Source organism: Lactuca sativa, chromosome 4, assembly GCF_002870075.4.
Source record: "Lactuca sativa cultivar Salinas chromosome 4, Lsat_Salinas_v11, whole genome shotgun sequence".
NCBI lineage: Eukaryota > Viridiplantae > Streptophyta > Magnoliopsida > Asterales > Asteraceae > Lactuca > Lactuca sativa.
Window position 1 is genome coordinate 45,622,037 of NC_056626.2, and position 72,089 is coordinate 45,694,125.

The window sequence follows — 72,089 nt, forward strand, 5'->3', positions numbered from 1 at the left end:
AGATTTTCCTAGGGCAAGCCTATGATGAGTATAGTAGTGATCAGCCGTAGTGGAAGGGATCTGGTGGAGTCGAGGCAGTCCTTGAAGAAGGTACGGATAAATGTGGAAGGTAGTATGGGCCCGTACTACTGAAAGCAGAGGATCCGTACCCGAACCAAGGAAGGCCAAGATAAGACCAGGGAACTTGTAAGTAGTTATGATCCCTCAGGAAGTATCAGTATCACTAATATGTGTTATTATGTACTGCAGAATGGTGATACTTCGATCGAGGCCGATAGATGGCGGTTCAGGAGAGGGGCCAGGTTCGGGATCAGGTTCCGAGCAGGTAGATGAGGGACTACGCGAGTTCATCGCGTCAGAAATCACCAGGGGTATCCTCGAGTCGACTCCCATCATCTTCGGGTCGATCAAGGAAGGGATCATCGAGTTGATGGAGGATCGCCTCAGGGCGTTCAGGAGCGACATGGCATCTGGCCAGTCGGGTCCTCGCACACTGTCCTTTAAGGACTTCAGGGGCAGTGGTGCGCCAGATTTCCACGGGGTGAAAGACCCCATTACTTCCAGGCGATGGATTGTTGACATTGAGTCTGCACAGTTGACTAGCTTCTGTCCCGAGGGGTCGAAGGTGAGGTGTGCAGCAGGGTGCTTGTGAGACCGAGCTCGTGATTGGTGGGAGTCAGTGGGTGACTCGTTGGGAGCCTCAGCTATCAAGGCTATGACCTGGTCGGACTTTGTGACCAGGTTCAGGGCAGAGTTTGCGCCGGCTGTCGAGCTTCAGCAGCTAGCAAGGGAGTTTCTAGACATGAGACAGATGACAGAGACTGTGGCGAAGATCACCGCCAAGTTCCGGGAGAGGGCCTTGTTGGTGCCCTAATATGCTGATGACGAGGATATGAGGAGGACCCGTTATCATGATATGCTACGAGCCGACATCCGGGAGCATGTTAGCTTTTCGGCTTGCCCTACCCTGGACTCTATGATTGCCAGGGCGAGGGAGAGGGAGATAGATTTGGAACACATTCGGAAACAGAAGGCAGAAGAGGGTCAGTCAGGAGGGGCTTCGGGGAAGAAGCCCAAGGGATCAGATGCGGGGCCGAAAGGCCAACAGGGACGGGGACGCTGCAGGAAATGCGGCAAGGCGCACGAGGGGGCGTGCAGGTTGGGATCATCAGGCTGCTACAAGTGCGGCAAGTCTGGGCACTTTAGCAGGGATTGCACTGCTCCGGCAGCAGTTATTCAGACGTCTGAGTTGTTGTGTTTCCACTGCAACCAGAGGGGCCACAAGAAGGCCAATTGCCCCCAGTTGACAGTTTCAGCGCCGGTGAAGGCGCCAGCTCCAGCGACCCTGCGGATCACGGATGGTCAGCAGGGCAAGGCAGAGGCTCCAGTGGTGAGGAGCCGAGCGTTTCAGCTGACTACCGAGGAGGCATGTGCCGCACCCGATGTGGTGATGGGTATGATTCTTTCCCTCTCTTTTATTTTTATAATGTTATGATATTGATATGTGCTCCGTGTGTATATGTATGCACTAGGATCGTTCCATGTGAACGACATCCTAGTTCAGGTGTTGTTCGACTCGGGTGCGTCCCGATCATTTGTTTCCCTTGCGCTTAGCAAGAAGTTTCAGGAGTCTTCGGGCGAGTTAGATTGCCCTTTAGAGGTAGAGATTGCTGATGATCGATCGGTGCGGGCATCGATGGTATTTCGAGATTGTGTACTGCGTTTGTTTGAGGAACGTTACTTGGTAGACTTGGTTCCCATTCCGCTGCGTGGGAACAAGGTGATTATAGGCATGGATTGGTTGAGCCCTACTGGGGCAGTGATAGATTGCGCGCAGAAGCTAGTGCGAGTCAGGACCCCAGGTGGGGGAGAGTTAGTGATTCATGGCGAGAGGCCACATGGCGGACCCACTGTATGTTCAGCAGCGAGGGCTAGGCGCTATTTTCAGCAGGGATGCGCAAGATATGTCGCGTATGTGACGGATACCCGGGAGGCGGGTAAGACGACAGTGAGCGAGGTTCCGGTGGTTCAAGATTTTGCAGATGTTTTCCCGGAGGAGCTTCATGTGATACCTCCGGAGCGACAGGTGGAGTTCAGGATTGACCTCGTTCCTGGTGCGGCTTCGATAGCCAAGGCACCGTATCGGTTGGCTCCTCCCGAGATGTAGGAGTTGTCTACGTAGCTGCAGGAGCTGCTAGACAAGGGATTTATTCGTCCGAGTAGTTCACCCTGGGGAGCCCCGATCCTGTTTGTGAAGAAGAAGGATGGGTCGCACCGGATGTGCATAGACTATCGGGAGCTGAATAAGGTAACTGTGAAGAACCGTTACCCACTCCTGAGGATTGATGATCTCTTTGACCAGCTTCAGGGAGCGTCTTGGTTTTCCAAGATCGATTTGCGTTCAGGATACCATCAGATGAGGGTCAAGGAGGAGGATGCGCAGAAGACCACGTTTCGGACGCGCTATGGCCACTATGAGTTCGTGGTGATGCCGTTTGGGCTCACCAATGCTCTTGCCGCGTTCATGGACCTCATGAACCGTGTGTGCAGACCGATGCTGGACCGGTCTGTGATAGTCTTTATCAATGACATCTTGGTTTATTCCAAGACCCAGGACGAGCATGAGGAGCATCTGAGAGAGGTGTTGGAGACCCTGAGGAGGGAGAGCTTGTATGCCAAGTTCTCCAAGTGTGAGTTTTGGTTGTGCGAGGTGCAATTTCTCGGACACCTTGTCAACCAGAACGGGATTCTAGTCGATCCGGCCAAGGTCGAGGCCGTGATGAGATGGGAGGTTCCGAAGTCTCCATCTGAGATTCGGAGTTTCCTGGGATTAGCAGGCTACTATCGGAGGTTTATTCAAGATTTCTCCAAGATAGTCGTACCCCTGACGCGACTGACGAAGAAAGTCGTGGTCTTTCGGTGGGGACCCGAGCAGCAGGCTGCATTTGAGACACTGAGACAGAGATTGTGCAAGGCGCCGATCTTAGCCCTGCCAGAGGGCGTAGAGGATTTTGTGGTTTATTGTGACGCGTCCATTTCAGGGTTGGGTGCGATATTGATGCAGAGGGGGCATGTCATTGCCTACGCCTCGAGGCAGCTCAAGCCTCACGAGGCGAACTACCCGATGCATGATTTGGAGTTGGGGGCGGTGGTTTTTGCCCTCAAGATTTGGCTACATTACCTCTATGGGGTTCGATGTACCATTTACACGGACCACAAGAGTTTGAGGTACCTCATGGATCAGCCGAATCTGAACATGAGGCAGCGTCGGTGGTTGGACGTGGTGAAAGATTATGATTGCGAGATCCTCTACCACCCGGGGAAGGCCAATGTGGTGGCCAATGTGCTTAGCCGCAAGGCGGCGCCGATCAGGTACGTATGCATGAGGATAACCGTGGTGACTCCCCTGTTGGAGCAAATTCGGTAGGCTCAACAGGAGGCTATCAAGGAGGAGCATCGAAAGAGCGAGTGTGTGGTGGGTCAGGTTTCCTCCTTCGATTATGATAGTCGAGGACTATTGACACTACACCGAAGGGTGTGGGTGCCGTATCACGGAGGCGTGCGCCAGATTTTGATGGAGGAGGAGCACAAGTCCTGATTCTCTATTCATCCCGGGGCGACGGAGATGTATAGGGATCTTCGTCTAGATTATTGGTGGCCCTGCAGGAAGGTCAAGGCCGAACATCAGAGACCGCATGGCAAGATGCATCCGTTGGATATTCCACTGTGGAAATGGGAAGATATCACGATGGATTTTATCACGAAGCTTCCCAGGACCGCGCGTGGAGTGGATTCGATTTGGGTCATCGTGGATCGATTGACCAAGAGTGCTCACTTTATCCCGATTCAGAAGAGCATATCGGCCGAGAAATTGGCCGACATCTATATCAGGGAGATTGTGGCGCGGCACGGGGTGCCAGTGTCGGTTATCTCGGACAGGGATGTGCGTTTTACTTCCAGGTTTTGGAAGAGATTCCATGACGAGTTGGGCACTCGTTTGCATTTTAGTACCGATTTTCACCCGCAGATGGATGGCCAGAGCGAGCGGACCATCCAGACTTTGGAGGATATGTTGCGGGCATGTGTGTTGGATTTCGATGGTAGCTGGGATACCTATCTTCCCTTGGCCGAGGTCTCTTACAACAACAGCTACCACGCGAGTATCGACCGCCCTCCATTCGAGATGTTGTATGGACGGAGGTGCAGGACCCCGATATGCTGGGGTGAAGTTGGCCAGAGAGTCATGGGGAGCACCGAAGTGGTGCTCAAGACGACCGAGAGGATCCAGTAGGTTCGGAGCAGGCTTCAGACTGCTCAGAGTCGACAGAAGAGTTACGCCGACAAGCATCGATCCGACTTGGAGTTCCAAGTCGGGGATATGGTTCTCCTGAAGGTGTCGCCTTGGAAAGGCGCCATTCGATTCAGGAAGCGGGGCAAGTTGGGCCCGAGATTCATCGGACCGTTCAGGGTTGTAGCCCGGGTGGGCAAGGTGGCGTATAGATTGGATCTGCCAGTCGAGCTCAGCCAGATCCACAACACTTTCCATGTTTCTCAGCTGCGGAAGTGACTAGTGGACGATTCAACAGTAGTGCCTTTAGAGGATATTCAGGTTGATGACAGCCTGAACTACATTGAGCGCCCAGTCACAATCCTCGACAGAAAGTCGAAGGATTTGAGGAACAAGAGGGTGGAGCTAGTGAAGGTGCAATGGCAGCACCGCAAGGGTTCAGAATGGACTTGCGAGCCGGTGGACGAGATGATGGAGCATTATCCCGAGCTGTTTCAGGATCGAGCAGCAGACTTCGAGGATGAAGTCTAAAATAAGTGGGGGAGATTTGTAGCACCTGGTCCCTGGTGTGTATTCTTGGTTATTAAATCTCCTTATATTGCATGATTAACCTTGGACTCGGCGAGTTGAAGGACTAACTCGCCGAGTAGAAGCGGGACTAGACGCGGGATCTACTCGGTCTACTCGGCGAGTAGGTCCGAGGGACTCGGCGAGTAGACCATGTCTGGACTTAAACCCTAACCCAGGTGTTTGCACCCTATTTAAACGATCTAACCCAGCCTCCATTTCCCCTAGCACTCCCAGAGATCTGTAGAACGAAACCCTAGCCCCCTTTTTGTCCTTGTGGGTCATTTTTAGCATTTTGAAGGTGGTTTGGAGCTTGGGAGAAGAAGGAGAAGGTTGAAGAGTGCAAGAAGGGAAGAAGATCCGGAATCTACTCTGTGAAGGGCTTCTATTCAGGTAGAAAAGTTCCTACCTTGATCTTTAGTTCATTGAGTCCCCTTTTTGTCCCTAAAAAGAGGTTTTAAGCCCTAAGAACCTAAATATCTATGTGTCTATGGTTAATGTTCTGCAAGGACTTCAGATTTGGACCGTTTGGTCATCCTAGTAGCATAAAGTCTCTATGGTTGAGGTGATTGAGGTCCCCATTGAGTATAGGACCTCTTAAAGAGCTTGGAATTGCATGTTTGAGCTCATAGGGCCATGCATGCACGTAAAGTTTGCAACTTTACGTGGTAAATGAGCCCTAGGACCTTGGATCTGTGGTTTTGAAGTGTTGCATGTCCCAGATCTGACCTACTCAGGAAATGGGTCGAAGGACTCGGCGAGTCCCAAAGTGGAACCCGGCGAGTTCTATGAAGATGGTCGTTGACTCGGCGAGTTTGAAGAACAACTCGGTGAGTCCTATAAAGATTGCCTGGAGCTCGCCGAGTAGTTCTTCAAACTCAGCGAGTCATATGAACATCCACAGAACACGAGGGGTTTAAGCATCGAAGGATCAACCCTTCGTACCTGTGCGCGGAATTAACTGTGTAACGTAGTCCCGAAACCCCCAAACCCTCGTATGGGGTGTTCTGGTGTGGATTGAAAGCGAGCAGGGGATCTGCTCGAGGAACTCGGCGAGTTGGGACTCGAGTCGGACCCATAGTCCCGGGTAGCGAGTCATGGGTGACTCAGTGAGTGGGGAGAGGGACCGGGTGAGTGGGACCGGATCAGTGAGGGATAGACTCGGCGAGTTGCTCGCAGACTCGGTGAGTCCAGTCAACTGGAAGTTGACTTTGACCTGGACTTGACTTGGTAAGGAGTAAAAAGGTTCATTTTACCCTAAGAACATCTAGCGGTGTTTGACTGATAGTTTTGTGGGAATTATAGCCGGGGGACGTCTGGAGCAGCAGCAGCAGCAGTAGACAGTCAATTCCCACACAGACCAGCAGCCTTTTCGAGGTGAGTTGCCTTCCAGTAGCAGTGGGTCTACGACCACAATGCCGGCCCACCAGTAGGAGTTGTATGTAGATGTTTGTCTCTGTGATATTCATCTAGGGGTTACTATTACCTGTGCTATGTTTATGTGCTAATATGATATGATGCTATGTGTTAGTAGTGGTAGGGGAGATAGTCCCCAAGATATCCGGTCGATAGGGCCGAAGGGGTAGTTATACCCAGTCATGCTAGTTGGATTCTGATATTGTGATACGTGCAATGTGGTAGTAGTAGAGGGGGAGAGATAGTCTCCAGTATCCGGCTGAGAGGACCGAAGGGGGGGCCAGCACCCATATATGCTAGGCAGTATCCGGTCGAGAGGACCGAAGGGGAGGCCAGCACCCAAATATGCTTGGCAATACCCGGTCGAGAGGACCGAAGGGGTAGGTCAGGCACCCAGATGTGCCTGACAATATATATGTGTGTTATGTGATTATTGTGGTATGTGGTACGGTGGGGGAACTCACTAAGCTTCGTGCTTACGGTTTTCAGTTTTGGTTTCAGGTACCTCCTCAGCTAGGGGAAAGGAGTCGGCGCGGTAGCAGCATGTCACACACACACACACTCTCTTGTTTCCGCAGTTACGAGTTTATTCTGGGATTGATACTCTGATATTTGATTGATCGAATGTTATGGTTTTCAATTTGGTTTTTGATGTGAAATGGTTTAGTCAAACAATGTTTTAACTACTAATGCTTTTATGTAATGTTTTATAACGAAATTTTTGGACGTAAAAATTGGGTCGTTATAGTTAGGGTTAAAACAAGCAGCACCTTGAAGGATATTTTTCGAACAACATATTTGTCGATAAATAGAACAATTTCCAAAAAAAATTTGGTAGATCCAAAAGAGCTACAACGAAAAGTAATTGTTACATGTTCCATTAAATTTAGAAGATTTTTTTACATTCTCTCTAATTTTCAAATCGTAAAATAATCTCGTTTTGTATTAAATTAGTATAAGCTTAACATATTACAAGTGACGAGAAACGAAAAAAGGAAGAAAATATACCGATACCGAGATTTTCTCTCCATGAGGGACTAGGTCATAGCTGCTTCATATGATGATGAAGGAAATGAAGAGTGATACGTATCCAGGCTATACTTGAGGCCGCCTCCATGGCGAGACCCAATAACCACCTTTTGTGACACTTTTGCAATACTTCCTTGATTATCACCAATACCATTGCATGGAGTTTAACTCCCCACTATCCATATTATCACATAACATATTTATTCATTTAGGATCCTGGTAAATTGCTAGCACCACTAGTTCCTTATTTTTAGTATTTCCTCTACTATTTAAATGTTATGTATTTGCATTAAGAAGGAAGAAGAATTTAGTAAAAAAGTGTATATCTTATCTCGTTATTTCCATGGGAGGTTGACCACCTCAAATCGATCTTTATCAATGGTGCTTTCATTCCCGTTCATCATGCCTCCCCGTCAAGATTTGTCCACCGATGTCACACTGCCAAGTATCTGCGAGCAACTCTCCACACTCATTTTATTTCCACCGCTAATGCCCACCATCTTGATGCAATTATAACACAAATGGCCATTGTCAACAACCTCACGACATTCAAACCAAAATCATGGCCAAACTCATCCCGTCTCCACCTCCGCTTCCACCACCGAATCAACAATCAAGGACGCCAACAACGCTATACCCACCGCTACCGCCTCCACCAAAGTCGATGCCATCAACTTTGTCACCCTAACAACTGTCGTCCTCATAACCGCCAAAATCTAAAACTATCTTCGGGAAAATCCAACTTGTCACATGCAACATTCAACTGAGAGACAAACGATTTTCCAGTTTCATTCCTCTACAAACTAACTTGTCGGACCTCGAGGACGAGGTCAATTTTAAGGGTGAGGGAATTGATACGTATCCCAGGCCATACTTGAGGGTGCCTCCATGGCTAAACCCAATAACCACCTTTATGTGACACTTTTGTGATACTTCCTTGATTATCGCCAATACCATTGCATGAAGTTTAACCCCCCATTATCCATATTATCACGTAGCATAATTATTTATTTAGGATCATGGTAAACTGCTAGCACCACTAGTTCCTTATGTTTAATATTTCCTCTACTATTTAAATGTTATGTATTTGCATTAAAAATGGAGAATAATTTAGTAAACAATTATATATCTCATCTCGTTATTTCCTTGGGAGGTTGACCACCTCAAATCGGTCTTTAACACAGAGAGAGAACGAGAGAGAGAGAGAGAGAGAGAGAAAGAGAGAGATTAAAACTTGTTTGAGAGTGAGCAGAGAAGGTTTCCGGAGGAATTCAAGAACAACTTCAACTCTGTTTTTATGCTTCTGTTAATCGACCAGGATACTCAATTAATATACATTTTTAGGAGAAATTTGGTAATGAAGCTTGCATACAGAGATTTTTAAAATAAAAAAAACTCTTATGTTAAATATTTGAATTTGATCTAAATAGCTCCCATGGACAAAATCAATTGCTTACTTAATGATGTCCTCTATTACATCCTATCGTTCCTCCCAACCAAACATGTTGTTGTGACTTCAATTCTTTCTTCAAGATGGGTAAATTTATGGGTTTTCTTCCAATTAAAGATTTGGACAATTTTCTTTATCAAAATCCATTAAAAAGAGAGTCGAATTTAGTCCTTTTTTCTGACTTCGTTAAAAGGGTTTTGTCTCTTAATAAATCGTCAATTGTTGTTAAGTTACGTATTCATATAAATGATTCGTGTGGTCAAAGTATGTCCACAATTAATGGGTTTATTGATAATGTTATCTCTAGAAATATTATCGAAATTGATTTGGGAATTCCATTTAACTTCCAATTACAAACTCTCTATATGATATATATATATATATATATATATATATATATATATATATATATATATATATATATATATATATATATATATAGTTTAACACTTGAATTTGGTAGGTTCTAAATTTAACCTCTTTATTCTAAAAAGTTTGCAAATTTAGTCCTTAAGCTAGTATGTGGGGCATACAGGATGGTAAGCTTAGCGTAGTAGCCTGAAGTTGATTGCGGATTCAATCTACGTATGTTGGGCGTACGTGGAGTACGCGGGGCGGACGTAAATATTAAGGAAACCCTAATTTTTAGGGTTTGCACTCTATATAAACCTTATGATAGCCTCATCTGGTCATGTTAAGCCAACCTCCACCCTCCCTTGTCCATAAATCGAAACCCTAGTGTGTTCTTGAGACTTTTGAGCCATAAAGTGTGTTGGTTTGTGCTTTGTGAAGCAGAAGAAGAAATGGACCACTTGGAGTTTGTTAGGTGCATTTTGTGCACCTTTTTGCACACCTTTTAGTCCCTTTTATGCATCTATTAAGCAAGTTGTTATTCATTTTTCGTGCATTTCATCCAATTCATGCTAGTCTCTAGAACAACCTTATTTGCACACTTTCATGTTCTTTTCAGGTAAATCGGAGGTTAGAACGCGCTTTGGGAGGTGCCGAGAAGCATTGGTGAAGATTTCAGGATGATCGGGCGAAGAATGGAAAAGTTGGAAAAATCAAGTTTGGATTCGGAGTCAGAGGAGTACACAGGTCGTGTTGGATTGACATTGAAAAGTGGGCACAGAGCGTGTTTGACCAAAAAGAAGCTGTTGACCATGCTAAACACGACCCATGTCAATTTAGCCTATTTTGACATGGGCCATTATTGGTGAGGGGATTTCGAAGGTTTTTGCAAGGATTTGATCATTTATCATTTGGAAACATTATTTCTCTTATTTGTAAGTTGTAATTGCACATTATTTCCATCTTTGCAACTTGTGATATAGTTCTAGCCATGTATGGCTAGAACCCTAGTTTCTCCAACTTCGTGTTTTGACTTATTGGTTGTGATTTCAATCATATGACTTGATGTTTTCTTTTAATATCTATCTAGTGAATTTGATTTTGCTTTAATCAAATGTTTTATTCTACTTGTGATTCTTATTGGCCATTTGAATTAGGGTTAGGTCATTCAAGTTATCTGTTTTGCAAAATCCATAATTGTTTTGTGAATTGGACTAAGTAACAAGCACTAAACTGATTTCCATTGAATGAATTTAGTGTAAATCTTATTCACACATTCTTACGCTCCCGAGCTTGTGAGGAGTATTGGGTGTTGTTGAGAACATTCACATAAAGCTTAATGCAATTTATAAATCTAATTCTAAGAGCTTGTTTAGATTAGGTTAGTAAGGTTAAGGTTAATCAAAGAGCTTGTTAATTAATGTGGTGAATGAGAAGTGTTAGAGCTTGTTAACACTTTCAACTTAGATAAAATTGAGCAAGTATCATGTCATTTTGGAATTGCATTGCTAAGTTGTCATACATAGAGTTGGAGTCCTTACAAATTCTAAATTTAAATCACTCTTTTAGCTGATTACTTGTGTCTTTAATTGCTAGTTTTAATCTTTGCATTCAAAACTCTCCCTCTTACTTTTGGTGACTAAATTACCTTGCGCAAAGAGGTAAAGACTAATTGTCCCTTGTCTTTGTGGATCGGCCTTGTTGCCTTGTACTAACCTTTTAGTGCAATACAGTAGTGTTCTTTTGGAGCATATCGTACCCCATTTATTTGTTGGGTTTGACACGCCTAACAGAGTTATGTTTGGAGCTTGAAGATCCGAGATTAGCTCATCATTTGCTAGCCTTTGAGGTAAAAAGCTAACATCTTGCTAATCTATGATGCTAGATCTAGTTATGTTTCTATTTTATGCTTTTTGCGTCCCTGGAGTGATTGATGAGCTTCTTGATTCATTCCAAAAGTGATTGTTGGTAGATCTAGGTTTATTTTGGTCCCTTTGTCTATAAAAATGCAAGCTTTGAGGTGTTTATGGACTCATGCTTTTGTTAAGACTTTTTGTTAAGCTCTTTTGAGCTTTAGATCCCATTAAGCCATGTATGCACGTAAAGTTGCCAACTTTATGTGATAAGTTTCCTTAAGGAAATCAGATATGAGAGTATGGAGCAAGGGCTGGGCGGATTAAGTGCTTAATGATGTGGGATGGCCAAATGGGGAGTACGTTGTGCATACAAGCTGGTACACTACGAATACTAGCCCTAGAGCGTGTACGCTATGCGTACGAGCTGAGTACGCCTCGCGTACTCAGCAGTGGGCTTCGAAATTTTGGGCTTTTTGGTATTGGGCCCATGTTGGACCTTAGGAGTGTAAGGCTTTGTTGGGCTATCAAAATTCTAGTTTTGGGTTGATGCTATTTTATTGGACACTTTAGTTGAAGTCTCACGAAGGTATTTGGGCCCAATCTGGAAGTTGGGCCATATTTGGGCTTTAGGTAATCATTTTGGAATTTGGGCCTTTTGGATAGTTGGCTTGGGCCTTGACCTTAAGCCAAGTTAGGAAAAGGGTAAAAATGTCTTTTACCCTAGTGTGGACTCTTAGTGTGAGTCCGAATCCAATTATTAATTGGATGTTTATGTTGATAGTGCGGAGATTTTAGCGGACCAGCAACCAGAGATTTATTTGTGAGATTCAACATTCTGAGGTGAGTTTCCTCACTGTGTTTGGCGAGTCGAAGACACTAATGTCGACCCATGATTATTATGTTAGGATGCTAGATGTCTGTGTGACTCTTGCATGTGTTATGTGCTGGTATGTATATCTAGCAGGGCTCGATGCCTGGGGAGGCCCAATGACTATATTGTATGCTATCGACTTTATGATTATCGTACACGTTAGCATGATTATGTGTTTACATGTTTATATGTGTACCGGGCGGCGCTCGATGTTAGGCGGGGCCTAAAGAATGACAGATTTGTAACCGAGCGGGGCCCGAGGCCGAGTGAGACTCGATGTCGGGCGAGGCCTGATGTGGGGCGGGGGCCCAGTATGTGTTTATTATGTATGGTTTGTGACAGTTTGGGGAACTCACTAAGCTTTGGGCTTATTATTTTAGTTTATGTTTCAGGTACTTCTGGTTCGAAATGGAAGAGCCCGGGATGATTGCAGAGCACACACCACTTTATTTCGCATTTCGAGGTTTACTCTGATATTTTGTGTTGTAATGATACACTTTGATCTTTTCTTGGTTGTATGACAATGTTTTGGATTACTGTTTTACTTAAGTTAAAAATAAAACTTTTGGGTCTTATTTCTGGGATGTTAGAGAGAGAGAGAGAGGGGTGGACCCTTTTTATTTTTAATTATAAAAATTATTTAATAAGTATTAGATCTTTTAAGAAAACGGAAAAAAATAGAAGGACATAATAGTCATTTCAATATTTAGAGGGACCAAATACGCAACGAAACTAGTTTAAAAGGACCACCAATCCAAAAAATTCGGGTTTTGGACCCAAACCCGAAAAAAATGCATACCACATGGACCATTCTTGTAGTGTATTCTAATATGTTAGTTGTATAAGTCCCAATAAGATCCGGTTCTAAATTCGCTTATGATGGATTGGAATAAGGGTGCAAACAAGTCAAACTATTCGTGACTCGTGAGCTAATAGGGATCGTTTCGTTAAAAGCTCGACTCGATACCGATTTTAAACGAGCCCGAACCTAATATTAGATTTGTTTATGAAACGAGCTCGAGTTCGAGCATGTGTCACTTAGCTCGATTAGGTTCGCGAGCTTAAAAGAGCCTATATATAATATAATTTATTATCATTTTTATACTTTGAAATAAAAACATATTTGAGGAAATAAAGATTTAAAGTATTTGTAAACGAGCTCTTTTACAAGTTCGAACAAAACTTAAGCTTATTTAGGCTTGTTAGAAAAAAAATAATAACCGAACCGAACCTGTATAATTCTTCACGAGCTTGAATCAAGCTGAACCCCTTATAACTTAAACGAATCCGAACCGAATTTTGCTCAACTCGTTTGCACCCATAATTAGAAACATTTAAATATCACATTGCATCGTTGCTAATTAGGTATAGTCATCGCCCACCTCATAAATTTTTTTTTTTTTTTGAAACGATATACTCCTAAATTACCCTTTAAATTCATCTATGTCCACAACGACGAGAATTGAACTCTCAAACTTAAGGAAAGAGGACACTCTTGGCTAGAAAGCCTTTGGTAAAAATTAGATTAACTAAATCAAAATTAGATCAATCCAAAGATGAAATGCAAATTTATTCGGTGCACTGGAATAATAGTTTGAAAGGAAAAAAGGAAAGTAATTAACAAGATAGATACAAAAACATATTGGGAGAGAGAGACAAACAGAAGGTTTTCAAAGGAGAGAGAGAAAGCTTCGTATATCTCTTGTTCTGGTCTAAAGCCAGCAGTCATCGATCCTCTTTCATCCCACTTCAAACTGACAGACACACGCACTGTACGACTGCAGACGGTGGTGGCGGCGGTGAACGACAGTGTTAGATCTGATAACAAGTATGGGTAGCAGAGGCGGCGGAGGGAGTAATGGGGGAGGATCACAAGGAATACCATCGGCGTCTAGGAGGATGGTACAAAGTTTGAAGGAGATAGTAAACGGAGTCCCGGAAGCGGAGATCTACTCCACGCTAAAAGATTGTAACATGGACCCTAATGAAGCCGTTAATCGCCTTCTCTCCCAAGGTGAAATCAATCATGTTTCTGAATATATATTTTTTTCAGTTTATTACTTCTTGTTTGCCCTAATCTTCCGAGTCGATAAGATTGAAGAATGGTTATTGAGTGTAGAAATCGAAAAAAAATCGAACCGCGTTCTCGCTTTGAATTGTTTCGCTTTTTATATGCGAAAAGTAGATTATGTATTTGTGGCGTTTTGGGGCTAACAAACGTTTGAATATTTACTAAAAAAAACCTTAGCTGTTTATCTGATCGAATACATCAATCGTATTTGTAACTTTTGATTTTTAGGGTTTAAGTTGAACGAGATACACAGTGTATTATTATTGCCTCGATGACTTTTAATGCGTTTATTGCCTCATCACTGAAGTCTTCTACTTATACTTGAACTACAGATTATGATTCTGGCAATGTTAAAAACTTAAAACAAATTGTAAATTTGTAATCTGAAGTTTCTTTATTGTGTAGATCCTTTTCATGAGGTGAAGAGCAAACGAGAAAAGAAAAAAGAGTTCAAAGATTCAACAGAACCAAGAACTCGTGGTGGTGGTGGTGGGACCTCTAACCGTGGGGGTAGAAGTGGTACAGACAGATATGGTGGACGTGGTGGCTCAAACCATTTTAGCTCTTCTGGTATACAAATGAAATGCCATAACTTGGAAAAAATATGTTGATTTCTATAAAGAAGTTGAGTTTTGATGTTTATGAAATCTGAATGCATTTTTTCAGAGTCTGGTGGATTGTATGGAAAACCAACATATAAGAGAGAAAATGAGACAAGTTCTTTTGCAAGTTCAACCACATCAGCATCTAAAGTGGTCCCACGTAATACAAGTTGGAATCCTCCAAGTTTCAGGTTAGTGATTCCTAACAGGTTCTTGAATTCATAACATTCGAACAATTAAAATTTTAACCTGTTTTATTGGTATGATTCCTATTTCCTACTACAGTGCATCCGATAATGCATCAGTTTCAGTTTCACAGCCATCTTCTGGCTACCAATCTGCATGGTCAGGTGCCCCTGGTCAAAAGTCAATGGCTGACATTGTCAAAAAGGGTAGGCCACAAAACAACCAACCACCACCACCACAAACCGCCAGTCACAACCATGCTCCTCCACCTCCACCCGCAGTGTCCGACAACCATGCTTCTTCTCCTGATAATGAATGGCCCTTCATTGAACAACCACAGCCTGTTAATCTGCATCCCATTACAGAATCCACTACAAATTCTGATCAATCAAACAAGCAGTTGTTAGGGCATGAGACCAATGAGGTTGAGGTACAAGATGAAAGTTCCTCAGAAGATCAGAATGAGGATTATGACAATGAGAATGAGAACGAGTCTCATGAGGGTAATTTAGACATTTCACTAGAAGAAGAAGAAGAAGAAGATGATGATGATGCAACTGTGCCTATATCATCAGTGACTGCAAATATACATGAAGAAAATCATATGAATCCAGCTCCACCTCAAGAGGATGATGATGATGATGATGATGATGATGATGATGTACCTTCTGTAGTCATTCCAGATCACCTGCAAGTCCATACAGCTGATTGCTCACATTTGAGTTTCGGGAGCTTTGTAGCAAACATGAACCAAGGGTATTCTGGTCATTTTACATCTACAGCAGATGTAGAGCCAGAGCCGGTTACCTCATCTGTTGAGCACTCTGAAACCACGTACGGATTTAGTTATATAATCTCTTATTACTCATAGAATCCTTTTATTTTTTAATATTACTTTTTTAACTTTTTTTTTGAAAAAAAAAATCAGAAACTTGGAGTACTATGAAGATAGAAGTAGAGCAGGAGGAAATACAGAAAGTTATGATTTAGCTTCTGCTTCACAAACTGCATTGAAACAAGAGGATCATCATCATCATCATCATCATCATGATCATGAAGTGACACGTGGCAATGAATATGGTTTCCCTCCAACAACAAACACGCATACATTCGATTTCCCTCAAAGTCAAATTTCCACTCCTTTTATGAATGCCATGTCAGCAAACGGTCATCCAAATCCAGTAAGAGAATCTGACCTGTCATCATACTCTCAGTTTTCACTTTCAGTCAGTCAATCAATGCCAAGTAGGTATGCCAACTCAGCATCCCCAATCAACGATCCAACCGTATCTATGGCCGAGGTACTTATATATATATATATATATATATATATATATATATATATATATATATATATATATATATATATATATATATATTTACTTACATTCATGATTTCATATCCATCATAAACATTTAAATTTAAATTATATTTATGAAAATTTTGTAGGCTTTGAAGAATGTGGGGCTGACATCGCCATCATCATCATCATCATCACAACCAGCACAGCCACAACACACACCTGCTGTTCCACAGCACCTTACCATGCACCCTTATTCCCAACATAACCTTCCTTTAGGAGGACATTTCACCAACATGAACATGAATATGAATATGATGAGCTATCCTTATTTACCCCAAAGCTACACATACATGCCATCTGGATTTCAACCTAATACATATCATCAACAGCTGGCAGCAGCCATTCTTCCACATTATAAAAACAATCTTTCTACCCAATCTCCCACTCTTCCTTCCGGATACGCATCATCTGGAAACTATGAAGATGTATTAAACGCCCATTACAAAGAACTCCAACAGGTAATAAACTTATAATAACAAAATCATAATCACTTTTTTATTTTTAATATTGGAATACCAATTGTTTGTGTGATTTTGGTAGAATGAGTGGGCTCGTGGAGGTGGGTCCCGGTCAGCAGTTCCGGCCAACGCGTATTACAGCTTACAGAGCCAGAACCAGCAACAGCCACAGCAACAGCAGCAGCCACAGCCACAGCCGCCCAGTGGGTTCCGGCAGCCGTCACAGGGATACGGTGGGGCGGGTGTAAACTACCCGGATTTTTTCCAATCTCAGATGGCGGGGGTATCACAGGAACAGCAGTTACAGTTGCAATTACAGTTACAGCAACAGCAACAACAGCAGAACCCTAGGGATGGGGGTGGGTCCCAACAGAAACTTCAGTCGCAACAGCAGCTATGGCAAAACGGATATTGATTTCTGATTACTGATTACTGATGATGATGGTTGTATTGTAGTAGGATTGTGGTTAGTGGACTTGGTTTTTTTTTTTTTGGGTAATGGTTGGTTTTGGTGCTTAAGTTTTTAGTCATTGTAACGTTTGATGTTGATGCCAATGCGAGTGTCTCCCTAACCCCGTTTTTACTTCTTATTATATCAAAGGAATGTCAGATCGGTTTCAATCTTTTTGCCAAATGTTCCCAGTAGTTTTGCGAAAAAAAAAAAAATAGAATAAATATGTTTGACAGTGGGAATCCATTTTGTCAATTACAGAAAATGCTTTTGGTAAAATGCATCGTCATTTTCATTATTTACTTATAAAAAAACATTTTTCCAAGCACCACATTCATTTGAAACCCCTATATATTTTTTCTTTCACTACATTAATTTGAAACTCCCATGACTTTTCAATTTCTTTTTAATAATAATTATAATTTGGTTAATTAGGTTAAATAAATATCAAGCCTAAAGTTATAAACTAAATTTTAATATTAAAATAATATCTTTACTTCTACTTATAAAGTTATGTTTTTAACTTTTAACATATTATATTTAATTTATTAGTTTTAATATATTGTTGAATGTAAACCATTATTATTTTAAAGATACAATTTTGCAACAATTTGTATAAAAATAAATTATTAATTTAAATATAACATTACTGAGTCAACTTAAATATCAGTTTTAATTTAACTTAAACAACCCAAAGAATATTTTGCACATACTTAAAAGTGATAAATTATAGTGTCTTTCTAATAATGATTATAAGTTGATTAATAAGGTTAAATAAATATCAAACCTAAAGTGTTATCATTAATAAACTAAATTTCTGTTTTAAAATAATATTTGTACTTCTACTTATAAACTTATGTCTTTAACTTTTAACAACTTTTGAACAGTTTTGACAAAATACTTAAATTGTTAATTTAAATATATCATTACAGTGTCAACTTAAATATAAATTTCAGCTCCACTTTAAAAACCAAAGAATATTTTGTAAATAGTTAAAAGTCATAAATTGTAGTGATATATGCAAAAACTAAATTCTAATATCAATTTAACTAAAATATTTCCTAAAGATATTTTTATAATCATTAAAAGTTTTCAAATAAGCAGCTTAAAATAACTTACAATAGCAATAGTTATAAATAACTCTATATAAATGATTATATTGTTACCTTTAAAATCAAAAAACAATGTTTGATGTTTTAAATAATTATAATTACAAATTAAAACATTAAGCAAATAAATTTTAAAAAATTAATTAACAATAACAACTATAAATAACATTAAACCATATATTATATTTAATTTTATTCATGTGTAACCCACGGGTAGAAGTCATTCAAACGATTGAGATCATGAAGTTATAATATATATATATATATATATATATATATATATATATATATATATATATATATATATATATATATTTGTAAAGACTTCAACTATATTAGTGTTTTTGCATATTCCAATGTGAATTTAAATATAAATTTCAGTTCCAATTAAAAAAACCAAAAAATATTTTGTAAAGAGTTAAAAGTGATAAATGGTAGTGATGAATGCAAAAACTAAATTATAATATCAATTTAAGTAAAATATTTCCTAAATTATAATAACAATAGTTAAAAATAACTCTATATAAATGTTTGTATTGTTACATTTAACATCAAAAGTAATGTATGATATTTTAAATAATAATGATAGATGAAAACGTTAAGCAAATAAATTTAAAAAAATTAATTAACAATAACAACAATTATAAATAATATTGTAACGACCCAATTTTCACGTCCAAAAATTTCGTTTTTAAAACATTACTTTAGAAAACATTAATAATTAAAAACATTGTTTGATCAAACCACATCACAACGTAAACCATGTCTAAAAGCCGAATCATACAACCAATCGAAATATCAGAGTATCAATCCCAGGGTAAACTCATAAATGCGGAATCAAGGAGTGTGTGTGATGAGCCGCTACCGCGCCTGCTTCTTCCCCTTGGCTGAAGAGGTACCTGAAACAACAACTGAAAAACGTAAGCACAAAGCTTAGTGAGTTCCCCCATCGTACCACATACCATACAACACATATCATACATACTGCCAGGCTATTCAAGGGTGCCTGACTACCCGGTACGACCATTATGGGGTGCCGACTACCCGTGCGGCCATTCTGGGGTGCCGTCCTACCCGTGTCAAGCCATTCTGGGGTGCTGACTACCCGTGTCAAGCTGTTCTGGGGTGCTGACTACCCGCCGGTCGTGACAACCGATCCTCGGGGACTATTTCACCCCCCTACTGCTACTACTATCACATATCATAACATAACATATTATCAGACATATCTGGGGTGTCTGAACTACTCTTCGGTCCTAACAACCGAACTCGGGGACTGCTCCCCTCCTACTACCTCTAACTCATATAACAGATCATGCTAGCATATAAACATAACATCACATACTGTCAGACGTATCTGGGGTGTCCGACTACCCTCCGGTCCTAACAACCGAACTATACTACTATCACATATAACATATCATGCTAGCATATAACACATCAGGTAGTAGCAAACCTAGATGATATCACAGAGACAATCATCTATCATATGTCTCCTACTGGTGGGCCGACATTGTGGCCTTAGACCCATCGCTACTGGAAGGTAACTAACCTCGAAGTAGCTGCTGATCTGATCGGGAACTGACTGTCTATTGTTGCTGCTGCTGCTCCGGAAATCCTCCGGCTGCAACTCCCACAACATACTCAATCAATCACTGCTAACTGACCTTTGGGTAAAATGACCATTTTACCCCTGATCATGTCATAAGTCAAAGTCAGAGTCAACTTTCAGTTGACCCGACTCGTCGAGTTGGCTCTCCAACTCGCCGAGTCCCTATCCAATCGATTGTCCTGGATCCCGTCCCTACTCGTCGAGTTAGGCGTTGACTCGACGAGTTCTTCTTTTAAACTGAGGTTCAAGTCCTTCATCCTACTCGCCGAGTTGTATGAACAACTCGCCGAGTTCATCTTCATCTGAAGAACACTTTATGCTGTGACTCGTCGAGTTGTATGAACAACTCGCCGAATCTGTTCTTGATTTAAGGAGATTGCCTTGAACTCCCCGAGTCAGGACATGGACTCGTCGAGTTCCTCCATGGATGAGTTTGGCTTCCAACTCACTGAGTCACGCCCCGTGACTCACTACTCGCACTCGACACAACGAAAAGGGGACAACTCGGAGACTCGCGAGCAGACTCGCCGAGTCGTATGAACGACTCGCCGAGTCATCGCCATGCAATCACTATATACGTGATTTTGCTCGATTCCAGTCTATGCCATTCACAGATCTGGGTTCCTAGAACATGAATGACACGTAAAGTTTCCAACTTTACGTGTAGATACTCACCAATGAGGGATTTAGGGCTCAAAATGCCTCAAAAGGGTAGATCTAGGGTGAACAAGCAACATGGGTCCATAAAGGTAACGGATCTGAGCTCCTGGAGCTCAATCTTGCCTAGATCTAAAGGCCAATCAACTTATTATGACTTATATTGCACATACAAGTTTGGGGAAGGGCTCAAGAAAGACTTAATGGAGCAATAAGCATAAAAACAGAGGGAAAACGGGTTATACCTCAAGGAAATCACTGAGAGAGACACTAAGATGCTTGGCTTCCTTCCCTTTCTCTTGATCTACTCCACTTCCTTCTCAAATCCTTCAAGAACACACAAAATGCTTCAAACTCTCAAGGAAACAAGCTTTGGAACGAGGGTTGGGAGCTCTGAGGTGAATGGGGGCTGGCTTGGGGAGGACATGGGGTTTAAATAGGGTGCAAACCCCTGAAACTTAGGGTTTCATCCAACAGCGGTGACTCGCCGAGTACAGGATATGGACTCGCCGAGTCGCCAACTTAAACATGTCCCGGGTCCCGTATCTACTCGGCGAGTCGGACCTATGACTCGCCGAGTCCAAGGCTAAAAAAAGGATAATACACAAGTGAGATTTACGTACCAGAAACCAGGTGCTACAAATCTCCCCCACTTATTTTAGACTTCGTCCTCGAAGTCTGTTGCTCGATCCTGGAACAGCTCAGGATAATGCTCCATCATCTCCTCCACCGGCTCCCAAGTCCACTCCGAACCCTTGCGGTGCTACCATTGCACCTTCACTAGCTCCACCTTCTTGTTCCTCAAATCCTTCGACTTCCTGTCGAGGATTGCGACTGGGCGTTCAATGTAATTCAGGCTGTCATCAACCTGTATATCCTCTAGCGGGCACTACCTCTGAATCGTCCACTAGACACTTCCGCAGCTGAGAAACATGGAAAGTGTTGTGGATCTGGATGAGCTCAGCTGGCAGATCCAGCCTATACGCCACCTTGCCCACCCGGGCTACAACCCTGAACGGTCCGATGAATCTCGGGCCCAACTTGCCCCGCTTCCTAAATAGAATGACGCCTTTCCAAGGCGACACCTTCAAGAGAACCATATCCCCGACTTGGAACTCCAAGTCGGATCGACGCTTGTCGGCGTAACTATTCTGTCGACTCTGAGCAGTCTGAAGCCTGCTCCGAACCTGCTGGATCCTCTCGGTCGTCTTGAGCACCACTTCGGTGCTCCCCATGACTCTCTGACCAACTTCACCCCAACATATCGGGGTCTTGCACCTCCGTCCGTACAACATCTCGAATGGAGGGCGGTTGATACTCACGTGGTAGCTGTTGTTGTAGGAGAACTCGGCCAAGGGGAGATAGGTATCCCAACTACCACCGAAGTCTAACACGCACACCCACAACATATCCTCCAAGGTCTGGATGGTCCGTTCGCTCTGACCATCCGTCTGCAGGTGAAAGGCGGTGCTAAATGCAAACGAGTGCCCAACTCGTCATGAAATCTCTTCCAAAATCTGGAAGTAAAACGCATATCCCTGTCCGAGATAACCGATACTGGCACCCCGTGCCGCGCCACGATCTCCCTGATATAGATGTCGGCCAATTTCTCGGCCGATATGCTCTCCTGAATCGGGATAAAGTGAGCACTCTTGGTCAATCAATCCACGATGACCCAAATCGAATCCACTCCACGCGTGGTCCTGGGAAGCTTCGTGATAAAATCCATCGTGATATCTTCCCATTTCCACAGTGGAATATCCAACGGCTGCATCTTGCCATGCGGTCTCTGATGTTCGGCCTTGACCTTCCTGCAGGTCAAGCACCGCTCAACGTACCATGCCACATCCCGCTTCATGCAGGGCCACCAATAATCTAGACGAAGATCCCTATACATCTTCGTCGCCCCGGGATGAATAGAGAATCGGGACTTGTGCGCCTCCTCCATCAAAATCTGGCGCACGCCTCCGTGATACGGCACCCACACCCTACGGTGTAGTGTCAGTAGTCCTCGGCTATCATAATCGAAGGAGGAAACCTGACCCACCACACGCTCGCTCTTCCGATGTTCCTCCTTGATCGCCTCCTGTTGAGCCTCCCAAATTTGCTCCAACAGGGGAGTCACTACGGTCATCCTCATGCAAACGTCCCTGATCGGCGCCGCCTTGCGGCTAAGCGCATCGGCCACCACATTGGCCTTTCCCGGGTGGTAGAGGATCTCGCAATCATAATCCTTTACCACGTCCAACCACCGACGCTGCCTCATTTCAGATTCGGCCTGTCCATGAGGTACCTCAAACTCTTGTGGTCCGTGTAGATGGTACATCGAACCCCGTAGAGGTAATGTCGCCAAATCTTGAGGGCAAAGACCACCGCCCCCAACTCCAAATCATGCGTCGGGTAGTTCGCCTCGTGAGGCTTGAGCTGCCTCGAAGCGTAGGCAATGACATGCCCCCTCTGCATCAGTACCTCGCCCAACCCTGAAATGGACGCGTCACAATAAACCACAAAATCCTCTACGCCCTCTGCCAGGGCTAAGATCGGCGCCTCGCACAATCTCTGTCTCAGTGTCTCAAATGCAGCCTGCTGCTCGGGTCCCCACCGAAAGACCACGACTTTCTTCGTCAGCCGCGTCAGGGGTACGACTATCTTGGAGAAATCTTGAATAAATCTCCGATAGTAGCCTGCTAATCCCTGGAAACTCCGAATCTCAGATGGAGACTTCGGAACCTCCCATCTCATCACGGCCTTGACCTTGGCCGGATCGACCAGAATCCCGTTCTGGTTGACAAGGTGTCCGAGAAATTGCACCTCGCGCAACCAAAACTCACACTTGGAGAACTTGGCATACAAGCTCTCCCTCCTCAGGGTCTCTAACACCTCTCTCAGATGCTCCTCATGCTCCTCCTGAGTCTTGGAATAAACCAAGATGTCATCGATAAAGACTATCACAGACCGATCCAGCATCGGTCTGCATACGCGGTTCATGAGGTCCATGAACGCGGCAGGAGCATTGGTGAGCCCAAACGGCATCACCACGAACTCATAATGGCCATAGCGCGTCCGAAATGCGGTCTTCTGCGTATCCTCCTCTCTGACCCTCATCTGATGATAACCCGAACGCAAATCAATCTTGGAGAACCAAGATGCTCCCTGAAGCTGGTCAAAGAGGTCATCAATCCTCGGGAGTGGGTAACGGTTCTTCACCGTTACCTTGTTCAGCTCCAGGTAATCTATACACATTCGATGCGACCCGTCCTTCTTCTTCACGAACAAAATCGGGGCTCCCCATGGTGAACTACTCGGTCGAATGAATCCCTTGTGTAACAGCTCCTGCAGCTGTGTAGACAACTCCTACATCTCAGGTATAATTTTAATAGTCTAAAGATGTTTTATATAAATCTTTTGTTAACAAGAAAACTTGTTTACATCAGTCATGTTATCATATTTTAAAATAGCAAATTATGGATAGATATGTCTTTTGTTAAGAAAATAAAAAATCTAATATTATAATTTATAATAAATAGAAATAAGGTTGTAGAGAAAAATAAAGTAGAATGATAATTGGAGCATCCACCGAAAGGAAGTTTAAACTTTAAAGGAGGGGAGGGAGGGATTCATTCCAAAATGATGAATAAGAGGGTTGATAACGATATCTATATCTATATTTTCAACATAAATAAGTTTAAATTTTCTATAAATGGTTTGGATAAATCAATAATAATTTAATATTTATTTATTATATAAAAGAACCAATTTTTTATTCTTCTTTTATGTATTATTATTTTTCTTTTATTATAGAATAATACTATAAAATATAATCTAATAAATCAATAATATTTGTTTAAAAAGAAACACGATTTTTTTAATTAATTTTAAATTTTACATTTTAGGTTTTAAAATTTATAATTAATGTATTTTTAGTTTTATAGTTTTTAATAAATATATTTTCAGCTATGATAATTAAATTGTCTCTTTTATTTATATAATTAGAAACTTTTAATAAATGATATATATTTAGAAAAAAGTGATTTGATATGACAATCAAAATCGTTTTGCTTTTAAACGGTAGTAAAAAAACTAAAAAGTGCATCCAAGAGGAGTTTTGCTTTCTGGCTTCGACAGCTGCTGTGCTCGAAGTCATGCGTACATTGGACGCTTATCTTCTACACCGACGGTGGGAATCACTTCGCGAAACCACATTCTCCGACCACCCTCCGCCTTCAACAACCTCCCTCTCGCTGCCTGTCTAAGGTCAGTTAGCATCACACTTCTCACTACTAAGTACACCTCTGCTAATCGTTAGAAAGTTACTTTCCTCTTAACTTAAGGGTTTAACTGTTTAAGCTATTGATTTTTCAGCAATTAACTGGTAGGAACCAGTGAATAAAATATTCCGTTTGCTGACTTTACAACATCTAGTTTTACTGCTCCTGATTTGGATCGAGGACTTTTAATTGAATACTAAGATTGCACAAGTTTAATGCGCTTGAAGAACACTTGCTGATGTGTATTGTTAATTTGATTTTATAGGTATTAAAAAGAATTTTAGTTAGATTAAAACTTAAGCATACAAAACTTTACCACTTTTATTCTCTGAAGTTATTGCAAGGACTAGATGTTACCCCAAAGGAAACGCATAGTTAACATCGATTTAAGATCTGATAATATTTCATATGATTTTTGATGTGAAACACAGCATGGGTAGTACTATCAAAGAGGACCAATGTATGCCTGATGAAAAACTGGAACAACATACAAATCATTACAACAAGGAAATCATGGCAGGTAGTGAGCTATGGACAGATGGACTCTTATGTGCTTTTGAATACGTGAAGGGTCAAAGAAGATCAGAAAAGTCAAAATCACACACAAAACCCCAACCAGCTCATAAACCAAACAGCCATAAAATAATGACCAAATCATCTCTTCAAGAACTTGATGATGGTTATTCATCAGAACCCACACCTCTTACAGAAATCTGGAATGAAAATATCCAGCATTGGATCCCAATTGGTTGGGCAAGAATATCTGAACTTGTTGAAACAGTGCAAATCAATGATGACTGGACCTCACAGCAGTATGATTTCACGGATGATGAAGATGATCGCACAACTGCAGATTTAGCTGCCCCCTATTGGGAGCGGCCAGCTGGACCTATATGGTGGTGCCACGTGGATGCAAGCCACCCACACATTAGTTCCTGGCTTACTAATGCTTCATGGTTGCATCCTGCAATAAGTATTGCTTTGAGAGATGAAAGCCGGCTTATAAGTGAAAGGATGAAACACCTTTTATATGAGGTATATAGTACACTGACTGTTTTGTATGATTATAGTTGCATCTTGTGATTCTTTATAAAAATCTTGATTTATGATTATGGATTGGTTGCATGTTGTGTAGGTCCCAGTTAGGGTTGCTGGAGGTTTATTGTTTGAACTTTTGGGTCAATCTTTTGGTGACCCGTATATTAAGGAAGATGATGTACCAGTTGTGCTTCGTTCATGGCAAGCTCAAAACTTTTTAGTCACTGCATTGCATCAAAAAGGAGTTACATCATTCTTAAATGTTTTGGGTGTCATAGAAGTTCAGGTTTTTTTTTTCTTCCAATCTTGTCCTTCATCAATACATTTACTAAGGGTTCTGTTTCTTTTTGACTTAATGGACTTAATGGGTCAAGGAGTAAATATGAAAGATTATACATGGCTGTTCCCCTTTGACTTAATTCTCATATTTTATTTCTTTTTAGCTAATTACTAACTTACCCTTTATCTAGGAACTTCTTTTTGGTGGTGGTAATAATATACCAAGGACAATACATGAGGTGATAGCACTTTTAGCCAGCCGGCTTGCACGATGGGATGACAGGTGAGCTTATTCTTTCTTGTTTCTTTTAATTTTGTGTAGTAAATATTAATAATATATATATTTCTTAATGTTCAGATTATTTCGGAAGTCTATATTTGGGGAAGCTGATGAAGTGGAACTGAAGTTCATTAATAAGAGAAACAATGAAGATTTGGATCTTTTCATTATAATCCTTAACCAAGAAATCAGAAGGCTATCACAAGAGGTTTGGCATGATTTTTTTAATACTTGAGTTTATAACTGTTGTATCTCTTATTTTAAATAAAAAGTTAAAAAATAATATGTGTTTCTTTTGAAGGTTATTAGAGTCAAATGGTCATTACATGCAAGGGAAGAAATTGTGTTTGAACTTGTTCAACATCTGAGAGGAAACACAACCAAAATGTTGCTTGAGGGCATAAGAAAAAGCACAAGGGAGATGCTTGAAGAGCAAGAAGCAGTTCGTGGTCGCATTTTTACAGTTCAAGATGTCATGCAGAGCACCAAACGAGCCTGGTTGCAGGTTTTTTTCTTTTTGGAAAGAAGGGTAAAACGGTCATTTTACCCTTCATATTCAGACCCTTCATTCCGTCCCAAAAAGAAACAGTCTTTGTTGGTTTGTTTATAGATCACTTTTAGGTCTGTTTCTTTTCTAGACCGAATAAAGTGTTTGTATGAGACTAAATCACTAAATGACCATTTTACCCTTTACATTTGTTTTTTGTAGGATAGAAGCACAAGGGTGACACATAATTTAGCTGTGTTTGGTGGGTGTGGGCTAGTTTTGTCAATCATCACGGGATTATTTGGGATCAATGTTGATGGAATCCCTGGAAGCGAAAATACACCATATGCATTTGGTCTATTTTCAGGAATGATGTTCTTGATAGGGATCATCTTAATTGCAGTTGGGTTGATATATTTTGGACTTAAACAGCCAATCACTGAAGAACAGGTTCAAGTAAGAAAACTGGAGTTGCAAGAACTTGTCAACATGTTTCAGCATGATGCAGAGACTCATGCTCAGGTTCGTAAACATGAATCTAGGAACAATCGTACCATAAAGGATGCAAATTATATTGTTATTAATTAGCAAATTTAAAACATAAATATCTGTTATTGTGGTATAAAAAGCAAATTAATAACATCTGGAAAATGTATACGTATACGGCATGAATTGATAGTTGGTGTAGAAGTATATGTTTTTTCTTACAATGGAAATAAGTTGTTTCAACAAAATTTTGTAATCTTGGCATTTCCTTTATTGGATAAATATAGTGTTGTCATGATAGAACCTCTTATAATTGTCAGATTTTTATTTTTATTTTTTTATGAATAAACCTAACAATGTATTTATATATATAATATGGTTATTATCATCATCATGGTTGTATGGATTAAAAAAAGGATTATTGAGGAAAGCAAGGGTTAATTGCCTTTTTATAAAAGATCTTCTATTTTCTGATTTTTTTTTTTCCTATTTAAACATAAGCTTTAGTTTTATTTCAAAAAAAATCTTTACATTTTCCCTTTTTTTTTTCTTCGATTTGGTTCCTTTATAAAACCTTTTCTGAATTTAGATTGATACAAAAACCACTTTTTGTGTAGCCTAATATATTTTGGATCTTAATTAAAAGTTATTAGATGGAGTAGCTTCATGTTTTTTAGATAGTACTATTACTCTATTCAAAATCATATGAACTTGAGGCAATTTTGCGAAAAAAAGACTACTTAGATAAAGGGCAAAGGGCAGGGTAGAATTAAGACAGAACTAAAGATATTAAGGATAACAAACATTTGTTTGTTCAGATAATTGCATTTTGATGGAGTTATTTATATAAGGAAAAATGAAGAAAATAAGGCAGACAAAAAACTAAGGTTGCGTTTAGTTACGGAAAAACAATTTTCATTTTCCGTTTTTTGTTTTCCCTTTTTGATTTTCGTTTTCCGTTTTCATTTTTCATTGAAAATTTAGAAAATGCGTTTAGTTAAAATTATTCATTTTTCATTTTCAGTTTTAGAAAATTAGAAAACGTGTTTAGATGTGTATTTTTCTATCAGTTTTCATTTTTAGAAAACGATAGCGGTGGTAGGGTGTGGGTGGGGGCGGTGACGGTAGCGGGTCGGCGACGGTGGTGGTGATGACAGACGATGGCGGCGACAATTGTGTCAGTGGTGGTGATGGTGGTGCTAGTGACAGGTTAGTGGTGGTGGTGGTGATGGTGATGGTAGCTCGGTGATTGTCGTGGTGGTGTTGGGTGGGTGTGGGTGTGAGTGTGTGTTTGTATGTGTGTATGTGTGTGTTTGTGGGGGGAGGTGTAGGTTTGTGTGTGTATGTGTGTGTTTGTGGGGGTAGGTGTAGGTTTGAGTGTGTGGGGGTGTGTGTGTCTGTAAGGGTGAGGGTGGGGGTATGTGTAGGTTTGTGTGTGTGTGTGTCTGTGAGGGTGGGGGTGGAGGTAGGTGTGAGTTTCTCTGTGTGTGTGTTTGTGGGGGGGTGTGTGTGTTTGTGGGGGTGTGGGTGGGTATGTGTGTGAGTGTCTGTGTGTGTGGGTGTGTATGTATGTGTATGTGTGTTTGTGTGGTGGGTGGGTATGTATGTGTATGTGTGTGTGTGTGTGTTTGTGGGTGGGTGGGTATGTATGTGTGTGTGTGGGTGGGGGTAGGTAAAGATGGATGGGGTGGAGTGGGTGTGTGTTTATATTTTAAAAAATTTTTGGAATTAGAAAAATGTGGAAAACAATGATTATCAGTTTTCCAAAAATTTCAAACTTCTTTGTAATTTTAGAAAACGGAAAATTTTCATTTTCCGTGAAAAATTTAAAAAAATAGACGAACTAAACGCGTTTTCAAAATTCTCATTTTTCTTGGAAATTTTTTTTCCGGAAAACGGCTTATTTTTCCGCAACTAAACGCACCCTAATTCTTTTTCCGGTCAATAGGTTTACTGATAATCTTCCGATAGTTTTACCAAAAGAATCTTCAAATTTGATATTTTTGTTTGTACCAACTTTTTTTTGTATCAGTTCGTGATTCTCTTATTTTCTTTTTTCTTTTGTTGTTTACCTTGTCTTGATGGCTTTCAACATTACAATACCGAAATAAACATTTTTTTAACCAAAGAGAAAAGACTATTGTATCGAGTTCTTGTTGGAAAAATACATATCAAAATCTATTTGTAGGATGTTTAGAGATAGTATCATGTGAAAAACATCAATATATGTTAGTTTGACATCTTAGATTGTTTTTAGAACCAAACAGAAAAATACGTTCCAGACCCCATCTATGTTTGAAATCTAATTTCGACTTTCATTTTGTACCGGTTAGAAACATTTTTAATCTTAAAAGTGATTTGATTCGTAGCAATCTCATTAAATTTCTTTGAGTTATTTATTTTCATTAATAGTCATGTTAATAATATTAATAACAAAGTTAACAAATTCTCGAAGCATTGCATTATTATTAAATTTCATATTAATAGTCACATAACCTTTAGTTAGCAAACATAAGGGTTTGGAGATTGAAGGTTTTATGTTTGTAACCGAAGGTTCTACGCCTACGAATTTGAAATTGAATTTGAATAATAATGCAATTCTTAAAGAATTTATTAACTATGTTATTATTGATATGACTATTAATAGGAAGAAAATGAGTTTCAAATGAATCTAATGAGATTAATATCGATCAAATCACTTTTGAGATTTAAAAAGTTTCTAATGCGGAAACATGAAAGTTGAAAATTATATTTCAAATATAGATTGGAATCTAGAAGTGTGTTAGCTTTGGATTTTGAAAACAATCTTAAATGCCAACTCAACATACAATGTTGTTCTTTAGCTGGTATTATCAAAAGTTTGTCAATAGTCCTTGTGGTTCCTTTTTATTTTATATTTAATCTAAAATTATTATTTTACACCTTGATTGATTTCTATTAACTTTTAATTATTAAAAGAAAGAAAATGAGTTTCAAATGAATCTAATGAGATTAATATGGATCAAATCACTTTTGAGATTTAAACTGTTTCTAATGCGGAAAAACGAAAGTTGAAAATTTTCAAATATAGATTCCATCCAGAAGTTGTTTTAGTTTTTGATTTTGAAAACAATCGAAAATGTCAACTCAACATACAACGTTGTTCAGTTGTTCTTTAGCTGTTATTATCTTTGAGCATCTTGCGAATATATTTTGATATGCATTTTTCCAACAAGAATTAGGCTCAACAACTTTTTTTTTTGTTTAAAAAAAGAAAGAAAATTAAGGGAATGATAAGCTACAACAAAAAGTTTGTCATTCCCTTTTATTTTATATTTAATCTAATATTACTATTTTATACCTTGATTGCTTTATATCGACTTTTAATTATATGTCTTCAAAATTTAACTAGAAAGACCCTAACAAACCCATCCTCACCCCACCACACCACACCCTACATCGGATGCTGAAGATCATCTGTAATACCTAAAATCCCTTAGAAGTTCAAAACATTAAAATGCACAAATTGATTTGAGAAAATCTAAGCGCTAAAAAATCAAAACCCAAAAGAAAATGATTATCAAGCTTAAAAATACTTGAAAATGCATATGTTCTACTATGGTGAAAACTGAAACAATCCTTAAAATTGAAACCTAATATTAAGAAAACTAACCCATTAGTTCCATGAAAAACAATTTTTGAATGTCAACAAAATTGAACTCATCTTTTAGTTATCATCTTTTAAACCAATAATCTGCCAACAATCCCAAAAAATTGAAACCTAGTATCCCTGATGTTTGGTGCAAGAAAAAACCATCTTCTTCTTGAAATGAAAATGGTACATTTTAGTGGGTAATATAGAACAATGAGAATAGACGAGGGAGGAAATAAATGGTTAAGAGGATCGAAGAATGTTGTCTAGTAGAAAGTCAATGGAGGGGATGGTTTTAGGGCGTGTTGTGATGATAATAGAATCCATGAGTAGGTAGAGGGTTTTGCCTCATGTAACGAAATGTTAAACATGACCAAAGTTTTGACTTTTTGTAAATTGTAGAAACCATCTATATAATTGTGCTATTAAATAATTCAATAATCAATTGTAAAGTCAAATATATTTAAAAAAATTATATTTATTTACAATATTCAATTTTCTTATACATCCTTAAAATGCAACCTACTTATAACCTTTCTTTTGTCTAACTCTTTATATTACAATAGTGTTTGATATTGAACATTTAAAAGTTTTTGGTAGCTTTTAAAAAAAACCTTGAAAAAAAAAGTTTCATTTGGAAGTAGAAGTTTTATATTTTATTTTAAGCAAAAAATTGATAATCTAAAAATTACTCAAATATTTTTATGGAGCTTTTAGCTTTTGATTATTATATAGATAATTGTAAACATTTTAAAACTAATAAGCTATTTTTGTTGAACATCTTTACACAAATAAAAGCTACAATTTTCGGCTTATAGCTAGTAGCAAGTTCTGCCAAACACAACCCATATGTTTCTTCGAATGCTCTTTCATTTTAATTATATTCAATGTTGAGAATCATAATCACTTTTATCTTTTCTTGTATGATTTTTTGTTCATTTTTATCCTAAAACATATCAAAACCTCTTGTTCTTGTCTTGTAGCAACTATTAGTATGTTGGTGTAACGACCCAATTTTCACGACCAAAAATTTTGTTTTAAAACATTACTTTAGAAAATATTAATAACTAAAAACATTGTTTGATCAGACCATAACACAAAGTGAACCATGTCTAAAAGCCAATTCATACAACCAATCAAAATATCAGAGTACAACTCCTAGTGAAGCTCGTAAATGCGGAAACCGGAGAGTGTGTGTGTGACATGCTGCTACCGCGCCGACTCCTTTCCCCTAGCTGAGGAGGTACCTGAAACCAAAACTGAAAACCGTAAGCACAAAGCTTAGTGAGTTCCCCCATCGTACCACATACCATACAAACACATAACATACATACTGCCAGGCTATTCTGGGGTGCCTAACTACCCGGTACGGCCGTTCTGGGGTGCTGTCCTACCCGTGTCAAGCCATTCTGGGGTGCTGACTACCCGTGTCAAGCCATTCCGGGGTGCTGACTACCCATGTCAAGCCATTCTGGGGTGCTGACTACCCATCGGTCCTAACAACCGATCCTCGGGGACTAGTCCCCTCTTACTACCTTTATCTCATATAACATAACAAGCCAGCATGCAAACATATCATCACGTACTGTCAGACATATCTGGGGTGTCTGACCTACCCTTCGGTCCTAACAACCGAACTCTACAACTATCACATATACATATCATGCCAGCATATAACATATCAGGTAGTAGCAAACCTAGATGATATCACAAAGACAATCATCTAACATACAACTCCTACTGGTGGGCCGGCATTGTGGCCGTAGACCCACCGCTACTGGAAGGTAACTCACCTCGAAGTAGCTGCTGGTCTGATCGGAAACTGACTGCCTACTGCTCCGAAAATCCTCCGGCTGCAATTCCCACAACATACTCAATCAAACACTGCTCATTGACCTTTGGGTAAAATGACCATTTTACCCCTGACCATGCCCTAAGTCAAAGTCAGAGTCCACTTTCAGTTGACCCGACTCGCCGAGTTGGCTTTCCAACTCGCCGAGTCACCACCCAAACGATTGTCCTGGATCCCGTTCCTACTCGTCGAGTTAGGCGACGACTCGACGAGTTCTCCTTCTAGACTGATATTCAAGTCCTTCATCCTACTCGCCGAGTTGTATGAACAACTCGTCGAGTTCATTTTCATCCGATGAACACTTATGCTAAGACTCGCCGAGTTGTATGAACAACTCGCCGAGTCTGTTCTTGATCTAAGGAGATTGCCTTGAACTCGCCGAGTCAAGGCATTGACTCGCCGAGTACCTCCATAGATGAGTTCAGCTTCCGACTCACTGAGTCACACCCCGTGACTCACTGAGCCACACCCCGTGACTCACTGCTCACTCGACACTACGAAAAGGGGACAAACTCGGAGACTCACGAACAGATTCGCCGAGTCACATGAACGACTCGTCGAGTCGTTGCCATGCACCCACTAAATACACAGATTTGCTCGATTCCAGTCCATGCCATTCACAGATCTGGACTTCTAGGACACGAATCACACGTAAAGTTTCCAACTTTACGTGTGGATATTCACCAATATGGATTTTAGGGCTCAAAATGCCTCAAAAGGGTAGATCTAGGGTGAACAAGCAACATGGGGCCATAAAGCTAACAAATCTGAGCTCCTGGAGCTCAATCTTGCCTAGATCTAGAGGCCAATCGACTTATTACAAACCCTCAAGCATACACAATCTTAGAAATGGCTCAAAAAGGACTTTTATGGAGCTATAAGCTTAAAAACAGAGGGGAAACGAGCTATACCTTAGGGGAAACGTTGGAATGACACAGGGATGCTTGGCCTCCTTCTCCTCTTCTTGATTCCCTCTTCTTATCCTTCAAAGAAACTTCAATACACCACAAAACACTTCAAACTCACAAGAAAGCAAGGCTAGAGAGAGATACAGGGCTCTGAGGGTGAATGGGGGGCTGGCTTGGGGCAGTTAAGTCGTTTAAATAGGGTGCAAACCCCTGAAACTTAGGGTTTCATCCAACAGCTGTGACTCGCCGAGTCCAGGATATGGACTCGCCGAGTCGCCAACTTAAACTTGTCCCGGGTCCCGCATCCACTCGGCGAGTCGGACCTATGACTCGCCGAGTCCAAGGCTAAAAGAAGGGAAATACTCAAATAAGATTTACTTACCAGGAACCAGGTGCTACAGTTGGACAACAAACATAAGCATTTTGAAACTTTTAAGAAATAAAAAAAACTCGAATTCAAGAAAAAATTTTATTTGTGGTTATAAACTTTTATTGTAAACAAAAAAATTATAATCCAAAAATGTTTTTAAGTGGTTTTTGAGAGTTTTTATAAACTTTTAACTTTTCGTTTTTATGTTTTATGTGTATCTTCGGCGACGAGCTTTTAAAAGTTTTTAAGAGCTCTTAACTTTCTGATTTTGACAAAAAAAAAAACCCCAATTTTATAAAAATTTATGTTCAGACTTAATGTTTTTATATTAAACAAATAACTCTTAATCCTAATACTACTTCAAATAACTTTTAAAAGTTTTTATATTTTATATTTTATGTTATTCTTTCCTTTTAAAAGTTTACAATTACTTTTATCAAATATTTACATATAAATAAAATAAAAGTTACAATTTTAGATTTCTACTACCAACTACTAGCTTCTAATTAGCATCTAATTTTGCAAACATATGAAACAGCATGAACTAAAATACGATAAATTTGTTGAACCACAAACGGATCCGTACTTTTTACGGGTTTACCCTTCACATATGAAAATCAATTTATGAAGTTGTATAAGTTAAAGGATTTAAAATAATAATTTTTGTAACGGATTCATGGACCGAACTTGTTAGTATAAAAAGTCCATGGGGAAATATTTGTAGTATGTGGGATGTGTTTTATAAAGGCTCATCTTTATTAGCTTCGATACGCACATCTTCGTAACGTACTCTAGGGTTTTTTTTGGGGTCCTTCTTGCCGTTCATCTCAATCAGGTCCGATTCCCTTCGTTTTTGTTCTTACCTATTATGTAATTAATGCATCCATACAGTAGTTTTGGTTCTCATGCTATTAATTCGTTGCTATTATGGTTTTTTGATATTTTTGTCATGTTTCATTCAATCTCTTCTATTCATCGCCCCTAAATAGTTCTTTTTTGGGAAAATTTGAACTTCGTATTTATAATTTTGATTGATTGTATTTACCACAATCTCTTAATTCCCCTGTGATTTTGAGTTGCTACAACTTATCGGCAGTTCCAATTTAATTGATTGAATGATCTCCACTAAATACGGACAATTAAAGTTTCTATTGCTTAATTCTTTATTTATTGGCGTTCGTTGATGCGTGCAGGAGGAGTCGTATTGTGAAGTATGGGTGAAAGTGGAAAGCGGCAGCGCAACAAGAGGGAGAGAGAAAGGGACAGGGATAGGGGGAGGGAGAAAGACGGTGGCAATGGCGATCATAAGAACCAGAGAAGAAGAGGAAACGAAAGAGATGATAGAAGTAATAACAACAACAGGGGTAATGATGAATTGGTTGCTTACAGAATACTATGTCCAGGCAGATTCATTGGCAGTGTGATTGGAAAGAGTGGGAAGGTCATAAATTCAATAAGACAAGATACAAGAGCAAAGGTTAAGGTAGTAGATCCATTTCCTGGCACCAAAAACAGAGTCATAACAATATATTGTTATATTAAGGAGAAAGAGGAAATCGAGCCTGATGAAGAACTTGGTGATCGTGACCCTTTATGCCCTGCCCAGGATGCACTTATTAAGGTGCATAATGCAATTGCAAATGTAGCAGAAACAGCTGGTGATTCTGATAAAAAATGGAAAGATAAGGAAGAATGCCAACTTCTAGTTCCAGCTAGCCAGTCTGCAAATATTATTGGAAAGGCTGGGGCAACTATAAAGAAATTAAGAAGCAGGACAAGGGCAAACATTAAAGTTACTCCAAAAGATATTAGTGATCCTAATCATTCGTGTGCCATGGACTTTGACAACTTTGTTGTGGTTAGCCTTTATTCTCTGAAATTCTCTCTTCATCTGAAGTTTCACACATTGCTGATACTCTATTTTCATTACTTACTTGAATATAGATAACTGGTGAACCAGAGGCAGTGAAGAAAGCACTGTTTGCAGTCTCCTCAATTATGTACAAGTTTACTCCAAAGGAAGAGATTCCTCTTGACACATCTGTTCATGAAGCTCCTCCAAACATCATAATACCTTCTGATGTACCCATCTATCCTGCTTCTGGTCTATACCCAGGTGTAGATCCATATGTGCCTTCCAGACCTCTTCCATCTGTTCTAGGTGGTTCACATGTACCAGAACTTCAAGGGTATGCGGATTCAGGGAACACATGGCCAATTTACTCTTCTGCCCTCCCTGTGGTTTCTGGGTATGGTGGTGCATCTGCATCAGGGGAGTTACTCGTAAGGGTGCTGTGCCCATTTAACAAGATTGGTCGTGTTATTGGAAGGGGTGGTGCTGCCATTAGAAGTGTCAGAGAAGCTAGTGGTGCTCGTGTTGATGTTGATGATACCAGACGCGATGAATGCATTATTACAGTTGCAGCAACAGAGGTAATTGTTCTTTACACTCTCAAAGATTCATCAATTTTTCTTTCTTTCTTTCTTTCTTTCTGAGTTGTTAAACGGAACTTGTGCAGTCATTGGATGATATAAAATCCATGGCTGTTGAAGCAGTTCTATTGCTTCAAGGAAAGATAAGCGAGGAAGAAGAAGAAAACGTTTCTTTTAGGCTCCTTGTCCCTTCTAAAGTCATTGGGTGCATCATTGGTAAAAGTGGTTCTATCATAAATGAAATTCGGAAGAGAACAAGAGCAGATGTTCGTATATCAAAAGGTGATAAACCCAAATGTGCAGATCCTAATGATGAACTTGTTGAGGTACTCTTGATTCTATCTATCTTTAAACACTTGTCTATGACTCTATTCAGATTAAAATCTAAGTGTTTTTTGAAACTTGAAACGTGTAGGTGATTGGAGAAGTTGGGAGTGTGAGAGATGCACTTGTTCAAATAGTGCTTAGGCTTAGAGATGATGTTCTGAAAGACAGGGATAGTGGTGGTCATAATCAATCTTCAGGGAATGATTCCATGTATGCTGGTGGCAGTGGACTTCCTGTGCCTCCAGTGTTGCCAAGTGTCCCCCCTTCATTGGGTTATGAACATAGTCATAGAGGTGAACCTGGGAGCAGTATGGGTATGGGTATGGGTATGCTTCCTTCAGGCTATGGATATGGTTCACTACCGATGAGTGACAATGGCTATGGATCTTTATCCTCTTCATATCCATCAAAGTTCTATGGAGGGTGTGTACTTTTCTTTCTTTCTCACAATATTTTTTGTACTTTTGACCTTTTTGCCCCTGTTATTTTGATATATGTATGTGATGTGAAGCAGATTGCCTCCTCCTGATGGTTCTGAGATGCTTATCCCTGCTCATGCGGTGGGTAAGGTGATGGGTAAAGGTGGAGCCAATGTAGACAATATTCGAAAGGTGATTTATTTTTTTATTTATTTGTCCCAAAAAAAAACAACGATTGGTTTTTTGATTTGGGATTTTGTTGTTTGACAGATATCTGGAGCTGTTGTAGAGATATCTGATTCCAAATCATCGCGAGGTGATCGTGTTGCCATAATATCTGGAACGCCTGAACAAAAACGTTCAGCAGAAAACATGATTCAGGCTTTCATAATGGCTACCTGATTTCTGACAATGAAGGTGAATTTGGGTTAAATTCATGGGACCTTTTCCTTAGTGCGCATTTAGTTTTATTTATAGACATGAAAACGTATCTCCTTCTATTCGGTTCTTTCTGCTGGATCTCTTTACTTTCTTCCAAAGATCATCTGGGAGTGGCTGCATGCATGCTAAGATTGATTCATCTTAGGCTCTTCTGTAGTGTTCTATCCAGTGGAAGTCTTCATAAGACTTTAATAGGATCTTTCTCTCATTCCATACTCTTTTTAATAACTCTTTTGACTTTCTGTCTTTATGATCGTGCGTGCGGTTGTAATTTTAATCGTGATAAATTGATTTTTCTGAATATTTCATCTTTTATCCCTCTTGCTCTTTGAATCGTGGGTGTAATCCTTTCTTGAAATAATGCATTCTGAAATGGTTACCTGCTTTGCTTGATCTTCTTGATTCATGGAAAGTCGTTTTCTGCAGCTGTGGTAAAAACAGGAGAAAAACAAAGCCAACTCTGGAGATATTTTGGTAGTTTCTAATCTACCTAGAAAGTTCATCCTCTATAACTCAATTTTTTTTTTTTTTTTTTAAAACTAGAAACACAAATCTTTCAACATATTGTTCATGTTGTTTTTCCAACTTGAATTAATCCATGTGCTTCTATTTAAGAAATTACACCCTGTCTGTCTGTGATGGTTATAAATCCTGAACGTTTTTGTTCTTGCTTAGCTTAGCTTAGCTCATGACTTATTCTCTTCCTAATCATGTTCTTGCCATTCTGATTCACTTTTTTATTAAAAGATTTCAATCTAAATCTTTAGGCCTCTCTCTTTAAACTTTAAAGAGGTGAAATTTTGTAGTGTCTGGCTGGTAAAAATCCTTACTATGCACTGGCAGATTAGATGCTGCTTCACTGTTCTCCAATGTTTGGTCTCAATCTCACCCCATGTTAACTACACATTGTGATCCTACTTCTCCACTTTTGCACTTGTCAGTATATAAAAAACACAGCACACACAACTCTGCTAAATTTAGGATGGATATAGCCTGCCCAATAGATATGGAGTCATGAGTCATCATGATACACACACACACGTGTGTGTGTGTATATATATATATATATATATATATATATATATATATATATATATATATAGTTGAGATCAAATGAGAACTTAAAAGTACTGGGGACCCCACTTAAAATGACTAACTTTTTTTTGTACACGACATTTAAAAAAACACATCATTCCATTCCTATACAATGATTAAGATAATTGCTGAAGAAAGTTTGTAAAAAAACTTTTTTTTTTTTTTTGCATATGCATTTTAAAAAAAGTTTGATTTTTTTAAACGAATCTCTTAGATGCAGCCTTATATGTATGTTTGGTGTTGGTTTTTTAGTGCATATGATCTTATATGCAGACGTGTATATGCATATTCACATATATGCAAAAAAAAAAGTTCGTGTTATGGTGGATTTTTTTGCTACGAAGCTATAGGAGTGGAATGATGTATTTTTCTTTTGAAAATATTGTGTAGAAAAAAAGTTCTCAAGTTCCTAGTATTTTTAAGTTCTCATTTGATCTCAACTGTGTGTGTACATACATACACACACACACGACTGTAAATTTAGGATGGATATTGACAGCGGTATAGATATGTAGTCATGAGTCATGATGATACACAAGTATGTATATATATGTGTAAGATGCTGAGGGTTATTTTATTTAGAGCATATAATAAGGTAAGGGAAATTATGTAATTATATGTACATCCGCTACTGGTAATTTCGTATAAAACTCTCACCAGTAAAAGTTAAATCTCTTGTTTTCATTTAGTGATAACATTGATTAATGTGTATTCTTGTGCTGCATTATGTTTGTGTCTTTGAGAGAACATAATAAATAAATATATAATGAATTGCTGCACACTGACTGCAGTGTGAAAAACTTGGGTCTTGTTTGCCTTTGTCAACCCACAAAAATGATATCTCGTATTCTTTTTGTATTATGGTTTTGGTTGGGGCAAGATGATTCAGTTTTGAAATACAGCATCCTACCTCAGTCAGTTTCCCCCAGCCTTTTTCTTCAATCCAACTGGAACCCTGAGATAACAAATTTACGATCAGCAGTTCTCATTATTTATATTCGGAGATTTCACAATCCTTCAAAGATGCTGCTAGTTTTTAGGCAATAATATTCATTCAATTCTGCTGTTTTTTGTTGGGGTTGGGAAACTCTTCTGTTTTGGGTATATATTATTATGGTTTGGACTTAGTAGTGTCAGTCTGTTTCAAGTGCTACAATACAACCAATAGTGTGGTGGAATCAGCTTCAGCAATCAACACAAGAACACCTTGGGACTGACCTGGTAACTGGTAAGTAGATAGACCTGGTTGCTGCTGTTTTATTCAATTTTCATTTTATTGAGCTGAAAACCATTCCTTTTTTATGTGTTTCTTTCTGTACTTCATGTTTCTAGTGCAAATAGTCACTAAGCATTTTGTAGTTCATGTAATGAAAGTCTTCATTCATTGCTTTGCTTTGCTTTGGAAGTAGTAATATCAAACAAATAAAAAACATGATTATGCATGTCACACATTTTTCTAATGCAGTATGTGATCAATTTTGAGGGTGGATTCGTTTAAAGGTTACATATAGGTAGTAGGTTTTGTTATGAATTTGGTCCCTTCCAAATTGAAATGACTAACTTACCTCTATTTAATATCTTTTTTCAAATTACTAAAAAACAATTACAAGTGAGCGTAACCATGTCCTCACCACAAACCTTTGTTTGCAAACTTGGCGATCAACGGTGGAAAGAAGGAAATTTGCAATTTTAAAAATATAGGGACCAAAAAAAAAATCAGAAAACTATATAGACCGAATTTGCAGCTTACTCTTTTATGTTTTTTTTTTTTTTTTTTTTTTTTTTTTTTTTTTTTTTATGTTTTATGTGTCATATAAAATCCGTTTTACATTTTCAGAGTAATTGATTGCCGTCATGATATTCCAACAAACAATCCCACTGCCTAACTACTGTCGTCATCGCACTACCCAAAAAAAATATTACAAAAAGAAAAGGATGTACATCTTAACAAACCTTATAAAATAACATAAATAAAAAGAATTATTCATTATGAGCAAGCTTACAAATACCATACCACATCATTAGAGCTGTTAGAGAAACACTCTAGATATTACTTGTATGTGATGAAATTGTTTTGGATGAACTAAAATGATGGAAGGAAAACCAATTCATAATCACTTATGAATAAAATTCTTTTAATTTAATCTGAAATTTGGGATTATGGTTTATATTTGGATGAAACGTTAAAAGAAAAATCAGTGTAACAAGACACAGATACACCAACTCAAATCTTATAGGAGCGTATATCCATTTTTGAACCCGAGCTAGCCAGACTTATTTTTAACAAAAAAATGTGTTAGTTTAACGATTTAGGGACTATTGTAGATTCACTTTTAAAATAAAAATAAGGAAAAATCAAATCACAAAAATACCAAAACAGTGGGGTATCACCTTTTTGTTAGTTATCATAAATTTTGCATTATGTCCCGTTATAATTGCAAAATTGTTTTTCGACCACAGAAATCAGGAGATGTAAGAAAAATCATATATTTTTGCAGTCTTTAGTGTAATTCGTAACATCTGATTTTTTTTTCTTTTATGATGGGACGATAAAAAACATTGTCGGATTCGAGGTCTATTGCAAACTTGGCCTTTATTTGACAATAGATATAAAAAAAATGATCAGTTTTTAAATGATTTCAACCTTGCATTTTTGTGATTTTCCCTGATGTAAAAGTAAAACCATTTAGACCTTTTAAATTTGGAGTAGTTGGTTGTCGAAATTAAAAATATCAAGGAACGTTTAAAGGTCACGATTTTAATGGTTGATCACATGAAAATTAAAATGCTTTGCGGACAAAAACGATAAATCACTACTCGAGAAAGTTGTTACAATTTTTTGCACTTCTTGCGGGGGTCGGATAGTGTTTCATACAGACACTCTATCATCATCATCTGGGAAAGTGTGATCATTTTCATCAACGATCAGATATTAACTGAGGTGCGAGTTTTATCATCCAATTCCGATAACTATTGATGTATTTGGGTGAGATTTATCATCGGTTTCGAGTGCTAAGTAAAGTTTAATCCAAGTAATACGATAAATCACTACTTGATTCTGTAATATCAAGAACTCGTCGCATATGGCGACCACCAGATCGCTACAGCTTGTATTCAACAGAATCAAGAGCAGGGGAACCGTTCGGTGCTTTGGGACTGCTACCGAAGGCATCGCCTCTCCTGCCGCCTCTTCTCGCCACCTTATCGATTTAGAACACGATTACAGCGCACACAAGTATACCCTCTCTCTCTCTCTCTCTCTCTCTCTCTCGACACACACACACTCACATGGGCTACGATTGTGTGTGTGTGTGTTTTTAAATATCGATTCGTGGGGTTTCTTGATTCTGCTATGTTGCTGTGTTACATTCTTACTGATATGAATTATGCTCCCTTCATTCCATAACTATGATTTATCTTCCCCAAATTTGCAGAAATTAAGTTTAGTAAGACACAAAAACTAGAGAATTTTGATGTCATTCAACTGCAGATACGAATTAGGAACACTAGGAGAATAGTTTTTAGTGTATGTGATTGCCTGTGTGATGTATATCCGAATGAAGGATTTCCAATATTATAAGAACAATGAAAATAGTCGATGAACTGCATCATATGTACAACTCATCATCATCATCATCATCATCATCATCATCATCATGTTATTCGGTTCTACATGCTTACAACCGTAGCCACGATTTGACCTTTTGAATGGTTGTTTCTCAGTTATCATCCTGTCCCTGTCGTATTTTCTCATGGAAAAGGGTCAGCTATTTGGGATCCAGAAGGCAAAAAATATCTCGACTTTCTTGCAGCTTACTCTGCAGTTAATCAGGTGAGATACACACAAGGTTTGAAAAAATTTGTTGATCAAAGGGGATAACTGGTTTTTTGGTACAGGGACATTGTCATCCAAAGATCATGAACGCATTAATGGAACAGGCACAAAACCTAACCCTCAGTTCCAGAGCCTTCTACAATGACAAATTTCCAGTCTTTGCAGAGTATTTAACCAAAATGTTTGGATATGACATGGTTCTTCCAATGAACACTGGTGCTGAAGGAGTAGAAACCGCTATAAAGCTTGCAAGAAAATGGGGTTATGAGAAAAAAAGAATCCCCAAAGATCAGGTACTAATTTAATAACAAGTCTTTAATCACTAAAATCCCTCAATTTCTCTGTTTGATGTGCATTGTGCAGGGTATCATTGTCTCATGTTGTGGCTGCTTCCATGGTCGTACAATGGCTGCTATTTCTATGAGTTGTGATAATGATGCCACTAGTGGATTTTGGCCATTGTTACCTGGTCAACTTAAAGTTGACTTTGGAGATGAAGCTTCCCTTAAGAAACTTTTTGAAGGTTTTTGAAATTCCAAATAATATTCCTTGCTTTTATACCTTGTCAACAAGATACTTATGTTCAATTTCTTCCACTTAATATACGCAGAAAAAGGAGAATATATAGCTGGTTTTTTATTTGAGCCCATACAAGGAGAGGCTGGGGTATATAATCTTCATTTTTTCCTCTTCTTTTCTATCTATTGTAGTTGCTTTTTTTGACGTTTTTGAATTTCTAACTTTGCGTCTTTATAGGTTATAATTCCTCCAGATGGTTATCTTAAAAGTGTGAGAGAACTTTGTTCAAATCACAACGTGTTAATGATTGCAGACGAGATACAAAGTGGGTTAGCAAGATCTGGAAGAATGCTGGCATGTGATTGGGAAGGTGTGAGGCCTGATGTTGTTGTAAGTTCTCTGTATATTTATTCTCCAAAATGAATACATTTTAAAAAAAAAAAAAAAAAAAGAAGTTTATAAAATATGATATTTCAGATACTAGGGAAAGCATTAGGTGGTGGAGTGATGCCAGTTAGTGCAGTTCTTGCAGACAAAGATGTCATGCTTTGCATACAACCAGGTGAACATGGAAGGTATTAAGTATTATCCACTTATTACTTATATCATTCAGACATCATCTTATATAATAGAGTATAATTTGATTACACTTTTCACATGTTTATAATCTTTTATTAGCACATTTGGAGGAAACCCATTAGCCAGTGCTGTTGCCATTGCATCATTGCAGGTGATACAAGATGAAAAACTTGCCCAAAGGTAAATAAATAAAACAACCATCATCTTTACATCATTAAAAGATTAAAAAAAAAAAGTATATTTTGTTTGTTTAAAAAAAAGTAAAAACAATGGTATCATAGATCTGCTGAAATGGGAGAGGAACTGAGAGGATTATTAAGAAAAAGTCAGCAGCAATTTCCTGATGTTGTGATGGAAGTTCGTGGAAAAGGCTTATTCAATGCAGTTGAGCTTATTAGCAAATCTTTATATCCTGCAAATGCATACGATCTATGTATTAAATTGAAGGAAAGAGGAATTCTTGCAAAACCTACTCATAATGCCACTATCCGCTTAACTCCTCCCCTTTCAATAAGGTACAATTACATAATACATGAATTAGAATTAGTATTTTCCATTGTTACAAATTTTTAATTTAAAAAAAAAATTAAATAGTTTGGATGAGATTCGGGAAGGTGCTAAGGCGTTTCATGATGTATTGGAATGTGATCTTCCGAAACTGGTGAAGGAGAAGCCGATGGAAACTACTCCAAAAGCTCCGGAATTATGTCATCGTTGTGGACGCGACTTGTATGGCTCTTCCTAGGAACTATTTTCATGGGAATGGAATATATTATAGATATTGGAATGGAATGGAATAAACAAGGGAATAGAATGGAATGGAATGGAATCAGTCGTTATATTTCATCATCATGTTTGTAGGACTGAACTGAATTTTTATATTTATATATGTAAACACAATATAGATGATTTTAATTTTACTCGAGGTTATCTTGACTATAACTAATGAAATTTTATCGACAAAAATAAAAATTAAACATGATAAAAGCTTATTAATATCCGAATAGTTTAACAAAAAATAATAGTTTATTCGTTCTTTTTAAAAAAATAAAAATGGAGAAACTAGGTGGAGTTCTTATGTTCATATAAAACTTAATATTTTTTGGTGCCAAATTGAGATGGAATAGATGGCTACGTGTGTAAATTTGGATCATATGAGCATTGAATTTTTGCCCAATTTTTAAAACCCAAATGAAGAAGGATTCTATCTTTGACTCGATCGTTGCTATTGCATTTTCTTTGTTGACTAGTAGATATAGTAAATTCAATGTTTCTAGGTCGGAATGAATTAACAATCCAAACTTGATTTGATATATTTCTTTTTCATGCTACTTTGATTTAATAAAAGTTGACTGACTATTAAAAAGATACTTTGTTTAAATCATTCATTATTCTTGTTGAGAGTTGTTATAAACAAAACGTAAATAGTACTTTTGATGACTACCGGATTTAAATTGAAAAATCTGAAGGAAAAAAACTACTTGTTAAAGAAAACTATATTAATCTCTTGATACCTAAGAGTTGCAAAGGCTAAATGATTGTGTATAAATAGGAAGAAAGATATAATTATCTAACAGCCTTATATATAAGAACAAAACCATGCAAGGATGAATTAGGGGAGAAGTCGTATAAAACACAGGTTTAGAAAAACCTTTAATGGTAGTACCTTAGACATAGTAAAGACAATTAGTCTTTCTCAAACCAGTTTTAATTACAACTCATGAACCTTTTGTGACCAATTTTGTAACCATTGTTGTTAAAGTTTGAATCATGCCACAAAACATCTTGTAACTATAATGCTTACACTTTCAATTTTGCACCGGGAACCATTAAAACTATGGACTGACTCGACATTGTGAATTGCTTAAAAAATACCAATAATCATGTGAACATATGTGATAAGTGCAAGCTGAATTAAGAACCCAATTATCATTGATACCTTGAAAACAATAGTAAGAACTTCTCTTTCGGAATCATCGTCACGAATATAGTTTGCAGTGTAACACCCCAAACTTTTTCACACTTAAAAAAAACTATGGTTATAAAAACATTCGGGTATTAACCCACATTTAATAAAACCGGTCCCACAAAAACCATTTACAATTAAAACTTTAGGTGTTACTATTAAGCATCATACAACTATAGCAAACAAATACAAATCACATCAATAATATGAATAAGAAACTTGACAAGCTCCACTTCATTCTCTATCTCTTAACTTCTAACTTCAGCCTATCATCTTTTCTCCTTAAGTACAACCTGTGATACATGACATTAAAAAGAGATACGCAAGACAATAATGTCTCGTAAGCTATGTGAGTTTGTGACCCAAAACATTTATCACATTTTCATCAAAAATATTTCATATTTGCAAAACACATTTCAAGTAGGCATTTCCACATTCCGTTCCGTATCAAAACATTTCATTAGTCATAACATAATTCAAAAATCATTTCTTTTCACATTCCATTCCTTCTTTCATTAAGGGATAATTCTGATGTGAATCATTGCCATTTTTATACTTAGGGCCTAGCAATATCTCCAAGTCTATACCAAAATGGAAAGAACAAAATCAGTCCACCAAGACATCATTTCCATCAGGACATCTATCTCGCGATAAGGAGGCATCACCCTCGATAGATTCCTCTATATCCTGTTACGTGGACACCATTGTTAGAGCATGGAAATGCTCTACTAATAATGAGTGATGGTTAGGTTGTATTTTCCCTTTATTGTATTTTATGATGTAAATACTCTCCCTCCTATATAAAGGGATAATTAGTCATTTCTTACTTTAGCTAGCTCACTTTTTCTTAGTTAGTGATTACTTTTACTCTTCTAAAATGAAATCTAGAGAGAGAAAAGTGGTGGGTTCTCCCACCTAGGGAGAGTTTCTCTCCCACCATGTTCTTCATGCATTATTATTATTATTATTATTATTCTCTCTTTGTTCTTAGCTTTCTTCCATGAACTCATAATATGTTCTTCGTGTTCATACTTACAAAAACACGATTAATCTCGAGATATCTTACTTCCGCATTCACCGTTTGTTATAAAAATGGGTTCCTACAATTGGTATCAGAGTCGTACCTTGAAGATCTCACGATTAGTTCAAGGGAACGACTCCCGTTCGGTGATTATCTTGTGATTTTTCCGTGTTTCTGCAAGAAAAATATTCGGGTTTCAAACCAGATTTTTTTTATGAAGTTTGTTCTTAGTTCTATCTTCTGGGTGATTCTATCCTAGTAAAAAAAATGTTGTTGCTGCTGCTCGTTCAATTATTGCTGGAAAAAGATGTTCTTAAAAAGTTATTATTTTTGCTGTTGAAGAAATGAAGAAAAATGGGAAAAGAAATTATTTTTGTGGTCTTCAAAATGTTGAAGAAATTGTTCCAGGAGGTATTTGTTCTTGGAAATGAGAAGACGCAATTAATGACTTATTTTCTTTGAAGTGGTTCTCTTTTTTTTACCCAGCAACTTGAAAATCTTCTTGAGGTATGAAACTTTTATTCCTCTTTATTCTCACTGTGAATCTTAATTTGAAGAAATATGGATGTAATATGTGTTTGTATAAAGCACCTTGTCCTTGTTACTCTTTTGGGTAAAGAGGACTCCACTATTTGCTCCCTCAAAAAGACAAAAACCATGTGACATTGTCCTTTCCCATCACCTTTTGTCCCTAAAACCCACTTGCACACTCTTCTTTTTGTCTTCCCAAGACCCACTTTTGACTTAGAATGCTTTATAAAAAGATTCCTTCATTAAAATATGAATAAATGGCCTTTGCGGTACCATTTTTCATGGAAAAATAACATTTTTCGTCATATATTCAGCCATTCTCGGAGCCCCAAACCGTAGCCAAAAACTGCCTACCGGAGCCTCTTAAGAAGCCTCCCCGCAACCCCTCTCAAGCCTTGATCCAAAGCCTCTTGAGCGCAACCTACTCCCCTTGCTGATGACCCGAAGTCAGAACCGCAATCCTTGTTGTTGTCCTCGGTTCGGATCCTTCCTTGCTTGGACCACAACCTCGCATCTACCGCAGTCTCGGATCAGCAGCGTCGGACCGCAGGCTTCTTCCTCCAGTTCGAACCGCAACGCGCCTGCTGCAGTCCTCGTCCGAAGTCCCTTACCTTCTTCGCATACCGCAGTCAGCCTGTCCCTCCATCTGCAACCCACCCATCTGACCCGCAATCACCTCCCACCCACAACCACTAGACTCCGACCCTCCCTCTCTTCTCCTTCCTTCGCCCAGATCCCCTCCCCTCCTTCTTCTTTCCTTCTAGCCTTCAGCTTTCCTTCCCACCTTTTTCCTCCCATCCCCTCCTTTTTTTCCTCCCTTCTCATCACCCCCCCCCTTTTATATACCTTTTTTTATTTTAACTTTATTATTATTATTATTTTTCAATTATTTTTTTTCTGCCAATTTTTTTTATTTAACCAATTATTTTTTAACACCAATTTTTTTTATTAAAACCAATTATTTTTTTTAACACCAATTTTTGCCACAACCGAACCTTGGATTGTCACATTGGTTCATTTCATGTCGGTTATTTTTGGAAGAATACTCTTACCGCAGTCGGACTTCATAGTATTCTTTGTGATGCTTGCACCGCAACGACGATTGATCAACAAAGTTGTTCCGCATTCTTCAATTTATCGGATTTTATGACTTGGCGCTCTTGATTTTTGGTTGACGAATCATGTATCTTGAGCATGTGTACTTTATTTTCTATTGAAGATCACTACGAGAGTTCCGGCACCGCAGTTTGGATATTTTGATATTATTTTTGGCACAACATATTATTTTCTCAGCACAACTTCAACAACTATGCCACCCACCTTCTCATGACCGCAAGAGTATCTTTTTTACTCTTTCTCGTTTCTTATCGAGACCCTTCATACATCTAGGGAGAGCTTCTCTTAGCTCTTGGTATCCGACACTCTCCATCCGATGATTTGTTGATTTTTGATATCCGGTCATTGGTTATCAAAAATAGGGAGATAATATCATCCGAATTTTGTTATTATGATTGTTTGAGTTTAGATTTTTGAAGACTTCTGAAGACGATTATTTATTTACTGATGCGATGTGGCACTTATATTTGGTCTTCACAGATCAAAATTTTGGCATTACTTGATGTTTTTCGATTCAAATTATTTATTATTCGGACTCTACTACATGATGGTTTTGTGTTCGCATCTGGTTCAGTTCTTATGGTTTCACGAGTTTGGATTTGTGATATGTTGAAGACGTATATTATTTTGGTGATGTGACGTGACACTTATTTTTGATCCTTGGATCAAATTTTTGGCATTGCTGGACCATGTCTTTGGACTCACATTATTTTTAACCGGACTTCATTTTCTGGATGCTTCACATTTTTAGCTGGTTATTCTTTGAAGAATTTCGGTTTATTATGATTCGAGAACTCAAGATGTTTTTCATACTTTTTGAAGCCGAAGTGTTTCTTTTATTGGATCTTCTACTTGCTCATGGTGACCTCCTTCTTCGGGTGATTATGACTGGTTTGAAGATTTGGATCTTATTTTTTCTGCTTCATTGGTTGTGCTTTGAATCCAAAGACCTTCATTGTTAGAGATTCATGGCGTTTTAGTCTTCACAGACACTTCAGAGTTTTAGAGACATTTCAACACTTGATTTTATTTTATTACCACACTTGCTAGTCAGATTATTATATTATAGTCTTGTATCACTTGTTGTATCTCTCATAATTTGTAAGCATTTAGGGAGAAATTGTTGGAGCATGGAAATGCTCTACAAATAATGAGTGATAGTTAGGATGTATTTTCCCTTTATTGTATTTTATGCTGTAAATACTCTCCCTCCTATATAAAGGGAGAGTTGGTCATTTCTTACTTTAGCTAGCTCACTTTTTCTTAGTTAGTGATTACTTTTACTCTTCTAAAATGTAATCTAGAGAGAGAAAAGTGGTGGGTTCTCCCACCCAGGGAGAGTTTCTCTCCCACCATGTTTTTCATGCAATATTATTATTATTGTTCTCTCTTTGTTCTTAGCTTTCTTCCATGAACTCATAATATGTTCTTCATGTTCATACTTACAAAAACACGATTAATCTCGAAATATCTTACTTCCGCATTCACCGCTCGTTATAAAAATGGGTTCCTATAGGGTAGGGTAGCATATCGACTGGATCTTCTGAAGGAGCTTAGACGGATTCACAACACTTTTCATTTCTCACAGCCGCGGAAATGTTTAGTTGATGATCCCGCAGTGGTTCCATTGGAGAACATTCAGGTGGATGACTGCCTGAACTATATTGAGAGGCCTGTAGCGATCCTCCACAGGAAGACGAAAACCTTCCGGAACAAGGGTGTGGAGCTGTTTAAGGTGCAGTGGCAGCACCACAAGGGATCAGAATGGACGTGGGACTCGGAGGACGAGATAAGAGAGCATTACCAAGAGTTAGTTCTAACAACGGACTAGAAGGACGAAGTCTGATTCAAGTGGGGGAGAATTATATCACCCGAGTCGCCAGGTATGAACTTTCTGACTTAGTCCATTTTCAATTCAAGTTAAGGTGGTGGAAGAATAGTGAGTACACCAGGCGTACATTATATACGCATGTCATACTCGCTGCATGTGCGCCATCGGGGGATCCAGAGCGTACACTGGCTGTAACCAAGCCAGAGGCAAACCCTAATTTTTAGTGCTTTCACCCTATTTAAGGACCTTAAGTCTCCCAAGTCCCTTACCTTTTCATCCTCTATTTCCCTTGTAGTGCAAATCTCTAACCCTAAGCCACCTTGAGTGCATTTGTGAGCTTTCTTGAGTGATTATGGTGTTCTTTAGTGACTTTGAAGGAGAAGGAAGATTGGGAAGAAGCAAGGACTGGGAAGAGCTTGTAAATCTATAATTTTGGCACCATTTCTAAACCATTGATTGTATAAAGTTTAAACCTTGATCATTACATGATTAGATCTAGGTTTAGGGTAGAAAATGGTATCTTTTGGTCCCATAGTTTGGATTCTTGGAGTATGAGCAATTTCAGACCATATGAGCTGTCCTTTTCGACTCTTGGAGGTGTTTTAAGTCATAAAAATCGGATCTTGATGGTTAAACCACAACCATGCAAGTGTTAGGAACCATCCAAGTGTGCTTATGGACTTGATTCATGATTTGAGCCCTATCCTTGCATGCAAAAGCATAAAGTTTTGCAACTTTATTAGGACATCTATCTTGCGAAGGGGAGGCACCACCCCGATAGATTCCTTTATATCCAGTTACGGGGACATCATGGCTCGAGCAATATATTTATTTTGTTACTTTTTCAATTCTTTCCAATTCATTTCATTACTTTCCATTTCTTTTCATTACTTTCCATTTCATGTCATTAACTTCCAAGCTTTACACTTTTCATGCATTACTATTAAAATCTCATTTCAAAAGTAAAGCATATATATTTCAAAACATTTCAAACACATTTTCAATGCATTCGATCTTCTAAAATGTTCTTTGCATTCAAAAACATTCTTGCCTTCAAGGCATTCTTTCAAAATATTCTTTCCAAAAACATTTGACACTTTCATTTCAAAACATTTCATATATCAAACAATAGTGTTTCATTAAAATCATTTTGTAACATCTTGTTTCAAAAAGTTTCTTTTTTGGGATTGTGGGAAATAAATGGATCAAGTAAGGCCTTGGGCTTCAAGGGAATAAGGTTTAGACCCTATTGGATGTTGATAATATTGGTTATGGGATCTAAGCCCTTGGTTTGTGTTTTAGAGTCAAAGGGTAAAATGGGAAAAGTTATATGTTAGGCTTCTTGCATGGATTATGATTTTTATTTAGACATAATTTAAACCAAAAATAACTAGATAGAAGTGTGAGGCTCTTCAATACCTTTCCGTGGATATAAAAATTGCCGAAAATGGAATTGAAATTAAGAAGTAATGTCTGTTTGAAGTTGAGATAGATTTGGGTGAAAAGTCGAGGCCACCGCATGGGGATCAGCGCCCAAAGACGTGGCGACCCATCAAGCCAAAACCCATGATTTTTTTAGGGTTTCAACGTATATAAGAATAAGGTACCTCATTTTTGGGCATTTAATCAGCCTCCATCACCTCTAGAATCTCTTAGGAAAAACCCTAGCCTCCAACTTCAAGATTCGAGATTCTCCTCTCTCCTCTCTTATCTTTTGGGTGTTTTTATGATATATTGATGAAGTTAAGGATCAATAAGGATCCTTTGGGTTTCTAGGAATGATGCTTCAAGTTTGGATCCATCAAAGATGCTACATTTCTAGACTATTATAAGTATAAAGTTCCAATCTTGCTATCTAGTTCTTTAGATCTTGTCATTTGGGTTTTTGGCACTTTTGGTCCATTTTATGGGTGATATTGGAGTTGAGTGGACTCTAACATATTTTGATTAGTTTAGAATGCTTCATGGACCTCATGGACTAAGAAATTCATGATCTTTTGTCTTCCCTTCTTGTCATGCAAGTTATCTTGGTACTTTAGGCCATTTTGGTGTATTAAAGTTTAGATCTTGGAAGATTGTGGAATTATTACGGATAAAGCTGGAAAATTTATCCATCCATACATCTTATTGATTCAGATATGAAAGTTGGATACTTGGACTTAATGGATTAAGTTGAGAAAAATGCATTTTTGGGTCCCTTTAAGACTTAAAGTGTAGATCTTGGTGGTTTGGAACTTCCTAATGAATAAAGTTAGAAACTTTATCCATTAAGACTTTGGAAAGGGTCAGATTTAAGCTTAGGAGCTCTTAGAATTGGAATAAAATGGATTAAGCTTGTTTGAGCTGTTCAAACCAGTCCCCGCATCGTGCCCTTAGGCTGCCACGATGTGGTGACTATGGAATTTGTGAGTGTTTTGGCATTTTGTGCCCACGTCGTGGCCAAGGATGGCCATGATGTGGAGGGCTGTTAATTGGCAATTTTGACTTTGGCTTTGACCATTGACTTGTTGACCTATTTAACTTTTGGTCAAACTTGGGTAGAATTAAGTATTTGACTAAGGGATGGTCTCAATTGGTTTCAGGAAGCTTGGGTTGGTTGTGCTGTTGCTGAGGTAACTGTTGGGCTTGTATCAAGTGGTTAAGCTGAGTTTTCCTAACTGTACTTGTTAGTCGAAGGCACCAATGTTGGCCCACTAGGTTATGTTTCCCAATATATAGAATGTTGTTATGATGTAGTGATATGTTAGACATGTATGATATTCTGTTTGTTGGTTATATGGTTATCTGTTGCATATGTCGACATAGTACGACTTGGGTTGAGGCTTTACTCCTATGTGCGTAAGCCAATAGACTAGGGCGTTCCAGTACGATGACTGATTGGGTCGAGGCAATCCAGTCCGATGACTGTAGGCAAGGGGTAATCCATTCTGATGACTATGGACCCGAGGGTAATCCAGTTCGATGACTGTGGACCCAATATGGAGGGGTAATCTAGTCCGATCACTATGGACCTAATGGTAATCTAGTCGAATGATTGTGGACCCAATATGCAGTGCAATCCATTCCAATGACTGTGGACTCAACATGAATGTTTGTATTTGTTATATTGTGTGGGGTATTTTGAGGGAACTCGGTAATCTTTGACTTAGAGTTTGGTTTTATGGTTTCATGTACATAAGATGATCAGGGTAAGGTGAAGGCGTGATCGTACACATCATCCTAGGATATTTTATTTATAGATGATTTTGGGATACTCTAATTTATGGTTATGACTTTTTGGAAACAATGTTTTGTAAGACTTGTAGGTTATTAAATGGTTATAAAAATAAAAAAATTTATCATGATTTTTAGGATGTTACAAGTTGGTATCTGAGCCATGGTTTGAGAGAATTAAATGAACACTTGTGTGATTCCAGACTCAAACTAAGGATTTGTAAAAATATTTTTCAAAATTAACTCTAAAAAGACCAACAAAAAGGATGCGATGTGTACAATCAGCCGAAGCCAAGGAAGGTGTTCTCCAAGATACCCATACTTGTTCTGTGTATTGATGATATGATAGAATTTCATGCTAATTGTAGGCTAGGGATCTTCAGGAATTGCGTGATAGAATTGTCTGATTGATGATGCCTGATAGCCTAGGGAAATTTCTTGATATGCTATATGGAATTGAAATTATTATTGTGGTTGCTTAGTGTGTAAATCATAGTCGTACATAACTAAGATTTTATAGCCCGGGAATGTTTGATTTAGCCTTATTTCATGTTCCTTGTCTATTTTTGGGCTTAGGGTAGAATCAAGTATTTGACTATCTATCGAATCCAGTGTTATGTGTAATTAGCATACACGAGTGCCTACAGGGTTAGTGGAAGTTTCATGAGTGAGTATGATTTGTAGAAGGCCAATGAGGAAGGATTAGCAACTTTCAAGAGAGTGTGTATAGGATGTATGTGTATCCTAGGATGTGCTTTTGTGTTATTGATGTGTTATTTAGCGTGTTTTGGAGTATCAGCATGAGTAGTTAGCTAGGGGATCTGAAACAATTCTTGACGAAAGTACAGATAGGTATGTAAGACAGTATTGGGCCCATACTACTAAAAGCACATGATCAGTACTCGAATCGAGGAAAAATTTAGGGGATTCTAAATAGATGGTTGAGGGTACAAAGTGTACCACCATGATTCAATACAATGTGTTTCCATCATTATCAGTTCATCGAATGCGATTGTTCAGGATGAGGATGTGTTTGGTGATTTTTGGGACTTAGTGGCCATATCAGTTTGGGTTGGATGGTGTAAACCTATGTGAGTTAGTTGATTCTAAGGTCTCGAAGGCCTTGTTCTAAGTATTGATAATGTGAGTCGCAGAACTCAATAAGGAATCGATTGTGATGATTAGCTCAAGGATTGTAGTCAGAGACTGAGTGATTGGTAGATGGTTTGGGATGTCACTATCCACGAAGGGGGCTATGTTATTCAAACTTTCTTTGCTCGGAGGAAAGAGAGAGCAGCCATGTGATTTTTAGAGTTGGGATGTAGACCTAACACGAGGCTAGATAGTTGTAGTTTTTGACGGAAAGTATGGCAGTATGGGAATGCACAAAAGGATTCTTATGGTAGGGTTTCCTTGAGAATAGATCAACGGCCTGCTTTCTTTCAATATAGGCAGGTCAGGTTCTAGTTGATTGTTTTAGATGATCAGAGAAGTGAATCGGGAACGACAACTTTTGTTGTATTTGATGTGTCCCGGTTATGAGGATGATGCCCCTTATAATTATGAATGATTCTCGTAATGCATTGATGGTTTAGGATTTTTAAGCGAGGTGTGTGTGGTAGTCTATTTTTTTTTCTAGATAGAGAATAGGTGCTATGAATGGATTGTCAGAATTATCGCTTGTACATCTACATAGGATTCTTAATGATAGAGACGGTTATGATTGGGAAGTTTTTTGAGGTCTCCATCTGTGATTCATAATCTCTTTAAGTTTTCTTGGTCTTTATCCAGGAGGTCATATTGTGTTGTGTTAGACATTCCAAGGGTCAGGAATGTTATGTATCTGGTTGAGTTGGTTTGAGTTTTAGCCTGTTTGCAATGTCAGTTGGGTGTAGTTCGAACCCTAACTGGGGGAGAACTGGGTTTTCTGCTTGGAGGAATCATCGTTCTGTTCAATTTTATGGTTTCAGAAGAATGGTTCACAACGATCTGTAGTTCGGGTATGCGAGACTTAGGTTAAGGATTTGGTTAAGACGGGACTACATAGCAAGTTTCCATCAGATGTATGTGCTCAGGAATGCATGAGTTGTCTTTGCGGCAGGAAGCTGTTGGTCAAGGAGCTCATTGTAGCCATTAGTTCCTTTCAGGAATGTCGATGAGTAGGTCAAGATGCATTTGGGTCACTCAGGTTGAGTATAGGTTGTTGAGAGATTTGTCAGCTCGTTGTATTGATTGCAATATGAAGTATAGGACGGGCAATTGTTGATCGGTAAATCAACTTTAGAGTTTGGTTATAACATCCCGATGATGAGGTAACTTCGATTTTAACCCTCAATGTGAAGAATATTTCATTTTGGCCCTTATGCATAAGGATGATTGCAAAATGGCCCATAGTGTCATTTTGTTAATTTTGGTTGAAGACCTAGTACACTAGGGATACACTTCGTATGCAAGCCGTACATGCATGACGTCTTGTATGTTGGGCGTACATTGCTTATGTAGGGCGTATGTGTGAGGGTTTCAAACCCTAAAATTTTGGGTTTGGAACCTATTTACACATCTTTATGGTCCCAAGACCTCCACCCTAATCTTCCTCCATCCAAAGTTCGTCCCTCTAGCTAACCCTGTAACCCCCGCAGATTCGAGCTAGTCAATTTAGAGATAATGAGCGTTAAAAATGACTTTTTGATACAAGGTTATTTGGTATAAATAATCTTAACCAAAGTTATAATATATGTAACAAGGATTCTGTACATATAAAGAACGATTAAATCCAACTTATAACGAAGAAGTTATGATTCGTCGAAGTTTTGCGACAAAACCGACACGGCTCTGCGTGTCGTAAAAAGTGAATTTTGACGAAATACTTTTTAGCCTTAGTGAACTAAAAAAAATTCGTAGTATATGTTAAACCGAGAGCGTGCATATAGAGAACGTCCAAATATGAGTTCGTTTGAGGAAGTTATGATTTTTCTAAGATTTAGCATAGTAGTATGCAGCCTGAAAATCGAATTCTAGATCGATCGATTTTTAGCCGACACAACCTAAATGAGAATTGGAGATCTCATTAATAGGAGCTCAACGATATAAAGACAGTCGAAAATGGACGTCGAATGACAAAGTTATGATTTTTTAACGGACTTAAACTGTCTAAGCATATTAAAATATAACTTTAAAAATAAAGTCAAAATTAGCCGACAGAGTCTAAATGAAAGTTGTAGATCACGTCTCTACCTATGCGTGGGTATAAAGAATGTCAAAAATGGAGCTCTTAAGAGAAAGTTACGGATTTTAGAAGATAATTACTTTTTGGGATTAACCAACGAGTGACACATGGCACCATCTCAGCCATACATTCTTACACACGGATTGGAATGAGATTGCAACACCTGGACGGAGTACGACCAGTGTAACTCGAAGTACACCCAACATACTGCTATTTTGACCATTATGCCCTTCATACCAAACGCATACGCCCAATGTACGTGGCTGCTGGCAGCCTATAAATAGAAGGCGTTTTCTCTCATTTTTCTCACATCTTATCATCCATTTCTCTCTCAACCCTGCAAATCCTCAAGGATCTTTCTGTAACATCCGGATTTCCAGGTATATTATTTTACTCAATTATTTGTGGATTTTGTGTAAGAACTCGGCGAGTTGGAGCTTAGACTCGCCGAGTAGGGTCACGGATTTTCATCCAGGTCACGTCCGGACTCGGCGAGCCCATTCGTGGACTCGGCGATTCCATGCTGTTTAATGAAACCCTAATCCCCCGGGGGTTGGGGCCTATTTAAGGGCACTTATAGCCTCCCATTGCGGCTACCAGTCCCTTGAGAGAACCTTAAGTGAGCTAAATAGTTTGAGAGGAAAGAGAAGTCACATTTGATCCTTGTATCTTTGGTTTAGCAAGAAGAAGGTGACCAAGAGCAAGAGGAGGTGCGATTCTAGCAGTTCCAGAGTTCAGAGATTTCATTTTTGAGGTAATAGTTCTAACCTTCTTCAGTTTTGGTATTGATCCTTAGAGATAGGGTTTTCTAACCCCTTTTGAGGGTGGTTATGTGGAGCAATTGGTCCCTCCTCGAGTTTATGCCTTGGATCTGGACTCAAAGAGGTCCAGATACCTTAACCCTTGGAGCTTTATGAGTCATTTTGGGGTTATTAGGCTAAGGTTGTCATTTTTGGGGCTAAATCACCATTTGATGCCTTGTTGTTTGTATATAAGCATCAATATTCGGACTTTACGTGACATTCATGCTTGGGAAGGCCGGATATAAGGCTTAGGGGCACAGATCTGACCTCAGGAGGACATTAGAGTTTGTGCATGGCATGAACTCGCCGAGTTGTTCTTGAGACTCGACGAGTAGAGTTAGGGTTTCACGTAAATCACTCAGTGAGTGGACTTGCCGAGTTGGGGGATAACTCAGTGAGTCAGAAAGGGATTAGAGGACTGGAGTTCAAGGCGGTACTCGCCGAGTTGTTCTTGGGACTCGGCGAGTTGAGTCGGGGTGGCCCCACGATTCATGCCTGGTGTGACTCGTCGAGCATAGGGAGGGACTTGACGTACCAAGCGGGACAAAGAGTTAGTGGGCATGTGTGTACTCGCCGAGTCACCGGAGTGCACTCGGCGAGTTGGGTCAAAGTTTGACCGTTGACTTTTGTTGACTTTTAAGGTTTGGTCAGCAATGTGGCCTTTGGGCCAAGAAGGGGGTAAAATGGTCTTTTACCCTTAAGAGGGTGCCAAGAGAGGATTGAGTCTAGTCTCGAGAGTTATGTTCATGAGAGCATTTGCCTTATGTGATAGATGGTGGCGAGTTCGAGATGCAAGCGTGAGGATATCTGCTTTCTGCTTGCCAGGTGAGCCTTCTCACTATACTTTACCTTGAGTAGGTAACCAGAGTTATGTGACAGAGTATTTGTATTCTATGTATGTTATGTGTTGTACTGCATTATTTCTATGTGATTTATGTTGTGCATGTTTACAGAGTTAGAACCAGAAGGTTCCCAGAGTTAGAACCGGAGGGTTCACAGAGTTAGAACCGGAAGGTTCACAGAGTAGGGTCCACGGACCCACATAGTTATAGCCTCGAGTGACTAATATGTGTTATGTGTGGTATTTTGGGGAAATCACTAAGCTTCGTGCTTATAGTGTTTTGTGTTATGTGTTTTAGGTTTCTCTTAAGATCACGGGACGGCAGCGGCTCGATTGTACACACCAGAGAAAGAGTCATGTTTTGAGGATCCTAGTTATTTATGCAAGTGAAAATGGAGTTATGTTTTGTAATTCGGTTATGAATGAGATTTTAAGAAAAGTGTTTTTAAGAATTAAACGATTATTTTTAAATGAAAAACTTGTTTTGAAATTCACGGTGTTACACTTCCCTAGCACCTCCTAGGTGTTAGTAGTGAGTCCCAAAACGCTAGAAGGCTCTGAGAAGAAGAGCTTTCAGCTCAGAAGTTCTGCCTGCGCAGAGCCAGGTTCCTCGCTAAACTCCCCTGTAAATGAGTTATGCTTACCCAATGCCTCGAACACGAGTACGCCCCACGTACGAGGATTGTGTTGACTCGGGTGAGTTGACTCAATGGATTTCGCTGGTTTTGACATAGATATGAAGTGAGTGCATAGTTACTTTCGTCGTACACATAGATATGAAGTATTAATACATGTTGTATGTTCTTATTATCTGTGTTCCTGATATCTATGCTAGATGAACGATTTATACATGTTTTACGTGATTTAAACTATATATGTATTTTTATCCCTATAAATATATTGGGTAAAGATGGGTAGATAATGATGAGAGATGAAAGATTATATAGATGATGAGAAGCCTTGACTTAAACAATGATCCAATCATCTAGCAGAGTATAGATGATGACCACAGACTATTCTAGACAGTCCAGTGGAACGCTAGCAGGCTCGCAACCTGTAGGTGTTTTTGAACTACGTGTTAACCAGATATACTCTAAAAACCCTGGAAGCTATGTACTCAGTGCCTTATAAATGAACGTTGGCAGCTATGATTTAGTTCCTTATAGATGAACATTGGCAACTATGGACTTAGTGCCTAACTGATAACATCAGTAGCTCTGGACTTAGTGCCTGTTAGATAAACCCTAGCAACGATGGACTTCGTGCCTATTACTTAAGACAATCCTTAAGAATGAATGAATAAAGAATAGATGATTCTTAGGGTAGATCCTTAAGAATAAAGAAGATAATGGGATGGAAAGTTGGGTTATTCTTTTGGTGATTAAACATAATAATTATAGTATTGTGGGTTGAAAACCCTATATCCTCACCAGGTTTCCCAACCTGACCCACTTAGTTTATTTGTATCGCAGGTGTCAATACGAAAATACATTACACTGAGAGATTAAAGGAGATGTAAATCATTAGTGTAAATGAATGTAAGGTATGTTTATGCTTATGTTTCTATATTGAAGATGACATCCTAATGTTTTAATATAAACAAAATACATTTCTTTGAAAATGCTTTGATAATATCTTTATCATGTTTTTTGGGAACAAATTTCGCAATATTATTCTTTAAAATGGATACTCTGATTTTTTTAATAAGCATAAATAAAATTTTTAAAATGAATGTGAATTTGGGGATGTCACAAACCCTAAGTGAGAAGAGTGCATTTTAAGCTCATTTATGTGTTTTGGTGGTGTTCTTGAAGAAGAAAAAGGTGGTAGAAGGACTTTGGAGCTTGGAAGAAGCTTGGATCTGGAATTCCCTACTTGTTAGCAACCTCGAGGAGGTAAAAAGCTTCAAGCTTGATCATCATTTTATGTAGATCTAGATATTCCTCCATTTAGGGCATTTTTGGTCCCAACCTTTGTGATTCTTGAGCAGGGCATGCTCTTGATCAAATAGGTTATCCTTTCAGACCTGATGAGGGGTCTTGAGGCATAAAAATGTGATCTTAATGCTTAGTTCTTCCCCATTCATGCTCCAGAAAAGGTCTTAAGGTGATAAAAAGTTGAGATTTTGTGTATTAAGCACTTAATGGGCATGCAAAGTCATAAAGTTGAAAACATTATGACTCTCAGTGGTATTTTGGCCTTGGATCTTCATTTGGACGTAAAAAGTCGAAGTATTAAGCTCTTAAGAGGTTAAGGGGGCGTTTTTTAGTGCTTTTTGAACCAGAAAAGCGCTTTTAGATAAAAGTGTTATTTGCTTATAATGGTGGTAAAAGGAGTTTTCTAAAAAGTGTTTGGATAAGCTTTTATACTGAAAAAGTCAATAAGTCAATAAGTTAAAAAGTGTTTGGCTTAAAAAGTGCTTTTTGAAGTTATATTGGTTGAAAAGCCATAAGCAGTTTCAAAAAGCCACGTTTTACATGCTTATTAAAAAGTTCTTATTGAAGCTGTTAGAACACTGAAAGTGACCCTCTTGAACTTTCCTGGAACCGCAGCCAACTTACTACCGCAATGAAAGCTTCTACCGCAGTCATCCGAAGTCAGAAGACAACAAGTTTTTGTACTTAGTCTATTTTGTCTTTTCTTTACACTCTCTATTGTTCAGTATGCCTTGCATGGCTACTTCTAGAGAGTTATCTTTTGTAATGCTTGAGTCTCTATAAATAGAGCTCACTTGTTCTGAATCAAACACGCATCTTCAAGTATCTTTACTACTTATCTCAAAAATTCTCTCCTCTCTTACTTCTTACTATCATATATGATCATAACCTCTCTTCGGAGCAAGTCAACTGTGACTTTATCACTAAGTTTGATCACATCTATTAACTTGGTTTGAATGCATTCCTCGTTATGAATCAACTTATGTGTATACTTGATATAACTTTATAAATTGCTGTCATTTTCTATTCTTTACTTTCCGCAACTAACACTCTAACTATCTAACTTTAATATTATTGTTGAGCTTATAGATCCTTGAGATTAACTATTCCGCAATATACTTGTTCTAACCATCTTGTTCAAGTGTGTCTCAAAGTTTTTCTCTCAACAATTGGTATCAGAGCCAAAGTGGTTGCTTTTTGAAAATCGGAACTTTGATTTTTCAAAGAGCCCTCTATACCACTGGAGCTCATTTCTAAACAAAATTTTCTAATGGCACAATCGTTATCACTGAATGTTTCCAACAATGTTGGTGGTTCCAATTGAGCCCCAATACTGGTTGTAAATGAGTATCATCACTGGTCTCAGAGGATGGAGAGATATCTCAGACGACTTGGTACAGATGTCTGGAGATCTATAGAGGAAGGACCCCACGTACCAGTCCTTACCCTTGTCTAAACTGATGGAGCCACAACAAGGCTCGGAGGTGGTCAACCAGCTTTGAATCGTCCCACAAAAGATGATCTAGACAAAATGGAAAGTGATGCTATTGCCTTTTATGAAATCTCTTGTGGGGTTGCTCCTGACAACTTTGACATCATCATAAATTTCAAATCAACAAAGGAGATTTGGGATGCTCTCAAAAACTTGTATGAAGGTTCAGAGCAGGCTCAAGACAAGAAGCTCACTACAACACTCAATGAATTCAATAACTTCAAAGCCCACTCCGGTGAAAGTTTGGAAGATTCATTTAAAAGGTTCAACTTGATTGTCACAAAACTGTCCAATGCGGGTACCATCCGCAACAATCATGAAACAAATCTGCAGTTTCTTAATGGCTTAGGAAGACACTAGACAACAGCCAAAATGATTGTACAAGGTGACAGGAAGATTCACTCCTTATCTCTCTATAAGCTTTATGGAGAATTGCAAGCTCAAAAGTCCACGGTACTCAAGGACTGCTCAGACTTCGGAGGACCACTTGCATTAGTAGCCCAATCACCTCACACTCAAACCTATCCCACCTCATATGACTCTCCACCGCAGTCATATGAAGCTGACTCAGAATATGACAACGAAGAAGAGTTTCAGAATGCCATTGCTCTTATCAGTCAGAAATTCAATCCCTTACCACCTTCATTTCGCAAAAACCAACAATTCAATCGACCACCTTTCAACTGTAACTTTCAAAACAATCACTTCCGTTCCACCAAAAACCCTCTCCCTCCACCGCAGTCTCAGCCGACTCAGTCCAAAGAAGTACCACCGCAGCCTCAATCAACTGACTCCGGTACCTCTATAGAAGACAAGGGTGACGTCATCATATGTCACAAATGCAATAAGGAAAACCATTTTGCCAAAGATTGCAAGGCAAACATAGTAAAAGATAGAGCCTTCTATCTACGAATGGCTCAAGAACTAGAAGATAAAGAAAAGGGAAAGGCCTACGTTGCTCAAGTGAAGAGGAATCATCAAGTGTGGTCATCAGGAGACGAAGATGAAGATGTCCTTAGCAAAGGGAAAGGCAAGATCTGTATGGTAGCAACTGCTGATGAAGAAGGCTCAACCAATCTAAAGAAGAACCATTGCTATATGGCTAAAGATGGAACTCTCAGCATTGTGGAACAGGTAAAACTCATGATTCAAACTTTAAATTACAGCATGCATGATTGTCAACCTTTCATAGACACACTCAATGACACTTGTGTTGTCGTCCTTACAGACTACAATAAATCCCTAGATGAGAAGAACCTCGCTTCGCAGAAGATGTTCCATATTAGAGGACGTTTGGACAATAAGAGACTCAAAATGGCAATCTTAGAGAAGGATTTAATGTTAGAAAAAGATGCTAGAATGCTTAGTGAAACTCAATTAGAAATAGCCTTAAATCAAAGAGATCTAGCACAAAATGAAATTGTACGTTTAAATCTTTTAATTGAAAAGCTGTTTAATGAAACTGAGGCCATTGAGAATCTTGTTAATAATGGGAATGTTGATAACACTTTTAACTGGGGTTGGTCCAATGGTTACCCAACCGCAACGGACTCATCACCTCGGTTCACACCAGAACGTCCCTATGTCCCCACCAGACTGCAACTTCTTGTTTCCAGTTAATGACAAAACATTTCCTGGGGATATCCAAGCCCACTTTGGAAAACTTCATGATCTGAGTAATAATTGTGTTATAGAAGAAATTCTCCCTGAATTTTCTACTCATGTCAACAACACAGATTCTCAGACATCATCCGTAGTTGATGAGGAAATTGATATTAAAAGTCCTAAAGTCTCTTTAGACTTCCCACCCTTACAGTCTAACCGCAATATTTCTGACCGCGGTCACTTACTGCAATCTGTCCCTTTGTCCAATATCAAATGTCCCATAGAAGTGTCCACCAAGACTTACTCTGCGGTAGTCCAAAGCACTACACCACTGACCAAAGTCAAAAGTTTTGTGACAATTGAACCAATCAACCATGAGTTACTAATTGAAAACTTTGAATTTGGTCAATGTTCTCAAAGTCCTGACTTCTCAAGTTCGGATGAATCGAGTCACAATTTTTCAAAACTCTCAAAAGATTTAAGGAAACCTCAATTAAATATCACTGACTGCGGTTCTCCTAAGACCGAAGCAAAAAGAGTTTTTAAAGAAGAATTTCGCTCTCGTGGCAAGCAACGAGAAATTTGCTCAAAAGTTAAGAAATCTGTGAAATGTACTAAATCAAAAAATCTTGAGAAGTTTACTTTTTCAAATTGTCATTTCAAGAAAACTGTTTCTAAGAAAACATAAAGAAAGGAGTTCACTGTTTCTGACAATACTAAAAAAATATCCAAACATAAGGATAAGTCTTTTCGTTCAAATGGATTTCAAATCTATTCTATCAATGATCCAAAATGGAAAGGTATCTTACCTACTCCAACCTTTTCAGTGTCAAAATCCCAAAAATGGAAAGGAATTTTGCCAACTCCGGCACCCAAAAATTCATCTCAAATGTTTAAGAAATCACATCACAAAAGCTCTACACGTGCCTTCACACCTGCTAGACCTGCACAAAACACCTTTTCAAAACACACCAACAAAAGGGTCAAATCTCACAATCCTCGGAATAAACAAAAACATACTTTTTCTTCAAAACCTCAGACCATGTCAAATGTCAGGGAAAATGACAAAAAGCTCTCTTGTCAATGTCAATGTAAAAAAATCCAAAGAACTTCAAACACCTAGGATTTCAGGGTCAATTCTAATTTCTCCAAAAATACTCGTGATTATTCACAATCTCACAAAACTCCAAAGAACTACAAACACCCAGGACTAGGCTTGAAAGTTGACTTAAAGCCTGTCCCTGCCACCTCGCATCATGCATCGATTAACACATCGTATGTGACTTTGGGCTCCAAAATCGCTTGGGGTGCCCAAATTAACCACTTAGTTTTTGTAGGCTTTGTGCAAGGAGGATCAAGAAGAAGAATGTTTGATCGACAATGTCTGCTCCTTGCACATGACCGGAAGGTTAGAGTACCTTCGGGATTCAGGCCTATATGCAATGGTGGAAATATCACATTTGGAAACAATGCAAATGGCATCATACGAGGCTACGGTGTTCTCACCACGGGGAAGTTTTCCATACAGAAGGTTGCTTATGTAGAAAGCCTTAAACACAATCTTATCAGTGTTGGCCAACTATGTAAAGCAGGCCATCGAGTGGAGTTTGATGATCAATTCTGCTACATAATGACAAGTGACAGAAGCTCCTGTTTAATCAAGTCACGATCCGAAGGCACAATGTACCCTCTGGATGTTTCTCTCATCATTGGTAAACCACAATTGTGTTTTCTTTCTAAAGCTGTCTCCGAAGTCAGCTGGCTATGGCACCGCAAGCTAGCTCATCTCAACTTCAGATACATCAACAATCTGGTCATAGGAGAACTTGTCCGAGGTCTCCCTATTCTCAAATTCAGCAACGACGCACTCTGTCCAGCTTGTGAATGTCGAAAACAAGTCAAAGCAAGTCACCCACTGATAATGGATTCGTCTATTTCAGAACCTCTGGAATTATTATACATTGATCTATGCGGTCATTCAACTGTAGCCAGCCTCCACCACAAGAAATACATACTGGTTGTTGTTGATGACTTCACTCGCTTCACATGGGTCTTCTTTCTCAGACTCAAATCAGAAACACCGCAGATTCTCATAAACTTCATCAAATAAATAGAACTTCAGATCAAGCTTCCAGTCAGACGCATCCGAAGTGATAATGGAACCGAGTTCACTAATCATCATCTCAATAGTTTCTTGGTTTCCAAGGGTATTTCTCATAATTTCCCAGCACCCTAAACTCTGCAACAAAATGGTGTCATCGAAAGAAGAAACCGCACATTAGTAGAAGCAGCCAGATCCATGCTTAACTTTGTCCATCTTCCTCTCTACTTCTGGGCTGAAGCTGTAGCAATTGCATGCTTTGTCCAAAACCGAAGCATTGTGTGCAAACGTCTCAACAAAACACCATACGAAGGTATTAACAACCGCAAGCCGAATGTTCGTTTCTTTCATATCTTTAGGTGTAGATGTTTTGTTGTCAACAACAGAGATCAGCTTAATAAATTTGCACCTAAGTCTGATGAAGGCATCTTCCTTGGTTATTCCACTAACAAGGTTGCTTATCGAGTGCTTATCAGACGTACAAGGCTGATCATTGAAAGCTTCGATGTGAAATTCGATGATTCTGACATTCGCGATGCCCCTTCATCCACTGAAACCACCGCAATCATGGAATGTGACATTCCTGCCTCTTCTGGTCCTTTAAATCTAGTAGAAGTCAATTATGATGATCTCTTCGAACCTGTTGAAACGGCAAAACTATCAGAAGTTCTTGTGTCTCCAGCAGCTCAACAACAACATGCTAACATTTCTGGACCATCTCCATCCGAAGCAGTATCTCTCAATACTTCCACCTCTCCGGTTGAGGGGGAAAGCTCTACTCCAGATCTAGCCGCAACCATCGAGGTTCCAGTAATTGATGTTGTTCAAATTCCCGCCCGCAGAGAAGCATTACCATCAAATGTATCTTCGGATTCGGATGATGAACTCATAGAGAATATTGATATTCCAATCGATCCAAGAATTATCACTCTCCCATCCGCAGTCCAGGGGGAACCCTCTCAGGTTCCAGATAGACTCCCTTCAACAATCCAGGGGGAACCTATCAAAGAAAATGTCTCTCTCACTCCAACAAGTCAGGATGACTCAGCAGGCTGTTCTCAAATCCAGGGGGAACTTCCTTCCCTATTTGAAGCAATCTCTGATATTGAAAACATTCCTTCTACCGCAACTGCTGATCATTTGATGCCTCGCCTACATGTATGGACGAAGGATCACCCACCAAGTCAAATTATTGGCAATCCATCCGCACGTATCCAAACTCGATCTGCCAAAGATTTATCTGATCATTTTCACTATGCAGCATTTATGTCCGCAGTCGAGCCTCGATCTATCAAAGAAGCCTTATTAGAAACAGATTAGATTTCTGCAATGCAAGAAGAACTGGAAGAATTTGAAAGAAACAAAGTGTGGCAACTTGTTCCTATTCCACAAGGTCATACTATTGTTGGTAAAAGATGGGTTTTCAAGAACAAGCTAGATGAAACTGGTGCGTTATCAGAAATAAGGCAAGGCTAGTTGCTAAAGGTTATAGCCAACTGGAAGGTGTTGACTACGATGAGACATATGCTCCGGTAGCCAGAATGGAAGCAATCAGAATATTCTTAGCATATGCCTCTCACAAAAGCATCAAAGTACACCAAATGGACGTCAAGAGTGATTTTCTCAATGGGGAATTATAAGAAGAGGTTTATCTTCAACAACCACCCGGATTTGAAAGTATCGAGTTCCCTGATCACTGCTACAAGCTTTAGAAAGCTGTCTACGGTCTGAAACAAGCCCCTAGAGCTTGGTATGAAACTCTTTCTGAATTCTTAGTCTCTTCAGGATACAAAAGAGGAGTGATTGATCCCACACTATTTAGAAAAGCAAATGGGACTCACCTTATGCTTGTACAAATATATGTGGATGATATCATCTTCGGGTCATCTGATCAAGGAATGGTGGATGAATTTGCTAAGCTCATGACAAAAAAAATTCAAATGAGCATGAATAGATAGATTAACTTCTTTCTAGGTCTCCAAGTCAAACAAATTCAGCAAGGAATATTCATTCATCAAGAGAAATACACCACTAAACTTCTGAAGAAATATTCTATGGACAACTGCTCTTCTGCTAAGGTCCCTATGGCCTTCGGATATAAGATCTCTGTTGATCCCTCTGGTGAATCTATGGATCACAAGACTTATAGAGGTATCGTTGGTTCGCTAATGTACCTCACCGAAAGTAGACCTGACATTGTCTTCGCAACCGGTGTGTGTGCAAGGTACCAGGCTGACCCAAAAGTGTCACACATGACCGCAGCCAAACAAATTCTTTGGTACCTAAAAGGAAGCAAATCTCTGGGTCTATGGTACCTCACAGGCAATGACTTCGGTCTTCAAGCATTTACTGATGTGGATCATGCCGGATGCAAACTTGATCGAAAAAGTACATCTGGTGGATGCCAATTCTTAGGAGGAAGACTTGTCAGCTGGTCCTCGAGAAAACAATGTTGTGTTTCGTTATCTACCACAGAAGCAGAATACGTGGCCGCAGCTAGCTGTTGTTCCCAAGTCCTTTGGATGAAGACACAATTGTTAGACTACGGTTATAGAATGCTGCGGATACCCATCTACTGCGACTCTGAAAGTGCCATTGCTATTTCTCACAATCCAATTCAGCATTCCAAGACCAAACATATTGAACAACGATATCATTTCATCAAAGATCACATCTTGAAAGGTAACATTAAACTTATCTTTGTCCCTTATAAAGAGATTGCTAATGTGTTCACAAAAGCTCTCGACTCCACAAGACTCAGCACATTCTTACAAATGTTAGGAATGATGAACCCGAATCCTCAATTCTTCTTGAATTGACAGATACCGCAGACCTCTGTGATCCCCATTACGGTTTTGAGTGATAGACACTTATAATAAGTGGTCTCGATGCATACATTGCACAACAGTCTATGCACCGCAATCACATATTACATATATCTTTCACTGGTCCCTATTGTTTGTCTTACTAACTCTCTGTTCAAGTGTTCTCCACAGTTCTTTCTGCTGCAGTTATTCTCCTACCCGCAATGACGTTTTCAACCGCAACAATGTGTCCAACCGCACTACCATTTCCAATCCGCAAAGATGGTGTGCCATTTAATGTTTGAATAATGGTGTGCTATTTAATGACTTTTCATTGAATATTACATTAAATAAAAAAACATTCCTTGAAAAAATGTCGCATCTTCTTTCTTAAAACTTTTTGTGTCAGACCTATTTTAGGTATGATGACAAAAAGAACTTTTTTTTTCTTAAACCTTAACCCATCCTTTCATTATACCTAGATTGTCCTATCCATTCCACCAACTTTTTCTTCCTCCACACGTTTACCAGACGTGATAACCCACGTCTGCCCCTTCATTAAATGTAAGGCATTTTTGGAAAGTCTCCAAAATATTTTTGAACCGTTTCCAATTTGTGGTTGAGATTTAATCTAAAATCCATAGACATCCCCCAAAAACCCAATCGACATTTTACCCTATTCTATCCTTTTACCCAGGGTTATTTTCTTTTCCCTTTATAAAACCACCTTCTTCTTTTTTTCACCTTACGCTTTCAGAATATCGATCAATTCCTCTCAAAACCTTCAAGAACTCTGTGCTTTTTCTTCATCTTCAAACACCCTCAATCTTCAACAATGGTGAAATCAGGAGTATCTAAGAAGCAATCCAAGGCTTCTGGTTCAGTGAATCCAACAGGTTCAGACTCTCCTTCAATCGCTTCAAGTAATTTTTGAGCTGTATTTGAAGATCATCCTTCATAGAATGCTCCCATCAAGCTCATGATCAAGTTCCTCAAGAACCACCCTCTATTTGGACCTTTTGATGCATTTACAGAAATCGTACCAATTTCAACCTTGTTCAAATGTGCATTCTCAGCATATCGACCACTCCAAAACCCTCAAGAAGTGCATCTCCATCTCGTGAATGACGCATTGGTCATTCTGACCAAGGAGAAATTTCTAAGGTCCATCAATCTACTGGTTCATCCGTCGATCAAGTTCTTCTCTCCATCAATGGCGGATATCACTGCTTCTCTATACCAAATGGGATACCAGAAAAGAATCAAGGGTATCAGTGAATTCAAGAAAAATCAACTGTCCACAGTGTGGCAATATGTATGCCACTTCATCATCCGAAGCCTATCCGGCAGAACCGGAGGAATCAACAATATGGGGCTTAAGCTCCTTGAGTTGGTTTGGAGCATATTCACAGGGCACGATGTGAATTACGGGCAAATCCTATGGGATGACTTCCTTCAATACATCCCTAAGAAACACCGCAAGGAAAACCCAACAGAACTTACCTTTGCTAGGTTGTGGTCACTGTGCATCCTGGATCTTCACGCCGATACAGGCATCACCATGGGCAACGACACCAATACTTTTGCTACAAAAGATCTCATAAGGTACACTCCTTCATCCGATCAAACTCTTTTTGGACCAATCCGCAGGCTTCCCACCCATATTCTCTCTACTCTTGGTGCAAAGACTGCTGATGTCTCAGACCATATTGAGGCTACGGAGGGTATTGCCCCATACCCTTCTACCCCGCCTCTTCCATCCGCAACCGTTAACCCTGAGGGTACCGCAGTCCCCTCTGCCATTACTCTATCCAACCTTTCTCAAAGAAGAAAGCAGTTAGTATCCAAGAAGAAACAAAAAACACCTAAGAAGGATGATCCCAAACCAACCGCACCCACCAAGAAATGCAAAACCAAACCAATCACTGTATCAAGCAGTGATTCTAAAGAGGATAGGCAACCGATATCGATCCTCAAGAAAAGAAAAACCACCACCACCTCTAGCCAAATGCGTGACCGGACTGATACGTCAGCCTCTCCACAGGCTTGGGTAGTCCTTGGGATTGCCGCAAATCCATTCGACACTACAATCGAGTTCCACTCAAGCTCATCAAGTGAGCCTGTTTCATCATCATCATCATCTGAACGTGGAGACACCCCCCAGTTATATCTCAAGTAGATAAATCTGGTCATCGCCCTAAGGTCTCCAAGTCTTCCCGACTGCATTTCTTTTCTCCCGAGGAGTTAGACTCCATCCTCTTGAACATATCCCAAACACTTCAAACACCTGACCATTTGCAGGGAACCTCTTCAGCCTTTGCCAGAACGGTTCCGAGGCTAAACGTGACCATGGGTCATGGAGACCAAGGAAGCTCCGGAAATCCTACTCTGCTTCCATCATTTACAAGTGGTTTAGGCACGATGAGCACACATGTGCAAGGATCCGTGAACCCAAGGGACACCTTGGTGCGCATTCAAAGAATTGACGGAGATGATTCAAGTGATTCATGGAGACAGTATCAACCAACTACTGATGCTGAAATGAAGAAATATGCTACCTTTCGAAGGGCATTCCAAGCCCGAAAGGATCAACAAATCAAACAACAACAACAGAAGGAATGAGAACTTCAGATGATTGCTAAGTATTGGGCTGATGCAATCAACAATGCTTATACTATATCAGGGATTCTTCATATTCAAGACTGGATGTCTCAGATGGTTGATTCACTCCTCAAAGCTCAAGCAGCATCTGCGGCCCAACATACCTCCCAAGTTCCTCCCACTACGGTTCTTGAAACATCATAAGACGAAGTTCCTGAGATCGCAATCAGCTCAGCTTCTACATTTGTTCTTGATGATGACGAGGTACAAGAGGTAAACAAACCCTCTCCTTCTGACGACGATCTAATGATGTTCGATGAAGGTGAAGAATCAAGTGGTTCTCACCACTCCACCTCCAAGCCCAAAAAGAAGAAGAAGAACATAGTAACAAGAAAATAGTTTCTATCTCTCCAGGCCAAATTCGATCAAATCCTGGTTACGGTCAAGCCAACTCAACCGCAACCAGAGGATGTTCCTGGACCACAATCATTGATTGAAAGGATTGATAGACTGGAATCAAGAGAACGACTTGCTGCGGAGCGCCTCTCTTTAAAAGTCGAAATGGGAATCCGGTCCCTCGACAACAATCACAAAGCAGACCACAAAGATTTCATGGATGCCACTGAACGTATTATCTCAGAAGTCACCGCAATCAAAAATGATCTTCAAACCGCTATCAAAGATCAAGCCTCTCAGTCTCAGAAGTTAATAGATGAAACTCATACCGCTTATGAGTCTAACATCTCAGTTCTTCACTCTACCATCAACCGTCTTCAACGATCCTTAACAACCAACTTTCATGGCCCTGAAATCCTTCAACTCACTAAGGAGATTCATCGCCTGCTGTTCAAATCCTCCTCTCCAACCAATCAACAACTCACAGATGCTATCAAGGCTCAATTTTAGGAGGCCTTCTCCAAAATTGATGGCTTTTGGAAATGGCTTGAGGAAGCTCCGGTTTTGACTTCCTCAAGAGGGGGAAGTGAAGAAGATCAAGCCCATCAATCTCATCAATCAGATCAAGCCCATCAATCTCATCAACCAGATCAAATTCATCAATCTCAGCAATCAATTTCACCACATCAAACCCCCCATCATCAATGGCAAAGTTCCCTCACTGCAACCATCATCTCACACTGCGCCTCACATTCCGGAGAAACCTGCTACTCCCCCACACTTCAAACACCTTGAGGAACATATGTCATCTCCAAGCTCAATAGATTCTCTTACCACCGTCCAAAGGAAGAAAGACTGGAGGGCAGCCAAACTTGGTGCAGAGATCTAGAGGCTATGCGGATTTGACACGGTCATGGATGAAACTCTTATCAATTCTTGGGTTGATCCCCACCGAAGACTGCTAGATGAAGATTACGTTCCTCATCCTACATATGTTGAGCCTCCTACTGATGGTTACTG

The 72,089-nt window shown here is 39.2% G+C and overlaps 4 protein-coding genes across 4 annotated transcripts; all 4 read left to right on the forward strand.

Moving 5' to 3' along the window:
• Positions 1–13,465: 13,465 nt before the first annotated feature.
• Positions 13,466–17,130, forward strand: LOC111914708 (uncharacterized). The gene is made up of 7 exons (XM_023910418.3): positions 13,466–13,842; positions 14,305–14,469; positions 14,566–14,692; positions 14,787–15,521; positions 15,616–15,988; positions 16,138–16,509; positions 16,592–17,130. Exons 1-7 carry the CDS (start codon positions 13,659–13,661, stop codon positions 16,922–16,924), a joined length of 2,289 nt encoding a protein of 762 aa, XP_023766186.1. The 5' UTR covers positions 13,466–13,658; the 3' UTR covers positions 16,925–17,130.
• Positions 17,131–24,409: 7,279 nt separating this feature from the next.
• LOC111914709 (uncharacterized) lies at positions 24,410–27,489 on the forward strand. Its single transcript, XM_023910419.3, has 7 exons — positions 24,410–24,592; positions 25,038–25,641; positions 25,742–25,930; positions 26,115–26,206; positions 26,282–26,411; positions 26,505–26,708; positions 26,913–27,489. Exons 2-7 carry the CDS (start codon positions 25,039–25,041, stop codon positions 27,276–27,278), a joined length of 1,584 nt encoding a protein of 527 aa, XP_023766187.1. The 5' UTR covers positions 24,410–24,592; position 25,038; the 3' UTR covers positions 27,279–27,489.
• Positions 27,490–34,615: 7,126 nt separating this feature from the next.
• Positions 34,616–39,323, forward strand: LOC111914710 (KH domain-containing protein At4g18375). Its single transcript, XM_023910421.3, has 7 exons — positions 34,616–34,772; positions 35,131–35,795; positions 35,882–36,370; positions 36,457–36,696; positions 36,786–37,120; positions 37,212–37,308; positions 37,387–39,323. The coding sequence occupies exons 2-7, from the start codon at positions 35,151–35,153 to the stop codon at positions 37,516–37,518; spliced, it is 1,938 nt and encodes a 645-aa protein (XP_023766189.1). The 5' UTR covers positions 34,616–34,772; positions 35,131–35,150; the 3' UTR covers positions 37,519–39,323.
• Positions 39,324–41,417: 2,094 nt separating this feature from the next.
• On the forward strand, positions 41,418–44,505 carry LOC111914711 (ornithine aminotransferase, mitochondrial). Its single transcript, XM_023910422.3, has 10 exons — positions 41,418–41,887; positions 42,376–42,484; positions 42,550–42,780; positions 42,851–43,010; positions 43,098–43,153; positions 43,244–43,396; positions 43,484–43,581; positions 43,685–43,765; positions 43,867–44,100; positions 44,180–44,505. The coding sequence occupies exons 1-10, from the start codon at positions 41,736–41,738 to the stop codon at positions 44,328–44,330; spliced, it is 1,425 nt and encodes a 474-aa protein (XP_023766190.1). The 5' UTR covers positions 41,418–41,735; the 3' UTR covers positions 44,331–44,505.
• The last annotated feature ends 27,584 nt before the right edge of the window (positions 44,506–72,089 follow it).

Coding starts and splice junctions, on each gene's coding strand:
- LOC111914710 (XM_023910421.3), top strand. CDS start 35,151: ATGGGTGAAAGTGGAAAGCGGCAGCGCAACAAGAGGGAGAGAGAAAGG. Junction 36,371..36,456: donor TTACAGTTGCAGCAACAGAG/GTAATTGTTCTT, acceptor GAACTTGTGCAG/TCATTGGATGATATAAAATC. Junction 36,697..36,785: donor CTAATGATGAACTTGTTGAG/GTACTCTTGATT, acceptor TGAAACGTGTAG/GTGATTGGAGAAGTTGGGAG.
- LOC111914709 (XM_023910419.3), top strand. CDS start 25,039: ATGGGTAGTACTATCAAAGAGGACCAATGTATGCCTGATGAAAAACTG. Junction 25,931..26,114: donor TGGGTGTCATAGAAGTTCAG/GTTTTTTTTTTC, acceptor CCCTTTATCTAG/GAACTTCTTTTTGGTGGTGG. Junction 26,412..26,504: donor TCAGAAGGCTATCACAAGAG/GTTTGGCATGAT, acceptor TTTCTTTTGAAG/GTTATTAGAGTCAAATGGTC.
- LOC111914711 (XM_023910422.3), top strand. CDS start 41,736: ATGGCGACCACCAGATCGCTACAGCTTGTATTCAACAGAATCAAGAGC. Junction 43,397..43,483: donor GTGTGAGGCCTGATGTTGTT/GTAAGTTCTCTG, acceptor ATGATATTTCAG/ATACTAGGGAAAGCATTAGG. Junction 44,101..44,179: donor ACTCCTCCCCTTTCAATAAG/GTACAATTACAT, acceptor AAAATTAAATAG/TTTGGATGAGATTCGGGAAG.
- LOC111914708 (XM_023910418.3), top strand. CDS start 13,659: ATGGGTAGCAGAGGCGGCGGAGGGAGTAATGGGGGAGGATCACAAGGA. Junction 14,470..14,565: donor AAACCATTTTAGCTCTTCTG/GTATACAAATGA, acceptor GCATTTTTTCAG/AGTCTGGTGGATTGTATGGA. Junction 15,522..15,615: donor GTTGAGCACTCTGAAACCAC/GTACGGATTTAG, acceptor AAAAAAAATCAG/AAACTTGGAGTACTATGAAG.